The following is a 60,948-nucleotide window of genomic DNA, read 5'->3' on the forward strand; positions in this document are numbered from 1 at the left end:
GGTGGGCTAGATTATCACATTTGATGTAAATTTTGCTTTCATTGATGGTTTGAAGACATTTGAAACATGTGCAGAAGTCTGGGAGGTCATTGGTAGAGATATTTTTCTTTTGTTTTGGTTTGAAGTTTTTGGCTGGCATGGTCAACGGCAATAGTACACTAAAAATTACAATAGCTATTTAATGTGATAGGTAGACAGTTACTTAATGAATGTTGGTAATTAATAAATGTTAATTGATATGTTAGAGAACAAATCAAAAGTAAGATTGCTTATTACTAAAAATCAAGCAATCAATCAATTGGTTATTCAAATCACTCTAATCAAACTTTGCTAAGGAACAAACAGCCTAATTTATTACAGTAATTACTAAACACAGTGGTCAATTAAATTCACTAAATCACTAATTTTACTAATCAGATATTCAGTAATTACACTATATGCACTAAACATTCAATCATACTAAGCAAATAACAATAAATCAATTGATCATTTGATAAAAATTAATTATTTTAAAGAAATTTATTTTTTGAGATAATGAAAGTAAGTATTATGAAGTAGTATTGAGAGTTGGTAAGTAAAGGGTTAATGCTTTGCTTTGTTTTGCTTAGCTGTTGCTGATATCTGAGAATAGGTTTATAACCTTTTATAAACTGGCAGGAGGTCTCTTTTCCTGGGCTCTTTGAAAACAATCAATGAGCAAGGGTTTACACTCTCTTTCTTGTTTTGTAGATTGAGTTTTTGAAATAGTAAAGATGCAAAGATGTTGAAGGGGGGGGTCTCTGGCCCCTCACTGGGAGGCAACAGGAAACTTTTTGTTTTGTTTTCCCTTGATGAATGGGATTTCTGGCCCCCTCCTAGTTAATTTAAATACACTTTCAAAGTTTGTTGCTTTTAAGAGAAAGATAGTCTTGCACTGACAATTTGAACAGTTTATATTTTTACTATGTAGACTCAGATTTGTATTGAGCATTTGCTCCTGGCCTCAATATACTTCTGCTTATATCACAGGAAATAAAAATGCTTCCAATCTTCACAGGAGTTTGGTTATAACAATACTTTCCTACTTATTGAAAGTCCAAAGTTACTGTCCTTTTAAAAAGAAAGTCCGGATTTACAATTTGGTGAAGAGGGAAGTGAGAAGGAGGGGCGGCAGCGGGGAAGCAGTCTGTTTCACACCCTGAGTGCAAACATCTGAAGACCAACTCACAGCTCCCGGTGCTCAACACCCTGCAAGGATGGGATGAATCTCATCGTCTCACCGCCCTGCAAGGATGATAGTTGAGCCTCCCAGTACTGGCGAGCCCCACCGCCTTACCTCCTAGCAAGGATGGGCTGAGTCACAGATCGTTGAGTGCTTTTGAATGGAGCACTCCCAAACTTAGTGCCCACCGAGGAATGAGTTCTTTTCTGGCGTGCTGGTCAAGGATGGGAGGAATCAGAGAAGTCCGAGTACTTTTGAATTGAGCATTTGCTGAGGAATGGAGCTCTTTTCTGGCTTGCTCGCATGTCTGAAAATTCCAAAAAGCTATGTCAATTTGCCTATTGTTCCAGTCAATAATGCAACGTAGTGACTATGGGAGATGCTAGGAAAAGTGAATAATCCTCTCTTTCCCTTTTTTTCATTGTGTCTCTTTCTGTTTTTCTTTCTCTTTCTCTCCCTCCTACCTCCAGGGATGAAGGAGAATGAATATGGTGGCCACAACCCTGTTCTGCATGCACAAACATCCACGTAATTCAACTGACCTGCCAAGTGCAAATGTAATCACAGTGCAGGTTTTGGGGAAGACAGGAGCCTTTCATAGATGATAATTATATGTACAAGCGGGAGACCCTACACCATTTCTGACAAATGGCAGTCCAATCTCTTCTTGAAAGTCTCAAGTGATGGCACTCCCACAACTTCTGAGGGCAAGCTGTTCCATTGGTTGATTGTTCTCACTGTCAGAAAGTTTCTCCTTATTTCCAGGCTGAATCTCTCCTTGTTCAGTTTCCATCCATTATTCCTTGTCTGGCCTACAGGCGCTTTAGAAAATAGCTTGACCCCTTTCTCCCTGTGGCAGTCCCTCAAATATTGGAAAACCGCTATCATGTCTCCCCTGGTCCTTCTCTTTACTAGACTAGCCAAGCCCAATTCCTGCAACCGTTCGTTGTATGTTTTAGCCTCCAGTCCCCTAATCATCCTGGTTGCTTTCTCTGTACTTTTTATAGAGTCTCAACATCTTTTTTATAATGTGGTGACCAAAACTGGATGCAGTACTCTAGGTGTGGTCTTACTAAGGCTTTATAGAGTGGTATTAGTACTTCCCTTGATCTTGACTGTATCCCTCTGTTAATACAATTTAGGATTGCATTAGCTTTTTTGGCTGCTGCTGTACACTGCTGGCTCATATTTAGCTGGTTGTCCACTAAGACTCCAAGATCCCTCTCACAGTTACTGCTATTGAGCCTGGTTTCACCCAGTCTATATGTGTACTTTTGGTTTTTCTTGCCTAAGTGTAGGACTTTACTTTTCTCTATATTGAATTTCATTTTGTTAGATATGGCCCAGTGTTCTAGTCTGTCAAGATCCATCTGGATCTTGAGCCTATCTTCTTAGCTATTCCTGCCACCTTAGTATCATCTGCAAATTTGGTAAGTTCCCCTTCTATTCCCTCATCTAAGTCGTTAATGAAGATATTGAAGAGTACTGGGCCTAAGACAGAACCTTGTGGCACCCCACTGCTTACTTCCCTCCATGTAGACTTAGACCCATTAAGGACTACTCGTTGAGTACGGTTTGCCAGCCAGTTGCGAATCCATCTAGTGGTGGTGCTATCTATTCCACTTTTTTCTAGCTTACTAAGAAGTAGGTTGTGGTCTACTTTATCAAATGCCTTGCTGAAATCTAAATATATTATGTCCACAGTATTTTGCTGGTCTACTAATTCTGATACTGTGTTGAAGAATGAAATAAGATTGGTTTGGCATGATCTGTTTTTAACAAACCCATGCTGACTGCTAGTTATTACTTTACTTGTTTCTAGATGTTGGCAGATCTGTTTTTTTATTATCTTTTCCAGTATCTTCCGGGGTATTGATGTTAAGCTGATTGGTCTATAGTTTCCTGGGTCTGTTTTTTTCCCTTTTTTGAAGATGGGAACCACATCAGCTCTTTTCCAGTCCTCTGGTAGTTCCCCGGTGCTCCAGGATTTTTGAAAGATATGGTGCAGTGGTTCTGAGATGACCTCTGCCAGCTCCTTTAAAACTCTGGGATGTAATCCATCAGGACCCGGTGATTTGTTTTCATCAAGATCAGACAGGTGTTCTCTTACTATTTTTTTTGCTTATTTTAACTTTTATTTCTGGTCTGTCTTTTCCAGTTATGTTTTTGGTGAGTTGAGCTATAGTTTCTTTTTGTGTGAAGACGGATGCAAAGAATGAGTTAAGCAGTTCTGCTTTCTCTCTGTTGCCTGTTACTTCCTTGCCATCTTCTCTCTTTAGTGGACCGACTGTTTCCGTGATTTTTTTCTTGTTATTTATATGTTGGAAGAAACTTTTTTTATTATCTTTGATTTTTGTTGCAAGTCCTTGTTCATTCTGAGCCTTTGCTATCCTGACTTCATCTTTTCAGATTCTGGCTATCTGCTGATATTCTGCCTTAGTTGTATGTCCTTCTTTCCATTTTTTGTACTTGTCCTTTTTTTCTTTCAATTTGCCAAAGAGATCTTTGTGTAGCCATGCTGGTTTCTTCTTGGGTTTCTTATTTTTCTTTCTCAGGGGTATTGTGCTGGTCTGGGCTTCTATGATCATACTTTTTAGAGTTTCCCAAATTCTTGAGTTGTTTTCCCCTTTAGGATTTTCATCCATAGAATCGTTCCCAAGTTCTCTCTGAGTTTATTGAAATCAGCTCTTTTAAAATCCAAGACTCTGGTGTCATTATATTTGGTTGCTTGTGTTTGTGTTATGTTGAATTCTAGTATGACATGGTCACTCACACCCAAGGTTCCTGCAGTTTCAACTCCCTCTATCACTTCTTCTCTGTTTGTAAGAATTGTAAGAGCTCAAACACACACCAACCAGGCACCCAGATGAAACCTAGCTTCCTAATAAATGATAGCCATCCATTTTCTCGGAGCCAAGCCACACTAAAAGCCTCCAATACAGGAAACACAATGTTTCCAGCCAAACAAGACAAAAAAAAAAACTATAAAACAGACAGAAGATATTAAAAACACCAATCAAGCAGAACACAGCAAACTCCAAGACCAATAAACACAGACCAAGACTCCCAACCAATCAGGATGAAGAAAAAACCATTCTGGCACAGCGTAGGCTAGCACCAAATTTAAAACAGAAACGGCTGTGAAAGTCTGACTCACAGACGAACACTATACAGAAGCCTGATGATGGCAGATGAGATTCTGCCGAAACGTTGCTACAACTTTAAAAGCACAACTATAATGACGTGGGAAAATACCCAAACAAAGCTGAATACCATACATATAAATACCCACGAAAACTTAATAAAATATATATATATATACATATACATATACATATACATATACATATACATACACATACATACATACATACATACATACATACATACATACATATATATATATATATGTATGGCATTTGTTCGGGTATTTTCCCACGTCATAGTAGTGGTGCTTTTAAAGTTGTAGCAACGTTTCAGCAGAATCTCATCTGCCATCATCAGGCTTTTGTATAGTGTTCGTCTGTGAGTTAGACTTTTACAGTGGTTTCAGATTTAAATTTGGGGCAGCCTATTGCTGTGCCAGAATGGTTTTTTCTTCATCCTGATTGGTTGAGAGTCTTGGTCTGTGTTTATTGGTCTTGGAGTTTGCTGTGTTCTGCTTCTAATATCTTCTGTCTGTTTTTTTGGCTCTTTTTGTATCTTGATTGGCTGGCAACATTGTGTTACTTTATTGGAGGCCTTTAGTGCAGCTTGGCTTCAGGTAAATGGACGGCTATCATTAGTTAGGAAGCTGGGTTTCATCTGGGTGCCTGGTTGGGGTGTGTTTGAGCTGGAAGTATCAGGGGGGATCTGTTTGTGCCCAGGTGTTTGCCTGGCTTGTGGTGTGGGGTTTTTTTTGTTTGTGAGTGCAGGCTTCCAAATGATTGACATCCTGGTGGAATCATCTCTTCTGTTCATGCTTTCTGGTCTTTTTTCAATCTCTATGGCTTCTCTGATGATTCTGTGGCTGGGATTTTCTATAGTGGCTAGGGTTTTGGTGCCATTGAAGTTGATTCTATGACCTGTGGCTTCCATGTGTTGGACTAGTGAGGATATATATATATATTCGTACAAGGATCAATTGTATAGAGGGTTTAAGATAAGGTTGAAAATAAGGTCCCACAAACTGTCGAGGACGAAAGTGTTTTTAACTGTTTTCTTATCTTTTTTTCTACTTTTCTTTTTTTGTTCTTTTTTTGTTTTTCACATTTATGTATGTGTTGTTTGTCTGTTTTAATTATAAAATTAACAAAGTTTATTTTTTAAAAAAGGAGTATAAATAAGATAACTATTTTTACTGTGCCTATAGGAGAGGAGAGGAGAGGAGAGGAGAGGAGAGGAGAGGAGAGGAAAGGAAAGGAAAGGAAAGGAAAGGAAAGGAAAGGAAAGGAAAGGAAAGGAAAGGAAAGGAAGACATAACTGAGATGAATTAATCCTTTATGCTGAGGGTTTTCTGGATAAAATGGAGGGTTGACTAGTAACTATTTGTCTTTCAGAAATCCCAGGATATCTTTCTGTAAAATCAGAGTTTTTAAAACTCATCGGGCATACCATGGTAACCAGTCCCATGAATATTCAATTGTTTACACTTTGTATGTACATGATCAGGAGAGGAGAGGAGAGGAGAGGAAAGGAATTAATCCTTTATGCTAGGAGATTCAGATTGATAGGTAATTAATTTATCCTTCAGAAATCCCATGTTTTTCTGTGATATCAGAGATTTTTAAACTTATCTGGCATATCATGGTAACCAATCCCCTGAATATTCCACTGGTTACCCTTTTTCAAAATGCCAGTGTAGTTTGTATGTTCAAAAGATAGAAGATTTCTAGTCTGTTCCTACATGAAAGTCAGAAAGATAATTGTTGCTATTTCCAATCTCTTCTGCAGTTTGAGAAGAATGGGATCTATTTCACTTCTGGTCTGCCATATCCGAGCCTTCTATAATTTTGTTAATGCCAAACTTAAAGACTCAAAAACTATCCCACCTCTAAAAGAGCCTAACAGGGAAGACTGTAACGATGAAGCTGTAAAGGCCAACCTCTTTAATACGTTCTTCAGTTCAGTCTTTGTTGACTGCAATGGCTGCTGGCCCCCATTTCCTAGACGTACTACAACATATTCTCACCACTACATATTGATTTTGCAGCAGTTAACATTTAAACAGCACTACATAACCTAAAGCTATCCCTATCTATTGGCCCTGATGGATTATGTGCAGGGGTGGGATTCTACCAGTTCGCACCTATTCGCTAGAACTGGTTGTTAACATTCTAAGCAGTTCGGAGAACCAGTTGTTAGAAGAAATTATTGGCCTAATCCTGTAAGGAAGGCAGGAAGGAAACATTCTGGTGTTGCTTACAGAAACTGCCTCTCCGTTAACCCTTACTACATTCTTGGCAGGACTAGACTTCCTGTCTCAGGAACCTCTTTGGAGTTTTCTTTCCCTCTTTTGCTGGTACTTGCTTGTGTGGAGTGACCATTCAAAGTTACAATGGCACTGAAAAAAGTGACTAATGACTATTTTTCACACTTACGACTGTTGCAGCATCCCCACAGTCATGAGAGGCCAGGCAAGGAGATGTGTGCCTTGATGTGAGTGATATTGAGTTGGCCATGCCCAGCCAATAACATGACCGCCCAGCCAATAACATGACCACCAAGCCACGTCCACCCGGTCACATGACCACCATGTCAAGCCCACCAACTAAGCCATGCCCACAGAACCGGTTGTTAAAAAAATTGAATCCCGCCCCTGATTATGTGCCTACTTTTTGAAAAAGCTTGCCACTGCCCTAGCCGAGCCTCTAAGCACAATCTATGAGGTATCTTTCAGAACCAGCTCCCTGTCTATGGTCATTAGCCATGGTCGTACCTATTTTTAAAAAGGGAGACCCTAGTCTAGTAGAAAATTACAGACCAATCTCATCGTGTTGCATCACCTGTAAAGTCATGGAATCAATTATAAACCAATCCATCACCCTACATTTAGAAACAAGCAACCTACTTTCTAACAAGCAGTTTGGTTTCAGGAAAAAAATTGTCCTGTAATCTGCAACTCCTACACTGCAGAAATATTTGGACCACACATCTGGACCAGGGTAAAGCAATAGACACAATTTACATAGACTTCTGCAAAGCCTTTGATTCAGTGGTGCATGACAAACTACTGCTGGATAGCCACGTTCCTGTTAAACAGGCAACAAATGATCAAAATAGGGAAGGCCCTATCAAATTCAGCACCAGTTAATAGTGGTGTCCCCCAAGACAGTGTTTTAGGACCCACACTCTTTCTGCTTTACATCAATGACCTATGTGACAACATTAAAAGCAGCTGCATCTTCGCCGATGACATAAAATTTAACACCACCGACAACGCTGCTGCCCTCCAAAGCGACTTTCACTATATGTCAGAATGGTTGAGCATTCGGCAACTCCAAATTTCAACTAACAAATGCTCTATCCTACACATTGGCAAAAAAAAATCAGAATACCAAATACAAGTTAGGCGGAAGTGATCTCATAGATGACCCTCACTCTGTCAAGGACCTAGGAGTACTTATCTCAAATGAACTAAGCCCCAGAGCTCACTGTAACAGCATTGCCAAAAAGGCTTTAAGAATTATTAACCTTATTTTGCAAAGCTTCTTCTCTGGCAACATTGAATTGTTAACTTGGGCACAAAAAACTTTTGCCAGACCAATTCTCGAATACAGCTTTTCCACCTGGAACCCGCACTGTATATCAGACATTAACACAATTGAGCGGGTTCAGAGGTATTTCTTGAGAAAAGTACTCCACTTCTCCACTCACAGTAGAATTCCCTATGCCTCCAGGCTTGAAATTCTGGTCCTGGACAAACTGGATCTGCATCGGCTGCAGTGGTGACCAAAACTGGATTTAGTATTCAAAGTGTGGTCTTACCAAGACATTATAAAGTGGTATTAACACTTCATGTGATGTTGATTCTTTTCCTCTATTAATGCAGCCTGTTTCTTTTTTTAAAAAAAAAAAACATCTTTTGCAAATTAAATTATATGAAAACAGACAGAAAATGTTTATATAGAAAAAGGTAGGAGACAATGCTGTCCATTATCCCCATTATTATTCATATTAACACTAGAAGTATTAACCGGAAATATTAGACAAGACCCAGAAATAAAAGGAAGGGAGATCAAATATAAATTACAAGCATTTGCAGATTATTTAGTTTTTATATTAGAAGAACCATTAGAAACTGGTCCTAAATTGATAGGGAAAATTGAGGAATATGGAGAAGTGTCAGGATTGAAAATAAATAAAGAAAAAAAATCAAAATAATAGCTAAAAACAGGGGTGGGATTCTACCGGTTTGGACTGGTTCTTTAGAACCAGTTGTTACAATTCCCGGTAGTTCGGAAAACCAGTAAAGTGGGCCCCTGACTGGCCCCGCCCCTCCCCGCCCGCTCCTCCATTCCCAGTCAGTCCTTATTGTGCATGCACAACATTGTGCGCATGCACGACAATCACTGATGGCATTCTCCCCCAGCTCGCCCCACCCAGTCACTCCTTATAGCGCATGTGCACTACATTGCTTCCCACATTTTCCCACCTGCTGCCATCACTTCCAGCAGCAGCAGCTAGCCAGCCAGCCAGCCAGCCAACTAGCCTTCCACCATCTGATCTTCCTAGGTGAGTGAGGCTCTGCAAGCCCCGGTCGCCTACATGCCGCTGCTGCCACCAGCCCCAGTTGAGTCCTGATTCCTGGGCCGGCCTAGGCCACCACCGCCACGCCGACAACACCTTCACCCTTGCTGCCACCGCTTCCACAAGCTCTGGCTGAGTCCTGACTCCTGGACCAGCCTAGGCCGCCACTGCCATGTCATCACCGCCTCAGTGCTCATGGCCTAGCAAGCTTCCCACCCTCACCCCCCACTTGCCTGGTTTGCTTAGCCACCAGTGCCATGGCTCCATGCAGCCCTTGTGGCCTAGCAAGCTTCCCCACCCCACTTGCCTGGCTTGGTGGTGGCCGAGAGGAAGGGAGCCAGGCCTGACCCGTCACTGCTTGGGTCCTGCCTGGATTCTCCACAGCTGCTGGGCCTTGCCTGCTAGGTGTGGGGGTGGAAGGTGTGGTGACCAGGGAGCATGGGAGAATGTTCCCTTTTCTCCCGGGCAGTGCGGCCATGGCCCCGAGGCTTCTTCATGGCTGGGGGAGAAACAGAACATTCCCTTCTCTCCCGGGCAGTGCGGCCATGGCCCCGAGGCTTCTTTTTTTTTTTTAATTTTAAAAAACTTTATTAAATACAAAAAATTAAATACACATATACAAAAGTAAAAAAAATACAAAATTGTACAATTAAACATCATAAAAAATAGCACAACCAATCTTATTTTCCTCTAGTACAGTTTGATAGTAATTTAACTATTCCATCTAGATTATTAAGTGGCAGTTACTTTCTATCCATTGTGAAATATCTATATTAATAATATATATTACCTATTAATCATTTCTTACTCCTTGATTATGACTATATAATTTTATAAATAAATCATTTATTTGGCTTAATCGAAATGAAGGAGGGGTAAAACCTCATACTCAATGATTCTCCGTCCTTCGAGCTATATATAATAATATATTTCTTAAAGTCCTTATTTCTTTTTATTTTATACATTGTTTTTCTTTACGAACTATCCATTCGTACCATTTGTCCCAGATCCAATAATATTCTGTATCATCTTTCTCTTTTAATTTCAATGTAAGCCTTTCCATTTCAGCACATTGGTATATTTTCTGAATGACAAAATATAGAGGTGGTACATTAGGGTTTTTCCAGTAGTATGCCAGTGAAATTTGTGTCACTGTTAAGATGTGGATAATTAAGTATCTTACTTTGAGTGAGTAATCCCTTTTAATTATGTCCAGGAGAAACAATTCCTGTTTCCACTCCAATCCATCCTGGATTATTTCTTCTATCCATACCTTAATCCTGATCCAGAATTTCTGGACATTTCCACCAGAGATGGAAGAAGGTACCATAATTTTCCTTACATTTCCAGCAGGTTGGATTTACTGTTGGGTACTGATTTTGTTAGTGTAAGGTTCTTCTGCCAAATCTCTTCCCAATCATCTAAATTTATATTATAACCAAAAAAATTTGCCCATGCTATCATCGGTCCTTTCACAATTTCCTTGGCTAGGTCAAATTCTATTAGATAATTGTATAGTTTGGATATCATGTTCTTTTCTGGGCCCAGGAGGATTTTATCCAATTGTGTATTTTTTATTTCTAATCCAAATTCTTTTGCATCCCTATCATACCTCATAGCTACTTGAAGATAAGACCACTGATCAATAGATAGTCCTTGGGCTTCTAATTCATAAATCGATTTAAGTTTCCCTTCCTTATTTAGTATTTGATGGTATTTAAGTTTTTTACTAATGTCCATTGTATTAGGATGGAACATTGTCTCCATTGTTGATAACCATGTTGGGATTTTAGTATAATGGTTACTCCTAACACCTGACCAAGTTTTTATCAGAGATTTACGAAGGGTGTGCCTCTGAAAATATATATGACTTTTAACATTCGGATTCCACAAAAAGGCATGCCACCCTATTTGTAAGTCATGACCTTCTAATGTTAAAACTCTTTTATTTTCCAATTTGATCCAGTCTTTTATCCAAACTAATGACGTCGCTCTGTAATAGGTCTCCCAGGCAGGGAGTCCAAAGCCACCTCTGCTTTTATTATCTTGTAAATAACTCTTTTTAATTCTTGCTTTTTTACCAGCCCAAATAAATTTCATGGTAATCTTGTCCAAATCTTTAAAGAATTTTCTAATTAATTGTATAGGGATCTTTGAAATAAATATAATAATTTGGGTAGGACATTCGTCTAATTGGTGGCAATTCTGCCTAGTAATGAAATTTGCATTTTACTCCAATTTTCCAGATCTCTACCAATTTGTTGTAGCAATTTTGTATAATTATCTTCCTTCAAAGCTAAAGTTTTGGATCTTAACTGCCTAACTATTTGATCTTATTAATAATTTGTAATCCCGTTATTTCTTTTAATTCTTTTTGTCTGTTTTCTGTTAAATTTTTAACTAACATTTTAGTCTTTTCTTTGTTAATTTTCAACCCTGCTAATTTGTCTATTTCCCTTAGTAATATTGGTCCTGAGTCAATTGGGTCTTCTATAATAAATACCATATCATCCGCAAATGCCTGTAATTTGTATTCTTGCCTTTTAATCTCTGTTCCTTTAATTTCTTTGTTCCGTCTAATTCTACCCAGTAATGTTTCTAGTACTGTTTTGAAAAGGAGAGGGGACAATGGGCATCCCTGCCTGACCCCTTACTTTTATCAAATGTACTTATCCCCTTACTTATCTCAAATGTATTAGTAAAATCGCCATTTATCATTACCCTAGCCTTTTGTGTGGAGTAAATTGAATTTAGCATTTTTGCGAAGTTATCCCCAAATTCCATCAAATTAATCTGCTTTTTCATAAAATCCCAGCTGAGGTTATCAAAAGCCTTTTGTGCATCCAGGAAGACAAGGGCAAGTTGACTTCCTGGATGGAATTCATAATACTCTAATACAGGGGTCCCTAACCACCGGTCCGCGGACCGGTACCGGTCCGTGGAACAACTCCTACCGGACCAGCGGCTTGCTGGCGCCGCCATCTTTTTTCATGAAAAGTGCTTCGGTGAGCTTTTCTGGGTGAAAGCTCACCGGAAGCACGCTTTCATCAAAAAAGATGCCGGTGCCAGCACTTCCGGTGAGCTTTTCTGGGTGAAAGCTCACCAGAAGCACGTTTTCATCAAAAAGATGGCGGCGCAGCGCTTCGGTGAGCTTTTCCGGGTAGAAAGCCATTTCTACCGGAAAAGCTCACCGAGCGCATGCCGCATCTTTTGATGAAAACGCGCCTTCGTGAGGTCACCGGAAGCACTTTTCATCAAAAAAGATGGCGGCGCCCAGCTGATGCCGGTGCCGGGCCGCGGCGCCCAGCTGATGCCGGTACCGGGCCGCGGCGTCAAAAAGGTTGGGGATCACTGCTCTAATATATCAATCATGGTTCTCATGTTATATCTGATTTGTCTCACGGGGACAGCCCCAAGGCTTCTTCATGTCCGGGAGAAACTGAACATTCCCTTCTCTCCCGGGCAGCGTGGCCATGGCACCAAGGCCCCAAAGCTTCTTCGTGGCTGGAGGATAAATGGAACATTCCCTTCTCTCCCTGGTAGCGTGGCCATGGCCCCGAGGCTTCTTCATGGCTGGGAGAGAAACGGAACATTCCCTTCTCTCCGGGGCAGTGTGGCCATGGCCCCAAGACTTCTTCGTAGCTGGGGGAAAGGGAATGTTCCCTTCTCTCCCGGGCAGCGTGGCCATGGCCCCGAGGCTTCTTCGTGGCCAGGGAGAAAGGGAATGTTCCCTTCTCTCCCGGGCAGCGTGGCCATTGCCCCAAGGCTTCTTCATGGCTGGGGGAAAGGGAATGTTCCCTTCTCTCCCGGGCAGCGTGGCCATGGCCCCGAGGCTTCTTCATGGCTGGGGAAAGGGAATGTTCCCTTCTCTCCCGGGCAGCGTGGCCATGGCCCCGAGGCTTCTTCATGGCTGGGGGAAAGGGAATGTTCCCTTCTCTCCCGGGCAGCGCGACCATTGCCCCAAGGCTTCTTCATGGCTGGGGAAAGGGAATGTTCCCTTCTCTCCCGGGCAGCGTGGCCATGGCCCCGAGGCTTCTTCATGGCTGGGGGAAAGGGAATGTTCCCTTCTCTCCCGGGCAGCGTGGCCATGGCCCCGAGGCTTCTTCGTGGCCAGGGGAGAAAGGGAACATTCCCTTCTCTCCCAGGCAGCGCAGTCATTGCCCTGAGGCTTCTTCATGGCTGGGGGAAAGGGAATGTTCCCTTCTCTCCCAGGCAGCGCGGCCATTGCCCCAAGGCTTCTTCATGGCTGGGGGAAAGGGAATGTTCCCTTCTCTCCCGGGCAGCGTGGCCATGGCCCTGAGGCTTCTTCATGGCTGGGGGAAAGGGAATGTTCCCTTCTCTCCCGGGCAGCGTGGCCATGGCCCTGAGGCTTCTTCGTGGCCAGGGGAGAAAGGGAACATTCCCTTCTCTCCCAGGCAGTGCGGCCATTGTCCCAAGGCTTCTTCATGGCTGGGGAAAGGGAACGTTCCCTTCTCTCCCGGGCAGCGTGGCCATGGCCCCGAGGCTTCTTCATGGCTGGGGGAAAGGGAACGTTCCCTTCTCTCCCAGGCAGCGCGGCCATGTCCCCGAGGCTTCTTCATGGCTGGGGGAAAGGGAATGTTCCCTTCTCTCCCGGGCAGCGTGGCCATGGCCCCGAGGCTTCTTCATGGCTGGGGGAAAGGGAACGTTCCTTCTCTCCCAGGCAGCGCGGCCATGTCCCCGAGGCTTCTTCGTGGCCAGGGAAGAAATGGAACATTCCCTTCTCTCCTGGGCAGCGCGACCATGGCCCCAAGGCTTCTTCATGGCCGGGGGAGAAACAGAATGTTCCCTTCTCTCCCGGGTAGCGCAGCCATGACTCCGAGGTTTCTTCATGGCTGAGGGAGAAATGGAACATTCCCTTCTCTCCTGGGCAGCGCGACCATGGCCCCAAGGCTTCTTCATGGCCGGGGGAGAAACAGAATGTTCCCTTCTCTCCCCAGCAGCGCAGCCATGGCTTTGCAGTGGCAGGGCAGCTGGCTAGCTAGGTCACGGTGAAGCAAGCTAGGCAAGCCCAGGGACAGGGGGGAGGGACAGCGCAGCAGCCTAGGTTGTCTCAGGAGTTGACTTGACCGGGGCTGACTTGTAGGATCACTCACCCTGGGAGATCAGGGCTACAGTGGAAACAGGCAGCAATGGCAGGTGAAGGCAGGTTAGCAATGGCGGGCAAGATGAGGAATGACTGGGAGGGGCAGGAAGGGGCGGGGCCAGCCAGGGGCGCGATTTACCGGTTCTCCAAACTGTGCAGAATCATAACAACCGGTTCTACCAAACCAGTCAGAACCGGTAGACTCCCACCCCTGACTGAAAGCACTTGCACCAAGACAAATTCCTTATGTGTCCTATCACACTTGGCCAATAAAGAATTATATCTATCTATCTATCTATCTATCTATCTATCTATCTATCTATCTATCTATCTATCATATATTTTATTCAAGGTGAACAGAATTTGAAGTTGAAGAAAAATTGGAGTTAGAAGGACATTTTTTTTCTGACTCACATATTTACAACTAAAAGAAAGCTTTAGCTTAGATAAGAAAATCTATACCTAGAGTTTGTAAAAAGTAAATTTGAAATTGCATTGTGTGCTAATGATAAACATGTTATTGCTAAGATTTATAAAATATTGAAATTGAGTTTGGAAAATGGCTTGGTTAATGACTCCATGGCTCACTGGGCAAAGAACTTTGGTTAGAATCAATGGGAAAATATGTGGATGAATGAATTGACTTTTATATTGAACTACAACCTGAAAAAAAAACCCCACAAAATAATGTATTGTTGGTACTTAATGCCAGGAAACCATCAAAGATGTATAAAATAATTGTATATGTATGCTGAGAATGTAATTGCAATAAGGATACTTTTTATTATCTCTGGTGGACTTGTGACAAAACTAAGAAATAATGGAACCAGAACTTTATTTTAATTCAGAAGATTTTAAAATAAATTTAAAGCTGAAACCAGAACTTTATCACTTTTAAACGTGATAGATAAAGAACTTGAAATAAAAATCAGAACTTTGTTCCTCTGTATGCTGATGGTGCTGAGAATTTTATATCTACAAAGATGGAAACACACATCAGTTCCCACAATAGAAGAATAGATGTAAAGGTGATGCTGGATATGGCAAAACTGACTTTTAATTAAAAAGAATAATTTATATAGTTTTTTTTCCCTACTTGGTAATTGCTTCTGGACTTTACACTCGAAACAGGAAAAAAAATTAATCTTTGATTTTTATGTTTTGATGATTAGACTAGATTTGCTGTTACAGAAATGGTTTGAATTAATTAGAAATGTAAAGCAAAAAGTTGAACTTGTGATTTTTCCTGTACACTGGTGCAGTTGTTCACACCTGTGGTCCATGGACCCCGGGGAAGGGGGCATGATGCCATCACAAGGGATCTGCGAAGTCTGGAAGAAATGTTATGATTTAAATCTCAAGCCTTGTGGGTCCGTGGCCACAAAAGATATTTAAAGAGGATGTGTGGTGAAGGGAAGGTTGAGAACCACTGCTCTAGAGTAATGAAAAAAGTCAGGAGTGACTGCTTCTGTTTTCTTTCTTTATCTTAGCACCTTTTCCCTATCCAACCTGATCCACCACATTAAATTCTCCTCTGGTTGACATGCATAACATACTGGTTTCTCTATAGCAGGGGTCCCCAACCACCGGGCCGCGGACCGGTACCGGGCCGTGGAGCACTCTCTACCGGGCCGCAAAGAATTTTTTTTTTTAAAAAAAATGGCGGCTTTCTTCACCTTCGGTGAATGATGCTGGGATCGGGGATCAAGGACACAAATGAAAGAAGGGGAGGGAGGAAGCAACGGAAGCCTGTCCTTCTCTCTGGGTCAGCTCTCTCAGTCGCTCTCTCGCTCCTCCACCAGCCCAGGAAGAAACTGCTTCAAAGAAGCGGGGGGGGGGCTTTTCCTGTCGCCGAAGCGCCCGTTTCTCCCCCACCCCCATCCCGTCCGCCCGCCCGCCCGCCCGCCCGCCCGCTCGCCCGCCCGCCCGCGCGCTCCGTTCTGCCTGCCTGCCTGCCTTCATTAATGGTTGAATCGGAACAGCTTCGGCTGAGTAAAAGAGGCGAATAGTTATTATTCTCAGCCGAAGCTGCTCCCAAACAACCAGAAACTAAGGCAGGCAGGCAGGCAGGCAGAACGGGACACTGTGGATTGAAGCCGCGGCGGGCGGGGTAGGGGTGGGGGTGAAACGGGCGCTTCGGAATAGCTGCGGCGACAGGAAAAGCCCCCTCCTTCTCTTCCCCCGGTCCTTGCAAAAATTTTCTGCTTGAAACCGGTCCCTGGTACAAAAAAGGTTGGGGACCACTGCTCTATAGAGTGTAATTTTTCCCCCCTCGTCTCTCCCCCCCCTTTCTTTCTTGTCATATGGTCAACTAGTATCTTGAAAAGACCAGGCAGTTTTTCTACCTCTTAACCACTAGGTGGAAGCCAAGAGATTTGTGCAGCTGCTGGATAAATGTTCTTGAAAAGCTAGAATTGGGGGAAGCTTAAGTGTAGGAGCTTTATCAACCCAAACAGTCAAGGATATGCAAACTTTTGAAGAGAACCATTTCATTATTTCCTTTATTATGATGATTTGTTTAATGATTGCTGTTCTGTGACTATTATGAAGAGTTGTACCTTATGATTCTTGACTCTTGATGAATTTATCTTTTCTTTTATGTACACTGAGAGCATTTACATCAAGACAAATATCTTGTGTGTCCAATCATCACACTTGGCCAATTTTAAAAAATTCTTCTTCTATGATGCTTAATTGTTTAATTTGAACCCCATAAGAAGGGTACACGTTACAATTTTTTTACAAATGTAAAAAATATTGGGGTTTTTTTGTGAAAAAAATAAAAAGATTAAGGAAAGGGCGACATGAACCAGGGTTTAGGACTTCCTTAAGAAGGAAATTCCCTGCCAGGCAGATTCAAGCACACAAAAGATGATTTCTTCCCATTAGACATGTTAACAAGAGACAGACTAGTCAGTTTCAACCATTGGTCTGGTTATCAACCCATTTATACAAGTTTTAAAGAGTGACCCCAAAAGTGACTGCACACCTTCCAGATGGAAAAAGCTGGACCCTCAAAATATCAGCAAACCCAATTGGAACCACCCATGTGCCAACAGAGAACAAATTGTTGCAGGCTGCCTCTCCCATGCACAGCAACAGACTCCATGTTGCCTACATGAAGCACCTGATGATAGGAGAGGAGGAAAAGCACCACATTTGGAGCAGTGTCTAAATTCATCCTCTGGCTGTATCAGCTGCAAATGGACAATGGAGGCGTAGGCTGTGGCTTGTGGACCCAACCTCTAGAAATGGATAGTGAACCATCCTGATACCAGGGCAAGGAGGCTGTGTGGATTCGCTGTTTGACACCCTGCATTTCATGGGTTTCACCAATAATGGGGTCACCAAGTGTTAAAATTATATATAACTTATATACCTATAATACTATAATACCTATAATACTACTTTCCCTTCCGTTTGTGTTATTTACTGCTCTGGGTTAGATAGGAAATCTGAAATGAATGACTCAACTCTAAGGCAAGTGATATGTAACTCTAAGGTGATATGTAAATCTCTGTCCAGAAGATTTACTACTGATTGTTCTACTGATTAAGGCATAGGACAGGTTGTCTGAGGAACATTACCCAACTCCATCTGCCTGTCCCTTATGGGCAGGCAGGCAGGGCATGTTATGGATCCTTTTTGATGAAAGAACATTGACTGACAGAGTCCAGGAAGAGCACCTTCTCTGCTGTTTTCCCTGTCCCATGGATCAGCTTATCCCCACAGGTGAGGCAAATCCCCCTGGCCTTCCGGAAGAACATTAATACCTGGCTCTGCCAACTTATCTTCAAGTCCAAGAGAGCTATGCAACCCTGCGGGTATTGGGGGGCTGAAGGTCACTCTGCCTTTTTCTACTTTGAAATTGTCCCTTTCAAATTTGCTTTAATCTGCTTTTTAACTTTTTTTTAAAAAAGTTATTTATTCTGTAAACTGGCCAGAGATATGCAAGAGTGATGAGGAGTACACAAATTTGATAAACAAAGGTAGAAACCAGGAAACTTTTATTTTTTTATTAATAAATTTTATTAAGTTTTCAAATTTTAAAAACATAAAATAAAACTTTATACATTGTTATTAACATCAAGACATCTTTTGCATCTCCTTACATTTTTCAGTAAAAACCAGGAAACCGTTAATCCTGCCTTAATATGGAAGCCAGTTGGGTGACTTTGGGCCAGTCACCCTCTCAGCCAACTCAAGCAACAGGATTGTTGTCGTGGGAAAAATAGGAGGAGGAAGGAGTACTGGTATTAGTATTAGGAGAAAATAGGACGAAGGGGTATTAGGTATGTTTACCACCTTGAGTTATTTAAAAATAATGATAAAGGACATATATAAATAAATAAAATAAAAACAAAAAATAAAACACTTAATACCTGCAGAATCAATTGCTTCCTTAATCTTCAATTCATTCACACTGTCAACTGCATATGTCTGAGCATTTGCATGTTTTTCAGAAAGCAACACAATAGACATGATAAATGTGATGAGTTTCTTCATCTTAGGGGTGCAGAACTTCCTTCAGAGAGAAAAAAATGTAATCATTCACTCTGACATACTCTATGCCTTTTAGAGCCCCCTTATTCCTATATCTTTCTTTCCTTTCCATGCATCTGCACTTTACCCAACATTCAGAGGGAAAGAAGTATATGCATATAGTAGTATAAGTATCTACATATAGTAGAAAGTAATATGTATGCTTGTACGTATAAATGGATGAAATTTTAAAAAAAGTGAGTGCTACAACCCACATTCACTTCTGGTAACACAAATATCCACTCTTGCAGAGACTTCCTCACCCTGTGCCTTTCTTACACACTCCTGTCAGAAGTCAAAGTGGACAGTTGGTTATTTCCCAGGGGACTGGAACTCACTTCCCTTGTCAACTAGAGCAGCGGTCGCCAACCAGTGGGCTGTGGCCCACTGGTTGTCCTCGAGAAAATGTCGGTGATCAGCAGAGAAATGTCATCCCCAGAGCACCTCCCAAAGCAATTAATCCAGGCTGCGCAGGAACACAAGGCTGCGCCACCCACATGGCCCACAGGAACTAACTCCTTACCTGGCAAACTTGCCTGCTAAGTTGCTATTTTTCCTCTTTTCGACCATCAGCTGTTCTGCTGTGTGGGGAGATTCAGATTAGCTAGAAAGCAGGAAAACGTTGGACTTCTTGCTTTCTAGCTAATCTTTAGATCTTCGGCTCTGCTTTTAACCTCCCTTCGGACTGAAGGTTCTATTATTCAGGTGCAAACTCAGATAGGCGATGGCAGAAACACAGATCTCTCTAAGTGATTCAGTGAGCAACTCAATCTGCCTGCCTGCTTTGCCTGATTTTGGGTAAAAGTTGCTCTTTTTTTTATAAACAATTCAATATTTACATACATAGTGTGTTGTGAGTTAATTTTGTGAGTTTTCTTGCTAGCAAATTTTATGAGTTTGCTTGCAAGTAAATTTTATGTGACAGACTCAAGTAGATAACAGGTAGATAGATCTCTGAATGAATCTGTGATTCTGTGAGAAATTCAATCTGCCTGCCTGCTCTGCCTGATTTTGGGTAAAAGTTGCTCTTTTTTAAATAAAAAATTCAATATTTACATACATGGTGTGTTATGAATTAATTTTGTGAGTTTGCTTGCAAACAAATTTTATGGGTTTGCTTGCAAACAAATTTTATGTGAGAGGCTCAGGTAGCTGATCTCACAAATCTCTGAATGAATCTGTGATTCTGTGAGCAACTCAATCTACCTGCCTGCTTTGCCTGATTTTGAGTAAAAGTTGCTCTTTTTTATAAAAAAATTCAATATTTATATAAATATTTATAATATTTACATACAAGCCATGCCCAGCCAGTCACATGACCACCAAGCCACACCCACAGAACTGGTTAAGAAATTTGAATCCCACCCCTGCCTCTTTGTGTTTGTGGGGGGGAGGGAGAGAGAGAGAGAGAGAGAGAGAGAGGTTAGATCAGATCGATCTCTCTCTCTCTTTCCCACCAACGTCAGCAAGCCAGCGGTCCCCAGGATTTAAAACTATGAGTTTGGTGGTCACTGAGGTCCAAAAGGTTGGCAACTCCTGAACTAGAGAACATCAGGATGTCCAACTGTTGTCATCTCCAGGAGACATTGCTGGGTTTTAGGGTTTCCCGCCACCCACCCCCCATCTTTGGGACATTATAAGGGGTTTATGGGAGTAGGTAGGAAACTACTGGAAGGCAAATGTTTTGCCTTTGTCCAATTAAACCCATAACCCTATCACTCCTACCATAGTCTGTAATTAAGGAAAATATTAATTAAATGCAACATATGGAGAAAACATACTGAAATATTTATACACTCACGGATGTATTTGATCCAGTTTAATTCATGAAAAAAATATCTCAGATATAAGGATCTTTTAAATAAATCAATTATAAATTGGGGGAGGAATTATTTACTTATTTATCCAAGTTCCTTGAACAATCATATCATTGTCATATAAATTCTTGCAGGTTCCTCTCTCATTCTTTGACTTAATAAATGTAGACGATTACAACTGGGAAGAATGTTGACTATTGTGATAAAATTTAGAGCCATGAATGTTTTCCTGACACAGAATTGCTTCCAGTATCTGATGAAGGCTGTGAAAATATTTGCATATTGACTCCTCTAAATTTTTAGTTCACCAAAATGTAGCTATGCTGGGTTCTTTCAAAGATACTGCAGTTGAAATTTTAATGTTTTAGTTGTCTTTTTAAAAGTATTATTGCATTTTAATCTTCTGTTGCTATAAACCAGCCAGAAAACATTGCTCTTAGGTAGGCTACTAATATGGTAAAATAACAAAATGTTTAACCACTAGATTCTCTAGTCATGATCAATATAGCAAAGTCCAAATAAACCATGACAGATATTTCAGCTCCTAAGTCGACAGTTCTACTGAGTTTTTAACTGGCAATTACAGCATTTCATCCAGTGGTGGGATTCAAATACTTTTACCACCGGTTCAGTGGGTGACTTGGTGGGTGCACTTTGCGTGTGTGCACACACTTTGCATGCACGTGCGCACCAAACACGCACTTTGCACAGGCGCAGAGGCGTTGTAACTTGCCTCCTGCAAGCTTGCATGATCCCGGTCGCTTCAGCAGCTGCCGTGTGACACTCCTGTGCTGTGCAAAGCAGCTGCGCTTCAAATTCAGAGGATAAAGGTGAATGTGGGAGCCCGGGTGGGCAGGTGGGCCCAACAGCAGAGCGGTGGAGAGAACTGGTTCAGTCTCCGCTGCTCATCACCAAACCGGGCCAATTCATTAGAATACCACCACGGATTTTATCCATTTATGTAGTCAAATTAATCTTCTATGTAGAGAAGTCAAATCAACAACCAAGCAATCTATAACTTGGCAGTGCAATTAGAAGTCCCTTGGTATTCTGTGGGATGAATTTTGAGATAAACTTACGGGGCTATAGATCCTCTATGTTCTGAGAATAGCCTGCTGTTCTTATTGTCTCCTTCCCTTGCCAAAAGAAGTACAAACTTATCTTTAATAACAAGGATTTGCCCCCCAAAAATGTTCTATGTCCCGAACAAATTACCCACCTTTAAATATCATATAGTTGTCCACTCTTTTTCACCTGATTGGCCTAAATGTTTCAAGAGTGGGTTCACTCCTCCCCATACCTGCCTGAGATATCATTCTTGTCTGCAGCAAAGAACAATATTTTTAAATATTCCCAGAAATTTGAGCCTGGTTTGTTCACTGTTGAACCACATAACAAGAAGGAACAAAAGTCAAAGAGTTTTCCTAAGACAAATCTGGTACAAATCTGTCTTCAAGAATATGTTAACTCCAGTGACTAATCTCATCAAGATAGCCTTTAGGAAATTTCTTCTAAGATTAATGATCTGGAACCCTGCTTTCTGGGTGCTAGAGGATTAAAAAATATTTTAAAGAAAAGTCAGAGAAAAATATGAATTCTCACAAATAATGAGAAAGAAAATAAACACGCTTCCTAAAAATAAGGTATCCCCGTCCCCCATCCTCTAATAGGTAGGACACCATTCTATTCTGTTTTTTTTTTTTTAAGCTGCTTGCTCATGGATGGGACTGAATTACTTTGGGAAGAATAACTGCTGAGTGTTGGGGTATTTTTGTCATGATTGCCATTGCCTTGATAAATGCTTTTCAACTTTGTAATTCATTTGCTTTATTGTATTCCCCTTTGGGATTATTCTCAAATAATGGAGTGGAACAATAGGTGACACAAAAGGAGGGTGGAGGGGGTGAGGGGAGAAATAGGGGAAAAAATGAGGGAATTTTTGCCCCTTTTTGTTTGTATTTTATTGAAAAACGTGAACAGGTTTAGGGAAAACAAAAACTCTCCAGCACAGTACATTATTTTAGAATAAAGGAAAGGATGAAGGTTCTCTATTTCAAAAACCTTCATTTCTTCAAAATGTTTTCTGTTAAGGCTATGCAATGTTTTAGATCCTTAGGGGAAAGGATGAGTTTTATCAGAAAATGCACACAGCAACTGTTTACATCTCTGAAGCCAAACGTGTGATTTCCTGGGATCCTGCTACATATCTGTGGAGGATAGCTGCCTGATCCTGGGAAAAGATGCAGCTGCTTTAAAGAGCTGAATAAAGTCATACATGAACATCCCTGTTTAGTCTAAAGTACCTTTCATACTGCTTTTGAATCCAAAGTGTGGTACAGCTTAGTTTTCTAACCCTTTGTTATGATACTATAGTGTAATCTAGAGTGTCAGAGCATTACAGGATCTCAGTAAGGAAAGCAAGCAATGCATTACAACTCTCAAACTGAAAAGCAAGATGCATTTTGGCCCCATCGTGGGAGAAGAGCAGTGCTTTCCTTCATTAAAGAAAGAGGGGCCTAGTTTCAATGGGCTTGTTTTGCTGACTATATCTAGGGATCACTAGAGCAGCTCTTAGATGGACATACGTAAACGCAAGCAACCTGGAATTAAGGAGAAACTTCCGATCAGTGAGGACAATCAATCAGTGGAACAGCTTGCCTTCAGAAATTGTGGGTGCTCCGTCACTGGAGGTTTTTAAGAAGGGACTACTAGGCAGTCACTTGTCTGAAAAGGTTTGGGTTCTCCTGCTTGGACTAGAAGACCTTCAAGGTCCCTTCCAGCTCTATTCTAATTCTAATTGGTGAGGGTTGATGGTTTAAATGGTTGTGTGAACCTACCTAATGAAGATCTGCCAGTGAAAGTTGTTTGGCTTCCTATTAATCATGAACAGAGATGTTCAAAACGTTCAGAACAACCATTTCAGAGTAGAGAGAGCCTGGACAAAAACACCTATTTTCTAAATATTAAGCAGGCCCATCTTTTTCCAGCCTGATTTGGAAGTTGCTCCTGGCTATCTTCACGTGTGTATGCTTGGGAGGGAAAAAAACGGAAATGTGTCAGGCATACACATACATGCTGTGAACACCTGAGAGCAATTTCCAAAGAAATGAATCTGGAAAAAGACATGGTTGCTTTAATAATAAAAGTTAGGATAAAGTAAAATAATGATGTGCCAAACACCAGGGAAAAAATGAAAATATGACTGATGGGAAAATTTACCAAGAGTCAGACTGTGGACAAGAACTGTTCAAGAACAGCAATAACCCTCTCAAAATTGTCTTCAGAATTGTAATTGTAATTTAATTCTAAATTTTAACTAACATTTTAATTTGTATATACTGCTTTTATATTTTGATGTTTTATTGTACATCACCCAGAGTCCTTCTTTGATGGAGATGGATAGTTTAGAAATATGAAATATAAATGGATGGATGGATGAATAAACATTATTCCAGCTTTGATTCAATAAACTTATGTGATTGTTATACTACATACTCTTGTTTTCTGTGAACATGCCCACTGGTGACCAAGATCTTGAGGGAAAGAAATTATTTTTCTGTTTTCCCTTTCTCTCTTTTTAAACTATGGGTATCTCCATAGAACTATCATTTTCAATCCTTAAACTCAGAATGTTTAAGTTTCCTATAATTGTTATCATCACCAGCCTTCTCCAAACAGTGGGCTCTTCCTCACAATTACATTAATAGCATTCATGGTACCGCATGACTGACAGATAGGAGCCTGATCAGAAATCAGAGAAGATTGATTTGGCCCATTAGGTGCGCTCTCTTGCCTCCAATTTGTCTAATCTCACTCCATCTCCACCACATGAGTTGAAGGCTTATGTGGTGAAGCAAAAATGGCAGATCAATTAGGTAGCAACTGACTGTGACTAGCAGCATCCAAAGAAGCCCAGCAAGAAGCAAAATGGTACAGGAATAGGCAAAAGTCACAATGGAAAGTGCAACTCCATGAACTTACTGTTGAAAAAAGCAGAAAAAAAGTTGTTACACATTCACTGAAGGACAGAACTCAGTTGTGCTTCCCAAGATTGCTAAATGTGGATTCAAAATAAGACCTCCCAAAATGCATAAGGAGCCTCTGTAATGCTTGTTGTTGTTGTTGTTGTTGTTTGCAAAGTGTGGTGAGATATTACATGGATAGATCTCTCTGCAGGAGTCAGGGGCCCAGTTTCCTCAGGGGTCCAAGCTAAAATGGTCATAGAAGGCACTATACCGTCATTAGAAAGAATCGTTCAGCGGCCAATGAGAGCTAAGAAGATCCCAGCTCCTAACCACATCATCACTAAGACTGTCAATCTGGCACTCTAAACATGTATTGGAGAAGGAAGGAAGCACTTCCTTAAAATCTGTAGAGAAGATAGATCTAAACTGACTCTACAAATGGACTGGTGATGTACAGGCAGATATGTCTTCTGTGCAAGGCATTTCATACGTTTAGTGGAATATAAGGATGAGCCCACTAAAACCTCTACAAAAGCTGTCTAACATGCCTTCCAGCTGATCTTCAGCTGGAAAGCAAAAACTGACATTCAATCAACAATAATGTGCAACAATAGTGTCGCATTTAACCTTCATGAGGAGGAATAAGCCCAGTGGTCAAAAGATGAGATGAGACAAAAAATAATAATTCTAATTTAAACTATTCACCCCAGGATAGGTACCATGAAGTGACATCTGCATATATCTGTTTGGCACCAGTTGGACTTTAATTGGCTCAGCTGCCAAGAACAAGCAGAGTACAAGAGCACAGTGCTCATCCCAAAATGGATGTCTGAAATATCCTAAAAATCCCCAAGAATTGGATTCTAGCTCTCTTCTCATCATTTAGGTTGCGCCTTTATTCCATCCTTTCCAGGCCTCGAGGGAGAAGAAGATATTCTTCTCTTCTTTTTCAGAATTCCAGGATTTGTTTTCAGGGTTGGGCTGAGGGCCTGGCCTGTTATTAATTTATTAGCAAACTATTGAAGGGTTCTTTTGCAAGTGAGCCATGAAGTAGCTTCAACCAGAGCTAGTCCATTTTAATCAGTTTGTCCATGCTTTTGTTTGATGTAGCCATTGTTAGAATCAGCCATTAGCAATAGCACCTAGACACCAGAAGCCAAAGAGGCTGACCACAAATGCTTCAGTTATAGAAGTGTTAGTCTACCTGGCCTTTTGTAGCTGTGCTGAAGAATGTTGCAAGTGGGTCCATTACAACAAGGTAATATTAAACTGTGCTCAAGAATTGATCAAGAATGTTCAGGCAAAGATCCAGAAGCATAAAGTTCATCATTACTACGTTAAAAAAAAATCAGAGGTTGAAAAGCTCAGCCAATTAAGTACACTCCTTATATATGGGATGTTAGCCTAAACCTGCCATGTCTTCCATAAATTAGGAACAAGTGATAAAAGTATTTTGACAGGACATCATACTTCTCTTTAATTCTGCCCAGAAATAGTGTTGAACTGCAGTTTCCTATCTCAGGCCCGATTATTCGCTCAAATTGCGTAGGGTAAAATACAAGGCTGTCCATTCTTGGGTAAAGTCCCAAATCATATGGCTTTTCAGGGAATTCATAAAAGTTGGCAGGACCCTCTTTTGATTCTGTGGCCCTAGCCTAGATTGTCTCTCTCCATCTAACCCACCTCCTTCTTTATTTTACAACTCGCATCTTCCTATGAAACTATTCTTTTTTCCTTCAAAACCTTCCTTCGCTTTGCAGTTTCCATAACCCGAAACAAATGACACCTCGATCCAATTAAAGTGAGAAAGAGGAAAGTTCTTTTTTTCCCCCCTTCAAATCTTTTATTTTATTCAAAAATAAAAAAAAACCAAACAACCAAACCAAAGCTAAATAGCAGCATTAACATTAAAGTGAGAAAGTTCGTTCCGAAGTGCTATGGAACAAATCGAAGCACCGATGGGAGCTCTTGTTCAATACTGGGTGGTTTCTTTTATCAATCGCCAGTCGCTGCCTTTGGATTTAATCACCTCTGCTCCTTTCATAAGCGCGCGCTGCTCGTGCAAAGGCTGCTTCTCTTGGGCGATTAGCATCGAGTTGACCCGCAATTGCAGGTACAACCCGTAACAAGCCACCCATTCCGAGCCTACGCGAGCTCCCACATCCGGTCCGCAGCGCCAACGCGGGAGCCCAGGAGCGCTTGATGCGCGTGAGGGGTGTGTCCCCGCGGGCCGGCCTGAGAGGTGGCGAGGTTCGAGTTCGGCTCCTCCCGCCTGAAGACGCGGAAGTGGCAGCCTCCGGCGGAGCAGCAGCAACAACAACGGAAGGACCCAAAGAGGGACTGGGTGGGACATGGCGCCGACCGGGCTGAAGGCGGTCGTTGGCGAGAGTGAGTGTGAACGGGCCATGTGGGTCACTTAACACCTGCGGAATTCGTGGCTGTGAGCCTTTCTTGACCGGGGGGGGGGGGCGGGGGTGAGAGTAGCGCCTTCCGTTCCACGTCTCTTTTTCCCGCGAGTTTTCCCGGGGTTTATTTGTCCTACGCTTTTGGTAGCAACAGGGGCTTCTCTGATAGGAGCAGGCTTATGCGGGGGGAAGGGGGGGGGAGGAAGGGCGGGTTGACAATCCAGTCGCCTCCTCCTAACCTGCTTCTCGTGGCCCACTAAGGTCCGAATATAGAAATAGAACTTCCTCAACTCTGGTGATCGTTGTTGCTTTCATTTCTTCGTTCTTCCTGCTGCTTGCTTCTTAAATTCTTCACCTCCACGCACAACAATTTATTCTGTCTTAACTAAACCGTCAACATATTTGCAATCACTAATCATAGAGAAAAGTCCCCTCCTTATAAAGCCTTAATTTTTTTTCTTAATGTGTCCTTATTTTTTTTCCAGAGAAGTCGCACCAGATATCATTGCTGACATATTTTTAGGGTATCATGCTGTTTCCCCCGCCCCCAAAATCAAACACCCTTGCCTTTATGTCAGTGTAATTTATGCTCTACACTCTGTGGTAAATCCAAATTAGTTTAGTTTAGTTTGCATTCTCAAACTACCAGATGCAAACGTTTTATTAAAAAGTACAGCAACATAATGTTTGAGGAAAGAGCAGTTCAAAAAGTCACATGTTTTCTTCCTTAGTAAATTTGAGTCATGAGCAACATTAAGCCATGATATAGTTATTATCGACTGAGCATGTTTGGGGAACCACCACTCATAGCTTAACGTATTTGAACTAGGGCATTGTGATTTGTTTGACAAATGGTAATTTTAAAATGGGACTTTGAATACCTTCTTCCAACTCAGGTTTAAAAGTGGAAGCTTGAATTCTAAGTAAAGTATTCTCTTCTAAGTAAAGTAAAACCCTTCTCTTATTTCCCCCACAACAACAACCTTGTGAGGTAAAGGGTTGGGCTTAGAGAGAGGAAGTGACCCAAAGTCACCCAGCTGGCTTTCATAGCTGAGACAGGACTTGAACTCATAGTCTGCTGCTTTCTAGCTTGGTGCCTCAACCACTAGACTAGACCAAACTGGTTCTGTAGCTTCATAAGTTTATAAACATGCCTTTGTGCTTGGGAATTCATTTCTTCATAGTAAAATATTTAACTTCAATCTATCAGTGGCAATGGTCAACAATTGCAAGTGCAGTTGTAGGCCACTATCAGTAAGCAGCATGTACAGCTTTGAACTTTTCTTATATATGCCCTTAATATGTCTTTGTTGCCATATGATGTTATTTAGCACCTGGCTACACTAGTGCAGCCTCAAGCCCTAAAACCTTTTGATCTTCCTTATAAGACCGTACTTCTTGCCCTGCAATAAATCCTGAAACCTAATAATGGTTTCAGTAGTTCTCCAGAATCCTGTTTCAACAGGATCCATGCATGGGATGTATTCAGCTCTGTTCAGCTATTGAGCTAGGAAAAGTACTGATTAAACCAACCTGATGTTTCCCAAATATACTGATGAAATATATAATTTTAGAAATTATCATTCCAACACATAGGAAGGGAACAGGCTAGGTAAGACAGAAACATTGTAAAACATTGTAGTAGGAATTGATTAATGTTAAATACTTATTCATGTTTTGTTGATCATTAATGTGTTCTGTCTAGTTCTACTGACTGATCTCATTTTAATGAGGATTTGTGACACCTCACTTCTAGTATAGTTGAAACAAAATGACTTCCCCTCCATCACCATAATATATCCAACCAATCATAGATGGGGTAAAGGAGTAAAATGTCAAAATGTTATTTAATTCTAGTATTCAAAGTAATGCTTGCACTCCAGAGTTTTTGAATTTTAGTACTCTAGTTAACCTTCTATTAGTTGATCCCCAAAGAACAAGAAAAGGGAAATCAAATTTAATTTCTACAGATAAAAAAAGATTATATTCTATGGCCATACGATATATAGCTATTTGGTATGTTTATTGTAAATGTAACATGTCTGATAGAAAACATAACATTATTATCATCATCATCTCTTTTATACATTAAACATGAAACTCAGTCAACTGAACATTTAAAAATGTATCACACATATCATTGACTGGCTCTGATGGGTTGCTGCCAGCATCCTAGGTATCAACCAAGTATCTTCTTAAAATGTATGTTGCTCCGAGTCTTTTGCAGCTCTGCTGGCTGGCACTACAGCAGCTGCAACTTCTTGATGTATTTTGCAAAATTCTTGGACTTGGTACCAATTATTATTATTATTATTGTTATTGTTATTATTATTATTATTATTATTATTATTATTATTATTTGCATACCCTGAAAATTTTGACATTTGTTTTTGAGACAGTAGAAAGGCTAGTACGTTGCTGTTATACTAGACTTAAGAATAAATAAATATTCTGGCTCATGTATCATAAAGAGTTGGATTTTAATTGCTAGTATTTTACAATCCAAAGTATCTTTTCCCTTTCAGCATTATTCTACAGTTAATGGCCATTTTAAAGATCAGGATCTTCAGTTAACAAAAGAGGAATATTCCAATTTTGTTGCGGATTCAGGATATACCCCAAATACAGAGGAGGAAAATAACCCACTCATATTCTGTTCCAGACATTATGCCTGAAAATATTCTGCATGTTTTATCTGTATATGAGGAGATTAATTTTAAAAAGTTATTGGAGGAATTTATGCCTTGAAGTAAATATTGTAGCATTTTTTGCAATCTTATTGAATATTTGATTTAAAAGATAACTAATACAAAGTAAAAAGGAATGACAGAATAAATGCAGAAAAGAAAGAAAAATATGCAGAAAGAAAAGAATATAGTAAAGAAAAGGAAAAATATATAAATTATCTCCCCCTTCGTAACAAGTATAACTATTTTAGTAACTTATCACTTTCCCTTAAAATACAATAAATGATCTCTGCTTTCTAAATCTCATTTTCTAGTCTTTAAAACTTAAAACTTGTTTGCTCTGGTTCTTTAAATTTCCTAATTTGGAAAGATTGTGAGAATAATGTCTCCAATTAATGTCTGCTAAGCCTTCATTCTTCTAGAGCAGTGGTTCCCAACCTTTTTTTCGCCCCGCACCCCTAAAGAAATTTCATTCGAACCTCGCACCCCCTGAAATTTATATTTTGCTCAGTTAAGTTAATCGATTGCAAAAGAAAATAAAAATGCCAACATATAGCCAATATCCTATTATTTACCTGGACTTTTCTCGCACCCCCTGGAATATTGTCTCTCACCCCCAGGGGGTGCGAGCACCCCAGGTTGGGAACCCCTGTTCTAGAGCTTTATTTTAATTCTAGACCACAGAAAGGAAGGGTGGGACATGAAACACCCACAAACTGAAGAGTGGTTTCCACTAGTCCCTTGTTTGCTTGGAATTGTCTTATCTTCCTTTGTAAATGAAAACCTGAATTCAGGGCTGTCACTTATTCTCCTTTTCATTACCATTAAGTAGACCTGTTCAAAGGATGTCTATGAATGGGGGAGGGGGGGGACTTACCTTCATCAGACTGTGAAAAAATAATTAGTTCAGAAGTCACACACTGTTACTTGATATATATTGCATTCTGTTCTTGGTAGCATCATGTTCAAGGTTGAGTAAAGATACACATATCCATTTGTACCTAGTTGAAAATGTTAGCTGATGTTTGGTACAGTGTAGTGAAGTCAGCCTTCTTCTCTAAACTGCCCAGAGGCATGCAAATATGATGGTTTGGGGTATAGAAATTTAACAAATAAATAAAAAATAAAGGCACCAAGCTACTAACCAGGAAACTGAGTTCTAGTTTGACCTTAGGCATGAAAACTGGCTGAGTAACTTGGGGCTATTTATTCTCTCTCTGTCCAACTCACATCATATGGTCATTGTTGCAAGAAAAATAGGAGGAAGAAATATTAGGTATGTTCGCCATCTTGAATTGTTTCTAAAAATATTAAAGGCAAAATGAAAACATTCTAAAAATATCTTATCTAAATGACATTTACCTGCATTGATATAACAAACTGTAAAGATGTACAGCCTAAAGCTGCATGCAGGATTTAGTTCCAGAGCCCTTCAAATATTGTTAAGAAATTGTAATTTTTAATGTGATGGAAGTGAAAAACAATTAAATATATTATAAGAAACTAATTATCTATTAACTATATCTAATGCAAATAAAATCAATTCAAATTTAGATTCTGCTCTGATTCCACTCCCAGCATGCCTGGGTAAAATGACCCTATCCTATAGCATGATTTACTTACTATAATCCCCACAACATAATAAGACAACTGATATGCTTCATACAATTTATATTTGGCTAAAGACTACATTTCAGAATATACCATTTCAATGGGAAAATCAACGAGATATGCTAAGCAAATGTTATCTCCCAGTTTATGCAGTAGATAAGCATCTAAGAGTGTGTATATAGAGAGAAAGAGAACGAAGAGAGAGAAGGGGGACCAAATGAAATACATCTAAACTGTTGTGTGATTATAGGAATCAACTCTGGTGAGGTTGTCTTTTTCTTCTTTGGCATAGCATAGCTGTGGGGTGAAAATCAAGTGCTTTTATGTCCATTTGATAACTTAGTTTTTCATTTATTGACTTATTTGATAGATTTCCTAGAGGTCCTTTCCTCCAGGAGCTTATGGTAGTGAACATAGAACACCCTTCCCCAATTTCACCTCCACCATTCTGTAAGGTAGGTTCAGCTGGAGAGAAAAAAAGGGGGAGAAAACCCAAATCACCCAGTGGGCTTCTGTGGTTTGGGTTTCTCCTGTCCTAGTCTTAGGCAAAGTTAACTCAACTGTAGTCAAATTATGTGACCCAGATTCATATTCCAAGATAGGAAGATGGCTTCTTTTTTTTCAACAAATTTAACAACCCTTTAGAATTCATGTGAAGTGCTAAATTGGGACTGATGGAAAGTTGGAGAAAAGAGTTTCCAATCCCATTATAGCTCAAGTTAAGGGAATGAAAAAGAAACATAAATGAGTTCAAGTCCCAGTGCAACTTGTTCCTATATTCATCATTGTTGAACATTTTGAACAAGTAGTATTTTTAGCCTAAAGAACAAAATGCTTTTCTATCTATTTATAAACGTCATAGGCACTCAAAATGTTTGTGAAAGACTTTTGTGACTTTCTTGCTTTCTAGCCAAAATATATTTATACATTATGATAGCCACAATTGGGCTGTGTACAGTGAGATGCTGCCCTTAAATGTGAAAAAACTGCATTCCTTGTTTCCTATTCCTATAAGTAAAAAATAGGACAAAGATGGAGCCTAACCTAACCCTAACTCTAACCCTAAAGCCAGAGTGGTGGCTGATGTCTTTTTAATAAGGAATTAAAGTATTACCAGTTATGCCTGTTTGATGGGACTTGAACCCACAGTTCTAATATTGGCTCCAGAATTAAAATAGGAAGTCGGCAAAGTAGAGATAAATGAAGAGGATGAAGAAGAGGATCCCAAGGCATTTTGCTGTCTGATTCAGAGGAAAGGTTCTTTCCCTTCTATGTATTGGAGCTGATCCAATCATCAATCCAGAATTAACATTTGGGAAGTGATAACTTGATTATTTATTACCTTAGATATTTTTTTTTCTTTTTATGACCCTGGGATCTCTTGCATTGGGTTGGAGTCTGGGTGACTGAATGGAACTGAGCGTTTACTGGCCAGATGCACTTACTGGCACCTATGCAGAGTTCACAGCAGATATTTTCTCTTTATGCTCTGATAGAGAAACATCTGTCCCTTAAACTTCCAACCTTCTGAGTGGGAGGCAAGTGTCTTTACCTCTTGGCCACTGTGCCACTCATTTATTACCATATAAACTCGTCTAGAATTCCATCCGTAGGTGAACCAACCCTCAAATTTTTAACTAAAATATCATGAAAAATGCACTACCCACAGATAATCTAAGCCTTAAATTTTTTGTATATTTTAATTTTTACAATGGGTTTTTCCATGTGTTTTCTGGCCAGAGCCTAGGGCGATTTGTGCTTGTTTGCTAATATCTTTTTTGCAAATTAACAATAGTACAAAGAGGTTGTAAAATGCAATGTTAGTGAATGTTAAGCTGGAAGATTTAATAGTGAATATTTTCAAGTGCTTAGAATGCTTAAATTATTTTTTAGAATTTAGAACTAATAAATGTTTTTACCTGTTGATTTAAAAGAAATAGTGAAAGTTGCAAATCCAGTATATTTTCATGATTGCACTTCGATGAAGAATCTTAGTTTCAGTTCCCATCTGATCCTGCAGCTATTCACAGTCAAAACTTCTGTTTTAGCCAAACCCATCCCCATATGGCTATGTGATGAAGATCAAATATTCAGAGATTTCCATGTACATTACTTTGGACTTCTTAAGGAAATGCAGGCTATGATTATAGGAAATAACATAAAATATGGAAACCAGACTTGATACCACATTGCCTGCCTGATAACTCAGATTGGTTCAAAATGATTTTTTTTCATTAAATGAAATTATATAAAAGTTTTTCAAGAGCTTTTATCAGTTGCAATGTTGAAGGGGATGGCTGTACAAGAGTGAATGGATAGGTGTGAATCATTTCCTGCTAGAGAACTTCTTAAGGACAAAAGCAGATGAGCCTGGGAAGATGAGAGCACTTATATACTGAATTAAGAGATCAGGTGATAGAAAAATAATTCAATAGTTTGTCATCTACCTTGTTGAAAACTCCATGGGAATACTATTTTAATATGCCTTCATAATGTATCTTAGATAGAAATATGGTTTTACTTTACTATTGGTTTTACATTTAGTTTTACTTTACTATTTCTTCAAACAGTACTCAGTGTAACCATTACATCTATTTTCTTTCTAAACAATTTTTCAAAATTTCATTTGTATTTTTATTGTGTTTAATTTTATTATATTTTATTCAAATTTGCATTCCTCCCTTTTTTTCTTTAGTTCAACTTCTTTATTTGTATGTAATTGCTTTGAGGGAAGGGAATGTGAATATGACAGAAATTGAGATTCTTATGTCAATTTTAGAAGCACTATAACAAACTGGATTCCACATCAGAACAGAAATAATACATTGTTTTGAGACGGTTATAAAGGGTACAGAAAATGGCCTTGATGAACACAGGGAAGATTAATTTCCAAGGCAATGGTCAGATAGACATGGCTTGAGCCCATACCAAAAAAAAATTACACAAACTTTGACACATTAGGATGGCCTTCATATAGGACCATCCCAATTCACATGAAGATAAACAAGCACATTCAGACTTGCAGGTTTCTGTTACTATAGCTATTCTAATAATAGCTTTAGGTCCACAGAGTGTCTGTTTCTTAGTGTCTGGTCTATTTTATAGGCTGACGGGCTAAGCTTGTAGTGTGAAAAATGGGTAATTTCAGTCTTCTCTCACAGAATCCCTCTCAGTCTACACATCCTAGAATCACATTCTTGGGTGCAGAACCGTTCCTATCATCTATCTTCCAAGGGGATGTCTTTATGCTTCCTTAATCCTATAGGCCTCAACAGCCTGTACATATTATTGATAAGTAGGAAGAAAAAATATGATACAATAAAAATCCATAGTGTTGAGGCATATGGCTAGGAAAAACACACAGACATACAGGACCCTCCCCTTTGGGAGATGAATCAAAGTCACAAGGTATATACAGAATTAATTTTTATTTAAAGAAAAAAATAGAAAATATCTAGATGAAATATTCACTGGCACACGGGGTAAAATATTATTGTTATTTAAATTACAATTCATGACCTCAAAGGATCTCCCATAGAATACTACAATGGTGAACATAATATTCAGGACCGACACCCAATAATATTGGTTTGTTTCTAATTTAGAGGAACTTTCCTGTAAAAAGATTCAAAGCTGGTTAAAAGAGCACAATTTATTGAGCATATACAAAAATAATGTAGTTGAGGTAATAATCACCAGACACTTTACAGTGCACTTAAAAAACACAGAGAAAGAAATTTTATACAATATTTCTAACTAAATTGGTTGTGTTTTTTTTGCCTATCCTTTTAAAGAAAGCTGCTTTTTGTGAAACAGATTTCCTTCTGTTTCAGTCTAGAAGAGTCCAGTCAATTATTTTGAAGGCTGCTGGGGAAATGGAGAAGGCCTCCATTTTCTCAGTCTGAATTCTATCTTCTCTCTGTGTTTTACAGAGACAACCTTTTTTTTTTCTCCACAGAAAGCAAGAGCATGGTGACCTCACTTTGTAGGTAGCCCAGGGCATGTAACTGTCTTTCATGCAGATGTAGATTTCACGTCCAAGATTTATGTCAGAGCCTGTCCAGCAAGAAAGACTAGCAAATGGGCCACACTCTTGAGTGGAATGTTTGTTTTAGAAAATAACTATACCTAGCCAGGGATCCTTTAGCTTGAGAGTTGCCAGATCTGAGGTCTAAGTGATCTAGAACTATATAGTAGTAGCAATGAATAGACTGATAATATGTTTTGAGGAGTTTTACAAAATCTTTCCACTCACATGTAAAAGAGTCAGAGTGTCACTTTAGGAAGTAACAATACAGTATGTATAGATGGTCCTTAACTTACCACCACAACTGGGAGCAGAAATTCCACTGCTAAGCAAGGTGGTCATTAAGTGAGTTACGCCTAATTTTACAACCTTATTTGATACAGTTAAATAAATCCAGCTTCCTGGATTTTTGGTTATTGCATTTGAATGACTAAAATCAATCGGGTGGTTGTTTAAAAGTTTTTAAAATGGCACCACTTTTAGAAGTATTGAAGATGGAACTTAAAAAGTATAAAGAAGATGCACAAGAAGGAAGAAGCTCTTTTGGCTTCGTATTTCAATTTTTAGAAATGGAGATTTGGAACTATGAGAGACAAGAAACGCCTGCAGAACAAGAAGACTGGGACAATGAAGAAGCCATCTTTAATGAACAAGTAATTTTATGTGGGGAAGAAAAAGGAAAGGGGGGAAAGAGAATGAATAGTTTAAGATTTAAAAAAACAACCAAAGAAAAGAAAATAGTTTGAAAAACAAATATAATATTGGAAAGCAACAGAAGAGGGGAATACAGAAGAGAGAAATAGAACTAGAGAGACAAGGGGGTAAAAAGGGGAGGGAGAAGAAAAGAGGGAAGAAGGAAAGGAAAAGAAGTTACAAAGGACAGAAACAAGATATGGAGAAACGGGCCTATTTAGAGATAATGGGTGAAAATTTAATTGAAAAAGGGATTCTGTAAAGGTACATAAGATTGCATTATATTAGAAATAGAAATAACTTTAGAAAATTGGAAACAATGTATGATTAAAATGAGGGATAAAATAGTTCGTGTAATTTAGTGAAATGTTTGTTAATAAAATAAGTGAAATAAAATAAATGAGAAAATTGAATTTGGAAGGGACGGGAACATTTTAATTAGTTAATGTTTTATAAAATATAAGTGAAGAGGAATGGGGGGGGGAAATTAATTATGGAAAGCTTATAACTGTTCCCAAAGAAGTATGATATTTAATTGAAAAGTAATGTTAAAGAAGTTAAGATTTTAATGAACATTAATATTAATGATAGAACTGAATTGGAATGGAATGAGTTGTTTTAATTACATATATTTATAATCTTTTTTTAAGAATATAGTGTGCATTTTAAGAATGTACCAAGCAGAATTCGAATGGAAGTTATGTTATATTGAATGTTATAACTTTAAGGTATATATTGAAGCTTAAATAAGAGTTAAATGGATAAAACTAAAAGATATAAAGGTGTCATACTCCAATTAGTAATTACAGGAGAAAATTTGTTTAATGAGCAAAGGTAATATGAAATTGAAACAGGACAGACAAAAAGTATAAATATAATGATTTGAATTGAGATGAGATAATCAAAATAAAATTGAGAAAATTAAAAGAGGGGAAAAGCTATGTAGAAAATATAAAATAGCAATAAGATATGGAACAGAATATAAAAATGAGCATGAAATTGAATTTGTGTCTGTACGAAGAAGTGTAACCCGGGACCATGCTACTTTCAAACAAGATGTTTTATTTGTATTATGTGTTGTTGTTTTTTTGTGAAAACTCAAATAAAATTTACAAAAAAAATAAAATAAAATAAATCCAGCTTCCCTTTTGACTTTGTCTGTCAGAAGCTGGCTGAGATCGCAATTGACTCCCAAATGTCTCCAAAATGCTGGAACTATCATAAACACATGCCAGTTTCCAAGTGCCCAAATTTTGATCACATGGCAACTGAGACACCACAGCGATCATAAGTGCGAGGAGTAGTCATAAGTCACTTTTTTCAGTGCTTTCCTAACTTTGAATCGGCACTAAACAAATGGTCATAAATCAATAACTACTTGTGATGCTTATTCATGAATTTTAATAGTGTTTCCTCCCCCCTCTTCCAATTTCTGGTACTGTAGATTGACTTGCAACGTGCCAATGTAGAAGCCAACTTTCTCCCTGCAATCTTCCCCACATATACAGCAAAAGGGAAAACCAGCAGGTATTCAAGGGAGGCAGGGAGGAAGAAAGATTTTCGATGCAAAAAGTAATAAAAAGGGTTCTTTGGTTATATGTGGGACAAGAAAAAGATGGTAAGGAGCTTGAAGGGGAAATTCAATGAAGGGTAGCTAAAGGAACTTGGTATAGGTAGTCCTTGCTTAATTCTTAAGGTCTACTAGCTGCTATTACGTCCAAAGAAACCTTTTTATTACTTTTTGCATTCCTAGCAAGCTTTAGCTTATGATCAACTTAGCCTTCCTGACCCAATTCTTGCAGATTTAAAACCATTTCCTGATATGCTGCTGCTGTAATATGCCCTTTATCCATTTTCTAAACTTGTCCCTCTTGTTTTTTTGGTCCATCAAAGAGGTCTTCTTGTAACCACACAGGTCTCATCAGGTATCTCCCTTCACCATTCCAACCCTCACCAACTGATTTGGTATTGTTTGTATTTGAGTCTTAATTATTTTGTTTTTCAAAATTTCCCAACTCACCTGAACAGTTTTTCCCTTTAGGATGTTCAACCTTCCTACTTTTTCTTTTTAACTTGTTGAACTCAGTTCTGTTGAAATCTATAATGCCTTCCAAGGATTAGTATTAAGCCTTCCCTGTTAGTATTAAGTCCAATATAGTTGATCTTCTAATTGGTCCTTTTGAACTTTGAAGTTGCCTGCAAAGCATATCAAGAATCTATTGGATCTATTATTATTTTTTATTTACTTAAAAGACTGATATAGACACACATCTTGCATACTATAATTCTGGGCAGCTTATGGAACAACAATAAAAACTATAAAAACAGAAAAAAATCCAACCTCACAAAGTTAATGCACATTCATATTCTATTGAAGTGGCTGCAGCCTTGCTTTGCTCTAGTGTTTCCCAACCTCAGCCCTTTTAAAATGGATGGACTTCAGCTCCCAGAATTCCACAGCCAGTGCCTGCTGGCTGGGGAATTCTGGACATTTAAATTCACCCATCTTAAGGGGCCTGAGGCTGAGAAACACTGCTCTACTCAATTCTTGCAGGAGTCTCAGTTGCCACAAAGTTTGATTCCCAGTTGATGTCAGGGCAGTTAAATTCCCCTACTCTCAAAGTGATGCCTTTCCTTAGATACCTTGGTTATCTCATTTGGGAACACTTTTGTCTGTATCTTCTGTTTGGTTGAGTGTCCCGAAGCCCATACCAATAATGTCACTTTTGTTTTTTTCTTCTTAATACCCACCCAGGCACTTTCAATGGGTTTTTCATCATTTCATTCTCTACATATAATGAAGCTCCAGCTCTCAATTTGTTGGGCCTGTTTTCTTTTGAATAAATTATATCCTTCCAGTACAGGCAATCCTCAACTTCAGACCATAATTGGAACTGGAAAGCAGTCATAAAATGCCTGGTCATAAATCAAGGACTGTGCTGAACTGTATTCTAGTCATGAGATCTTTCCCACCATTGATTGGCAATCAATCAATGGATTTATGCCTAAAACAGTACACAGCCTTATGATAACTTAAGCATCTGATGAAAGGATTTTATCTTCTGCTTTATATAGTCAACCGCTAGATAAATTATGTTAATCTTTTGTTAAATAAATCAACCCAGACTTCTTTGTTCCAGGTTCAAATTCATGCTTTAGTTTTATTTTGTTTAATCTGAAGATTTTTTGCAAGTAGCTGTTTTGCATTGGAAAATGTCATATGGAGCCGGCTATACTCAGTCAGAGGTCAGGCACTGAAATCCTTCAGTTTATCTTGTTGCAACCACTTTTTAGAGCTTGTTTTACATTCTCTGGTTGTTGCTGCAATTTACCAAACCAGTTTTACCAGTTCTTTTTTTTTAAATTTCTATCTGTCCTGTTAGAATAAGCGTGTATAAGAGAGAGGCAGACAGACAAACATCTGGTGCAATCTGAATATTTATGCACTTTAAGTGCCTGGTAGATTTAATTAACCTGTGTTATTAATTTAGATAATGAAAAACCCCAGCACCACCACTAAAAAACAACACCACTACTATCGAGCTGCTTTCTGAAGATTAATTCCGTCAAATTTCGTTTGGATTCATAAACTCAGGCACTTTATAAATATATTCAGGTTTTTTTTTAGTAAAGAAAGACAACATATCTCATTCCTAACCACTAGCTCAATTTTCCTTTTGAATTTTAAGATAATTATCAGATATTTGGAATTACAGCTCAAGAGATTGTTTCAAGCTGTCATATAGTTACTGTTGTAGGAACAGCTTTCTATAATTAATCCATGGGAAACATCTGCCATTTGTCAATTAGAGATCAGAATGAGTTTTAAAAATAGAATTCTTGGCTCTTGTTTCTTTTCTCTTGTTGACTAGGGGAAAATGAGCTTTAAGGATCCCTGGAATTTAACCTCCTCTCTGAGCAAATGTACAATCAACAGGGAGCTGATGCTCCATTTTTTTTTCTGCAGGAGAAGCAATGTTCAAATCATACTTCCCTGTCATTTGGGACAAGTCAGTGCCCTGTTTGCTGATGCCAGAGAAGGGGGAATCTGGAAGTTATAATTTCAACAAATCTGAAAGGCTGATTAAAAGCTTCTAGATTCTTACTAATATTTGCTATTTTTGTATTGCCGTCTTGAAAATACAATATTATAATAAGCAATATTGTGATTCCTTGGGTCGCTGCCAGCAATCCTTCTGTTTTTAGTATTTGGTCAAATTAACATGGAGGTACAGAAAATGCATTATTGAATGCTGCTTACCCTCCATGTCAGCATCCTGTTTATTTACAACCATGTTTATCTCACTTTTTTCAGCAAAATATTTTAAAAGTCACACATAATATAGTCTAAATTCAAATTAACAGCTTAATTATTAAATGATGTTTTTCTAACAGTAGTCTTCAAACTGACTTCAGGGAAAATTCAACCAAGCATCCAAATAAGATGAATCCTGCATTGGAAAAATGTTAGCCGAGCATTGTTGCACAGACAAGGCAGCAGTATTAAAAAGCACCTGCCCATCTGCTTCACTTTGCAGGGGGAGGTGGAATCAGGCCTCTTAACATTGTGTTTATGTACAATGTACACAGTCTGCTCTTTACAAATAGAATCCAATGCAGAGTCCACAGTACCAGTTGAAAACCTAAAATACTGTATGTAGCAAAATATCTAAAGTTAGAACCTCCGGCAGAAAGCCACAAATGCAAGATATTACATGCACTGAAAAGCTTTCAGACTTATACCTTCAACCTAAGGTAAAACAAAAAAACCTTCACTGAATAGTGAAAAGACTATAACTATAAGATGAACCTTTCTTAGGAGGGCAGTCTAAAATATATAGTATTTTATTATAATATCTAAAACATTTAATAACAGCCTCCAAAAATCTTTAAAAAACAGAACTACTAGGACTACTAATAGTCATTTTGTCTCATGATGACAACAGGCTTGTAACAGCATGTCCTTGCCTATAAATAGCAAAATGTTGCCATGGAATAAAATTTCGTCACCTGTATAAAATTCCTCAAGGTAACCTGAGCGGATTCCTCAACCAGGGTCCTATCATGGGGCATTCCTCTCAAATAGCTACCCTCTTATTTCTCACAGTAGGGGAAAGCTTCTGAAGATCTTGAAGACCAGGTCAACAGATGAGGTGAGGTGCTGTCCAGGTTGTTGTGGGAATGGTCTTTTAAATAGTTGATTCCAGATAGTTTGAGATTCATCTCAGAGATGCTGCTGTATGTCAGAAACCTGAACACTTGCTGCTGCTTCATGCTTCTGCTCTAAAACCCGTGCAAAAACACCTGCTGTGTGTGTTTTGTGATTTTACTCAAAGTCCTACATTTTGGCTTGTATCAATGTCAAGAACAATCTCTCTTATTGTGACAAAAAGCTATACTGGGGTGATAAGAAAATTATTTATCTGACATAGGACTCAGCTAATCATTCTCATTATAGCAAAAAATAAAAATAAAAGCCTTCATTCTAATTTAATTGACCTTCACTTTTCAGAGATCCTGAATGATGTTATACACAGCATGAAGAAGGAAGGAGAATGGAAGGTTAGTACACCTAACCTTGGATGAGTTAAAGTTGTCTGATCAGTTTACTAATCTAAATTGTATGTATCTGCACTGGACTTTCTGTTTGTGTGTTTAAAAAAAATATCTGATGCCAGTTAATTCATCATACAGTAAACAATGGGCTATGTATTCAGTAGACCTGCTGTATCCTCCACTGTGACACTTAAGGTTCTTCACGCTTCTCATATCTTTTCCCGATGCAGCAAGGTAGCAAGTGAGCCTTGAAATTACTAACTGAGACAAAGATGTTATTAAATTAGTTTTGCTCTACTGGGTTTGCAAGTGTGTTATGTGGCTATGCTGATTATCTCATATCTATCCTACAATTTGCTGTCAAGTTAGTAAATATTCTCCATCTCAGAATATTCTGAAACATAGTTGCCCCTTTAAGCTACATACCCACAATATAACTGTGTGAAAAAGTCCTGCACGATTTACGGTTTGTGGTTTATGACATTTTTTGGATATGATATTTTATGCTAACTGCTATGCAAATATTGTTATATTTAAATAAATACTGGTGGTTTTTAAGTGAAAAGCATAAGCTTTTTGCAATTTGGTGCTGTTTGGATGGGGATTGTGAATTTTCTTGCATGCTTACAATGCATGCTTACAATGACTATGAAAACAGATTAACTGATGCATACCCAGTGGCATACGTGTTGCAATTACTAAGGCCGATGCTAGTGTTTTGTTAACGTTTTTATTGTTTGTGGCCCTGAAAAGGACTTTTAGGTAACTAAACATAGTTACTAATATGAAATTGGCCAGCCCTTATTGCTTATCACCAGGCGGCATCGCTTTAGCATCGACTGTACAGTATGCCAAGTGGACCAACGAACAGTGGGCCAAGGTCATCTTCAGTGACAAGAGCAATTTCTACTTGACTGGGAATCAGTGCAATAAGTATGTCAGAAGATTTCCAGTTGAAGAATTTAGGCGTACTGCCTGAATCTTATCTGTGAAGCATCCATTGCACGTGATGATCTGGGGCTGTATCGCTGCTTCTGGTATTGGTCGAATACAAATGCAGGGAATCATGAATTCCAAGCAGTATGTTGAAGTCCTGGAAAAGACCATGCTTCCTCAGCTCAGCAACTTGTCGGGAAGGACTTTTACTTCCAGGATGACAACGCTCCTTGTCATCGAGCCAAGTCCATCCAGCAGTGGATGAAGAAGCATGGTGTTCAACTCCTGGATTGGCCAGCTCAGAGCCCAGATTTGAACCCAATTGAGAACTTGTGAGCCAAGATTGGTTACGAAATAAGAAGCATCCGAAGACCAAGTAGGAGCTGATTGAATCCATTATGGTCACCAAAGATCATGTGCAAAGGCTTATACAGTGTATATACACATACACGTATACATATACATATACATATATATCAGTTTTATGTGTGTGTACGTACGTACATATCTGCATCATACATACATACATACATACATACATACACACACACACACACACACACATATACATATATATCCTTTCCTTTATCTTCCCTTCTGCAGTGAAGCTGCATTGATGAGATAATGGGTTTTAAAGGACTCTCCAATGCAAGTAAAAATGTTTTAAATGCCTAACTCTTCTCCATAGTAGTCTCAGAACTGGACTACTAAATGCTGACTTACATACCTCTTTACTAGCAAAATGGTATTACGATCCAACCATTCATAATGATAAAAATGCCTTAGAAAGAAGGTCAGATCCCTAAACTAAAAACCTCCAGGGTTATTTTGAAATAAGACTTGGGGTGGGGTGCAAAAATGGATATGGATGTGAGCATATTTCAGTTATCTACAAGTTTCGGAGTCGCAATAAAAAGTCGGAAGACCAATATAGAACTGAATAGGAGAATATAATTTTTTATAATTTCCACAGAAGGAAGTGCTTGGGAACATGAGTGTAGCTATTTGTTGTTCCATGCCTTTTTGTGACATAACTAATTACTTTAATTATACCTTTTCTCAACTTTAAAAATTGTTTCTTTATATGTAATATTTTTCCCCTCTCTGTCCCTGAAGGTCCTCATTATGGATCATTCCAGCACCCGCATTCTTTCCTCCTGCTTTAAGATGTCAGATCTTCTGGCTGAAGGAATCACAAGTGAGTGGCACAAGATATTGTCTATAGTTGATCCTATCAGGAGAGGCCTTCATTAGAGCTGGGAAGGCTTCTATCTTTTGTGGTACAATTCTTTGCCTCAGTTGCCCTACCCAGTGTGTCCATCCAGGCACAGTTGGGCCCTGGTTTCTTTAGATCAGTCTGCAGTCAGCTTCTTCTGATATTGTCAGAATTAGATATGTATATCCTTTTACTATTGTTTTTCCTCCTTCCATGCCCTAGGAATTGTTGCCCAGTTCTTTGTCCTTCCATCCAAATATCTAATACACATTTTACTTTCTTCAGTTATTGAAGATATAAATAAACGCCGAGAGCCCCTTCCCAGTCTGGAAGCCATCTATCTGATCAGCCCCATTGAGACGGTAGGTCCATTGCCTATTTGGGCAGTTAATACATTGATAAACGCCTCCTTAAAGATAGATCCTGTGAAATTTCTGCAGATACCAAGCCTAGTAATTAGAGCTTTCTGCCAACTCCTTGGGAAGGAAAAAACTTTCAATTTTCCTGAAGCCTCAGGGGGAATATTATTCACCCAGAGATCACTATGATTAAGCTGGTTGGTATAACCGGAGGGTCAAGATGTGGGAGTTAGTAGAAAATGTTTAGGATTTGTACAACTGCTGCTAACAGCCTGTTCTCCATTTGCAGTCTGTCCGTGCTCTGATAAATGACTTTAAAAGCACTCCCACATTCACATACAAGGCTGCCCACGTCTTCTTCACAGACAGTAAGTTCAAGGAATGTTCTCAGACAAACAAGATGTGTAGGACTAACTTGATGTCTTCTGATTAGGGGATCCTAGGATATAATATTTATTGGGAGCTGGGTTAGTGAAGAATATTCTAGGAGGCAAAAGCAACTGAATCTAAGTGTTGCCTTGTAATATATTTTTGCTATGAATCAAAGGGCTTTTATGCAATTGCTTGAGATACAATAGCAGAACTGTATGGCTGCTGGTCCTAGGAAGTTTTTTTTCTTCCATTTCTTCCATGTCCGATGGTCAGAGGCTGCCTGGACAAGTCCCTGCAGTTTTCCTTATGAGGTTTTTCAGATGTTTGCCCTTCCTTCCATCCTAGGTCTGAGAGAAAGTGAATGGTCCAAGTTTACCCAGTTGGTTTTGTGCTCAAGGCGGAACTAGAATTCAGTCTCCCAGTTTCTACCTGATGCTTTAACTACTACCCCAAGCCGGCTCTCTAATCCATAGTGACTAAATTGATGCATTTTATCTATTTAATTCATTCATTCTTGGCCAAAATTGTACAATTCATGTTAAGCCATGGTTTGTTTAACCATAATTTGATGAATAAATTATTTCATTAATGAATTCTTTTGAGAGGTAAACCATATTTTACACACCATAATAGCTAGATTCATCATTCTAACATTACATCCAAACAGGCAAAAAAAATTATGTCCTAGTGTAGTTCATGAACCCATTTCACTGAGAATATGAATTGTGCTAGACTCCAGAGAAGAATCTGACCAAGAGGGCTCAAAAGTAAATTTCTATTCTGAGGCACTTATGATGAAATTTTAAGTGTATGTAAGTGTTTCTGGGATTGAAAAACTTTCAGTAAAATGAATGGTACATCTGGAGGATGATGAACATAAACTCCCACCCTTGTCTTTCAGCCTGCCCAGATGATCTCTTTAATGAGCTTAGCAAGTCCCGGATCACAAAAGCAATCAAGACACTCAAGGAGATCAGTGTTGCCTTCCTTCCCTATGAATCACAGGTGAGGAAAAAAAGGGAACAGAGCAGGGACCTCTAATGTTCACTATAGGCTCAAGGTTGTAAGTATACATGAATTAACACTTTGAGAGATTTCACTTTTAATAAAAATAACTATATCGTGTTATTTTAAGGGTCTGTAGAACTTAAAGGGGGATGTGTATGTGGCACAATGGCTCAGTGGTTAAGAAGCCAAGCTTGTCAAAGCTGACAGCCTGGGTTCAAGATCTGAACATTGCGTGACAGGTCAAGCTCCTCTACTTGCCACAGCTCCTGCCCACTTAGCAGTTCGAAAGCATGAAAATACAAGTAGATAAATAGATAACACTTCTGCGGGAAGGTCACCATAACCATTTCATTTTTGCCGCATGCTCTGCAGTGTGATGTCATGTTGGCCATATGACCATGGAACCATCTTCAGACAACACTGGCTCCCTCTGCTAAGAAATGGAGATGAGCATCGCCCCCTAGAGTCGACATGACTGCTTAGGGGAAACCTTTAGAATTTGAGGACGGAGCCTGTGCAATTAAGGAGATTACATATAGACATCCTGGTCCTTCCAATTGTTTTGGATTCCAACTGTCATCAGCATTGTTAGTGATGAGAATTTGGAATTGTAATGTCTAACATGACTGGAGGAGGAATTCTGGGAGTTGAAGTCCACATGTCTTTAAGCTGTCAAGTTTGAAGACCCCTGATCTACACTTTAGTAAGTGACAAGAATCATCAATACAATGGGCACATGTGATGTTTATATATACTACATGAAATTCCATTGGGTAACTCTTGGACTTCTAAAAGAAAATCTGTAGTCTTCCCAGTTTCCAATTTGAGCAAAATACTTGCATGATCCAAGTGTTGAGAATGTTTTTTTTTTGTTTTTTTTGGGGGGGAGGGGTTGATCAGTCTTCTTGATCAGTTGTGTCCATTACATTTGCTTTATTATAAGTCAAGTAGCCCACGGCTTATTCTCATGTATTTGACTAGAGAGGATGATTTTCTTTCTTTTTCCTTATGAATTAGCTATTGAATTTATAACTAGCCTATTTGAGAGCCAGGTTGGTCTAATGGCTGAGGCACTGCATTAGAAAATAGAAAACTGTGAGTTCTAATCCTGCCTTAGACATGAAAGCTGGTTGGGTGACTTTAGACCTGTCACTCTCTCTCAGTCCATTTCATCCCACAGGATTATTATTGTGTGGAAAATAGGAGGAAATAGCATTAGGTATCTTCACCACCTTGAGTAATTTATAAAAGTAATAAAGGCGGAATTAAAAAATATTTTAAAACTCCTATCATTCCTCCTATCATTTTCTATCAAATTGCCCTGCGCCCACTCAGCATTTTGATTACTCTTTAAGACATCAAGCAAGAAAGTCCTTAAAACTTTCATTCAAGATTCTTCTAAGATTAGATGAAGCAGAATACACAAAGTTAATTACAAAGTTCTCAGAGCCAAGAAACTGCCAGCATTTAATGAAGTGTTGTACATCCAGAGAATAACCATTAATTCTATTCCTAATACGATGGCATGAAGTTCTGAATGAGGAAACTATGTCTAGAGGTGTTCTGACCCAAACCCTTTTCTAATAAAACAAACATGAACCAAAGGGAACAGAAACCTTTTAATGTTTCTTACGAATCCCCAGTTAAAAGGCTGCTGCAAACTAATTAATTTTGATAAACACAAGCCTCACCAAAACTGCGAGGCTGCCAAGAATAACAGATAAGAAATATTTTACAACACAAGAGTCTTCAAATACCAACTTAAGATACTGCAATGTTCACGAGGCTACACAGAAGGTTCGCTTCAGAACTGGCTTTTATCTTCTTGAAGGAGGGGCCATTACCTTGCAGCCTTACTCCCGAGTCGGCTGTGTTGCTGAAGCTGCTCTTTCTTGTGAGCAACCCTGCGCGCATGCGCACTTGGCACAGGCTCCTCGGGAACCTCCTCATCGCTGCTGCCAGCCCCCCACAATCTCTGAACGCAGCAGTCCACTCCCTAATGGTCCTGGCCCCTCATCCGAGTCCTCGCTCTCCTCAGCCGTCCGCACCTGCTGCCAGCTAACTGGAACAAGAGGAGTGACATCTAAGGTCATAGTGTCCTGACAAATACAGGACAGGGTCAATTCAGGATAGTTGTTCCTGGGGAAGGCAACTGTCAAACCCCACCCCACTCCCATAAATCTGCTTTGTGTCAGACTATTTTTAAGGAACTGGGACTATTGTGGAAACTATTGTGGAAAAAAATGTTACCAGAAGAACACTGTATGAGTTTACACTGCCTTTCTCATAGATCACTAATATAACACTCCCATTCCCCCTGCCCCCCCATTTCTTCTCTCCTCCTTCTCTTCAGGTGTACACCTTGGACAGCGCTCAAAGTTTCCATCATCTCTTTAGCCCCTACTGCAGGGAAGATAAAAACAACCACTTAGAGAAGATGGCAGAGCAGATTGCTACACTGTGTGACACCCTCAAGGAATACCCCTCAATTCGCTATAGGAAGTTAGTACAAAGGGAAGCGGGAGGGGAAAACTGATATTTTGCTGATGCTCTGTTTAAAACCATATAAAGAGAATGAGGACAAATTGGGGTGTAATACTTGGCAACATTGGAGTGCAGTTGTGGAGCATATTGGGGTGCGCCCACATCTATCCATTATGCAATGAAGCATCCTGCTACTTTCACTTGATGCAGACAGGGACTGGCCTACTGCTTCTAATGAATGTCTGCTGCCAGACCAGTTCATCTGCAGGATCTGATGCTTTAATCATGTGCGGGACATTGTTTCATCAATTGAGCCCCCTGGACACATCTCTGCTGCCAGGGATTGAAAGCGAACTTTCTTAGGCTATATGTGTATAAGAAAGTGGGCCAAGAAATACAAGAGGCAAGACACTCTTTACTTTGTCCAGGCATTGGTCTCCCTTCCAGAATGCCAGAAGCCCTGTTACTAAATAACTGTGTGTTTGTGGTTGCAGTGGTTCTGAAGACTGTTGCCTATTGGCCGATGCAGTGTTGGCAAAGCTGAACGCCTTCAAAGCAGATAACCCAACCATGGGAGAGGTGAGTAGTCCCAGAGTATCCCAGAATGTTGAAGAGCAGGCCAGTGGGTGGAACAAGACCGCAAAGACTGTTGTGTCACTTAGTGAAGGATTTAAGAATGAACAGGTTGGGTTTAGAAACCATTTTCTAATCTCTCGTCTCTAGTTGGAAGAATCCATCTTCCAAACACTATCCTTGATTATAAACAGCATATTTCATTTAAGTGGAAGTGGAGATGCCCAGCCAAGCATGTCAAGATGCTTTTCACAGAGGTCTCCAGGAGAGGCCCTTTGTCAGCTGGATAGCTCTTGCCAAGTCACATTTAGACCTTCACTAAAGACCAAGATCACAGGGGAAAATGACTGCAGTCTCTTTTACTGTGGGTTATCTATTTAATTGGAATAGTACTATCTGTGTACAATGGTTCTTCTTTAACCCTTTCCCAGACTTACCATTCAGCAACATCACTTTCTCCAAGTGGCATTTCTAGTGGGTGAGCAAGAAGTCAGGAAATCAGACAGCGATCAGAAAAATGGTCTCTAGAGATAAGATTGAAGCACACTATTTGTACAAATTCTCACTGCTGCATTTCAGTCCTAAATAAATTGTTGTGGGAAGTCCTCCAGATTTGCCACATACCATCTAGTTAGCTAATAAACTGTTGATCTTTATGATTAGTCACGGAAATGCCCACATCCTGCTGTGGTGCCTCACCATGGCGATGGGAAATATCTCTGGGATGGGATGAGCAAAGAATGCCAAGAATATATATTCTCTGAAGTATTACCCAAGGCATGAATCCCAGCTGTCCAGCTAAAGAAAACAGTACCCATAATGCTATACAAAGATGCTGGAGGCAGACGATCACTCTAATGACAATGGCAAAAGCATTGTTTCATACTGCACAGGAGAAAGCAACGATAATCCAAGAAAAAAGCATGGATAAAAATGTAAAATGATCTACAATATAATGCTGGGTGATGGCTGTTCAGGCTGGGCCATCAACTTACTGTTGTTTTTCTTACTACTAAGAAAAAAACCTGAAGAGTACTAATGATGTTTATGACGTGGCTAGATTAAAGAAGTCTAGTTGCTGATTTTGTAACAGGAAAAGAAAATTCAAAGCTGCAGAGACAGAATTATAGTGGAGACATGAAGCGTAAGAACATGAGAAAGCTCAAAAACTGAAAAAATCTAAACTACTACAAAATGACATCATGGACAACAGCGAATGGAGATAGACTGGAACTCCACATTTTGAGTCAGAGAATCACGCTGTTTACTACTCAAGACATGAAAACCAAGGCTGGAAAAATGCTTTTATAGTTAGAAAAGGTTTGCAAGAACAGTACTTGTCTGCAATCAAATATATCAATAAGACCTTGTGGACAGTTAACATCAGTTAGATTTTTAGTTTGACATGTGTCCTAATGTGTCCTCCAACAACTGATGCAGAAGCAGAATTTAATGGTCAAGTTTAATTTATATGTGCTGCTTGTGATTAGAGACTGGAATGCCAAAACTGGAAATATTAAGGAAGAAAATGTAGTTGGACTATATGTCTTAAGAAACCAAAATGAAACAGGAGAATGTCTTATTTCTGCCAATCCATTTTACTTCTTATTCAAGAAGCTTCTTCAGCTCTTCATCTTCACCGAAAAACAAGAAAGTCCAGTTACCTCTTGAAAAAGCACCTTTGGGACAGCCAATCCAATTATTTCTTCATTTACTAACATTGTCTATGTGGGCATCTTTAGATGGAATACATAGAAATCAAATTGACTACATTATTGCTAAAATCAAGTGGAGTTGTTTAATAATATAACCAGGTGGTGACTGTGAAACAGATTGCAAACTGTTTATGTGCAAGTTCCCATGTTAAGCCAGAAGAAGAAGAAAGCCAACCAGTTTCCATCTTGACCCTATATCCACCATTTTCAAAGCGAGTATCATTAATTGCCTTGAAGACCTGAATTTCATTCACTGCAGCCTAGAACTTGGTAATCATGAAGGCCTTAGAAAAGATACTCAAATGACTTTGATGTCAGACTAATGCAGGACTAGTGCAGAGCAATGCAGATATTCTTTCTGACACTCTATGGAGGGAAAGTTAAGAATTTGAAGAAACAGGAAAGAAAGAGTGGTCACATTTTGAAATCTAATGTTGGAGAACACCTCTGGAATATTATAGACATACAAAAAAACAACCCAAATAGATTAGATTAGAACAGATCAAATCAGATAGCCATGCTCAAATCATCATATTCTAGACATGAGACCCAGCTCTCTGAAGAAATCTGTAATGCTGGAAGAGGTAGAAGAAAAGAGAAGAAGAGGGCAAGAAGGACCAAGATGGGTGGACTCAGTTAATGTGGTGATGGGTGCACTAATGGAAAACCTGAAAGATCGGGTTGGATACAGATTGTTATGGAGAAAATCTATTTAAGAATTCACAACAATGTGATAGTATACAATCAATCAATTCATTATGATTAGAACCAAGATAGTCTACCTAAGGTTTCTAGAAAAAAACACCCTTGATTACACTCAAGTTTGTAACAATTCTGCAACACAGTAACTTATCATAGTGGTATGTCAATTGCTGCATAAAGAAAAGGCCAGTCTGACTTTTATTGGTGGGTGTAAAATCCTCTCAAAATAAAAATACAATAAAGAATGTTAACCAGGAGGGAGGCAATAGTTAGGAGAATTTCCTAATTACGTAGCCATTAGGAGGAGAAGGAACTTGTTCCATCTATGGCTGAGATCTTCCCATGTCATTACTTGAATCAACTTCTTTGCCTCAAATGATTTTTAAGCAAGGCTTTCCACTGGCTGTAATTTGTTTTTAAACAACTATTAATGAACAGGAATGCTGTATCAAATATGGTCTTGGAGTTGGAGGAGTGTTCTTACTGCTGCTAACCAAAGGACGAATGCAGACATTCCATCTTTCTGTATTTAATCAGTTTTGGTGGCAAAAATGATAAAATAATGAAAAGCAAACACAAGACATTATTGTGTGAAAACCCAACAGCTGCAGAATTCTGCATACAAGGCAAGATGGCTTCATAACAGAAGCTCTAGAAAGTGTGTTGCTATTGAATAGGGAGCGTGCTGCTTTTTCCTTTAAGAAAGTGGTAGTAGTTTCACGTTGACTTATCTATAGCAAGCTATTTTGAGACAATATATTTTCTACAGCCCTTGCATGCGTTTTTATGAGTTATCAAGTAGCCATTAAACTCCTGAATGCATGAAAAGGGATGCTATTTATCTTTCTGCATCAGTAATGCTTGGATATGTTAGCTCTCCCTTGCTAGTACCTGTGTGGTTGAGATTTCTGAGATTGTGCAGTTGCAACATAACCAACGAACATTGGTTTAGAAAAGGCTGTTCTAACCTACCTTCTGCATCTGGAGGGCTGTTGTACTCACTGAAAGGAAGATTAATGCCCATATACACTATTTGCACGCCACCTGCAGGCTAAGTGATATATTGCATTGTACTGCGGCACCAAAGAGTGGCCCAACAGTGCTACAACTGTTTTGAATAGCCCTTGTGCATGCTGAAAATGCCTTGGTAACAATGATGCCCTTGCTGCTGCCTTTGTAAATGTCTTAACTGGATGTTAAACAGCTGGCGACATTTAGATAAAACTGGGTTCTCCTGCCATCCTCTCCCAGTCATCACAACCAAAGTACCCTCAAAACTCAGGACATTATTAGGTCAGTTAAAGATATTGTGGACATGGTGGGATGTCCAAGTAGAATCTAAATGACTTGTTTCAAATGGCTTTAGAGCAGAATCTGCACAATAGAGAATTAACAGCCTCTATTTGCCTGTTTCGTTGCTTTCAGAGTATAAGTCCATTGTACTTATGGGATTGTTTACTTGGAAGGGGGTTTGCATTGTTTGAATAATAAATTTTTGATCAGGATCCCTACCCAAGATGATTAGAGAGGCTGCACACAGTCAACCACGTTTGGAGGGGAGATTGGGTCTGCACTACTCAGCTGTTTCACTCTTCCTTAGTGCCTGTAGCAGGGCTGCCATTAAATAATTAGCAGTGCAGCTCTGTGGCAGTCTGAGGTTGGGGAAGTTTATTTCCAAATAGGATTACAGATTAAATCAATCTTGCCCAGGGTTTCATACATTTCTTAAGATGCAAGGTGTGTCCTGTGGATGACTTTCAGACCATGCCTAAGAACTCTGCTTAGCAGGGAAAGATGCAGCATAACACAGAGACCAAAATCACAAGGTTGGGGTTTTGTTTTTGTTTTTTTTGTCTTCCCCTTTTTCTGCTTTCAGGGCCCTGACAAATCTCGATCACAGCTTCTGATAGTTGACCGCAGCTATGATCTGGTGTCACCACTTCTTCATGAGCTCACCTTTCAAGCCATGGCCTACGACTTGCTCAACATTGAGAGCGATACTTACCGGTGAGAGCTATTGTGGGGGATAAAGAACAAATAAGAGAGTTATGAAATAATTCTGTGCCTTCCCACTTAGAGAGCAACCATATGTTTCTTACAGAATATTACTATGTTGCCTTTCTTCAGGTATGAATCCACAGGCATTAGTGACTCCAGAGAAAAGGTAGTACTCTTGGATGAGGATGATGACCTCTGGATGCAATTACGCCATATGCACATCGCAGACGTATCCAAGTGAGACCTTACCCATCTATGCAGCCCTACATACAACTGCCTGGTTACCTGATGGGTTTGTGAATCAGGCAGAACAATAACTGGCTGGAGTGAAATAACCCTGCTTGGAGCCCTTCTTCCTAAATTGATCTGGATTGCCATTGGTGTCCATTTTGAAGAGGGTGGAGGGAATGTTGCTAATCCTGAATTATTGCCATTTCTGGTGCAGAGAGCCCTGGATTTTGAAGGCAGCACAGAATCCATTGTTGTGAGAGAGATGAAGAGTTGCACTTTTGGGATGAGTGTTTGTAGTTGGTCCTGAATGTGACCTCTTTCCACAGGAAAGTGACTGAGCTCCTGCGTACCTTCTGTGAAAGCAAAAGGCTCACCACAGATAAGGTAGGATGCCCAGAGCTTCGCCTTGGCTGTGATTTGCCTTCCCGAGAGACATACATTGTGTGTGTGTTGGGGGGGGGGGGGGCTTCTTTGATTCAGTGAAAGAAAACACCAGATTGCTGTTTGGTTTTTCAACGAGGAAAATCAACCTTACTTAACTTGGTCTCATTTGTTCTGGACAACATTTTGAAAACCCAGTTACGTGCACAATGCACAAGAAAGGTTGAGGGGTACAGATGGTGTGAAAACAAGAGGGCCTTTGGGTACACCAAAATGAGGCAGAGCAACAAAAGTGACATTGAAGTCATTTGGGAGAATAAGAGCCAGTATAGAATTGGGAATGACATTCCTCCATAGAACCTGCATACAAACTGAAATTCTGGACGAAATTACTTTATTTCCGTTCTTTGAAGTTTTAACATTGAGTTTCTTCATGCATCTTGAGTGATTGCTCTAGAAATTTAGAACTTGCTTAGCCAGACTTAAAAGACAGAGGAACTATCAGCCTGTAAGTCTTGTAAGACAGCTTTCATTAACCTGAATACCCTGCACATACCTTGGGGCCAAGTCCAGGGTATCTAGGAGTATTAGGAGCTCATTCAGTCAAGTTGTAGGCAGCTGTTGTAAGACGAGAGAGTTGCTTCTATCTGAAATGGTACTATTACTTGGATTACCTTTACGTTGAGTTCGTCATGGGCAATGGCTGTTTTTCTTTCTAGGCTAACATTAAAGACCTCTCTCAGATCCTGAAGAAGATGCCTCAATACCAGAAAGAAGTTCACAAGGTAAAAGATGCAAAATGTACCATGTGGCTGTACATAATTATTTGTGTGCTGCAGTCAGTTACATAAGTGATTTAAAGTAAGTCAATCCAATAATCAGCCACTATCAATTAGCATAAATTAGAGTATACAGTGAAAATTGTTTCATGTTCTAAAATGTCATTAAATCTGACACTAAAAGGCTGAATAAAAGAAACTGGGGGCATGTCCACATAGACTCTTGCACCAATCCAAAATCAGATCTGGACATGTTGTTCACTTATGTTTAATTGCTGAGCTAATATATTTTGATTGCAGCAAATCCAATATCAGGAAAAAAAACTTTTTCCCATTTATAGACATGGAGGTCTATAATTTTCCCAGCAGTAAGAATGTTTGCCTCACCCTGCCTTCTGGCTCTTTGGCTTCAACTGACATGATACAGTCTTTCCAGTTCTTTATCTGCAAACCTGTAGAAACATGAGTTTACAACTTCTAAACTAAAAAGCTTGATTCCTTCACCCATCCATGTGTATCTAAATGGCCTGGCTAAATTTAAGCTCTAAAAGAATTGAGGCAGGACATGGATGACAGCTTATAATGACAGCTCCAAAAGACTACAATCCCCGTTGTTACGAATTCCACAAAACTTAGCCAGTCCCATCTTGGCACTATTCTCATACTTTCTGAATGTTCTGCACCAAACTGCTGCTGCTTCCTTGAGCTTCCATGGAAGCTAGCTGTTTTGTTTTGTTTTTTGAGAACCATAATTGGTTGTGAGAAAGATATCTCTCATTTTGTGTTGTCTTCAAAATCGTCATTTTCCACATGCTGTGCTGAGCCAAAATCTTTATCCAGAGACACCCTGAGAATCTCATCTCTTGCTCTCCCTCCCTCCCTCCTTCTCTCAGAATAATCACAGGGACCAGCTTAATTTCATTTGTATATCTTTTATTGATCATGGCATTTCTAGCTATTGCAGAATGTGGCTATTTTTTTCAGGAGTCCCTTCGATCTTGCCTTGCTCATTAGCTACAGGCAACTTTTTGTTCATTGGAGCAGCAGGAGGGAAAAACTTTAATGGTGGCAAAAAGCCCATTTCTTACCATCCTCTTTCATCCTGCAGTATTCCACCCATTTGCATCTGGCTGAAGACTGTATGAATGCCTTTAAGGGCACCATAGAGAAGCTGTGCAGTGTGGAGCAGGTAGGCATATTATGAATTCAGAGGAGCTGAGAACAAGAGGGAATGGCCATGGCAGCCCAATTCTGTGTATTCACAGTGAAGTACAACCTACTTTGGGTGTCTCCTTCTCTTCCCTGGTGAAAAGGATCGATTCTGATGGGCATCTCTTCTCCCTCCTCACAGGACCTGGCCACAGGGGCAGATGCTGAAGGGGAGAAAATCAAGAACCCAATGAAGAGTATCGTGCCAATTGTCCTTGATACCAGTGTGGAGGCATTTGATAAGATTCGCATTATCCTGCTTTGCATACTTCTCCAGAATGGTACTGTTGCTGGATAACTTCTCTCTCAGCTGCCTAGGTTAGGGAAAAGGTCCCCTGCAAGGACCAAAAGGAAGAGAAATTTCAGGGCGCTTCTTGCGCATACCCAGATGCCATGTTCACACAACACTGCTAGGTGTTATATCTGTTTCCTAGGAGGTGTTAAATCTCCTCTATGACTAGCTACATCAAACTCATAAGTCTTGGGAGGTTGTCTCAACTGCCATTTTAAAGTCCTCTAAGCCACCACAGAAAAGAAGGCTCTTGTTTCTGTTTTTAATTTTTGTTTCTACAGAACATTTAAAAAAAAAACATAAAAATCCATAGTAGCACAATCAGAGCGATCACACTCATGGTTAGTGCTCATCTACTTCCTGTCCTGGGTGATGAAAACTGAAATGGCAACAGAAACAGAGAAGTGCTGGCCAAGAAACCAGGAGACTGGGAGTTCTAGAATCCCTTAGACATGAAGACCATCTTGTGGGGAAACTAGGCGATGACTTCCAATTGAAAAACGCAGATTGTGCTAAGAAGCAGAAGAAACAATAGATTCACAAAAAGATTCACTTCAGCACCTGTAAAAATTGGTGGGAATAAATTGGTTGAATTGAAAAGTAGTTGTATAGGCCAAGTTAAAATATAGTGGGATTACCAGATACAAACTGATAAACCTTTGGAGCACAATACATCAGATTTAACAGGGGTTGAGAAAAATATAATGTGGATTATTGATGTGGCAATAGCAGGGGATAATATAATAGAAAGCAAAGGTTATCAAACTCTGGATGCCTCTGCTTGAGCTGTATTCCTTTTACCTAGGTATTAATGAGGAAAACCTCACCAAGCTCATCCAACATGCCAACATCCAGCAGGAGAGAGACATCCTCTACAATATGCACTGTCTGGGAGCTGCCATCATGCCAGAGGTATTTCACATACGCACCTGCCTAGTGACATTTGTTGGGCAGGTAGCTTGTGCCTGTGCGGTTTGTGCATAGTTACCACTCCCTAGTGCAGTCTGAATGATGGCCCTGGCAGTTGAAGGACAAGGGTAACCTCTGGCTATTCTATTGATGAAAACGAGAATCCCTCTTAAGTCCGCCAGTGTTGTATGTTTCTCTACTCATTCTTCTCTTTGCTCCTTTCCTCACTTGCCTATCCGTCAGCCAGTCCTGCTGGAGCCATATAGGTAAGCAACTCCATCTTCCTCTAAACACTGAACTTTCCTGAGCCATCTTGTCCATCCCCTCCTGTCTTTCTTTCAACAGGCCCAGTTCCTGCTCTTTTTATTTTTTTCAATGGGCTTTTTTTTTTTTACTCGCAGGACACTGGTGGAAACTTGAAGCCTGTGAGGAAAGTGCGGTTAGAGCCTACTTATCAACTCTCCCGGTGGATTCCCATTCTTAAGGATGTCATGGAGGTAAACAGAAGGAGGGAGAGGGAGCTGGCTGCCTTGAGTGTTGGTTGTGTACTTGAAGATGGATTTGGCTTCAGTCCTGAGGCAAATCCAGTTCAGAATCTATCTACCCTGTGTATCTTTGTGACCTGGATTGCACAGGAAAAAATATTAAGCTATTGCCATAGAAAATAAACGAAAGATAAATCATGAAGTCATTATTTATTACTATGTTGTTCTGTAATCCAGACCTATTGTGCAGGCAAACTGCACGACTTTGACTTCTTGCTTATACAGTAGTGGTCATCAGGATGGAATTTTTGAGAACAGGGAAAAAGACAAATGAAAATGGCTGTGCAAACTGAGCAGTCGGGATCAGCCATATGGCTTCTGTAGCTTTTTACACACTCCCAGGTTTTATCAAACCAGAAAAAAGGGAACCTGTCTTTTTGCTTTTGCTCCTCTTGACACAGGATGCCATTGAAGACAAGCTGGATAAGAAGGTCTGGCCCTATGTGTCTTGCCCTGCCCCTGGTCCCTGTTCCCAAACTGCTGTGAGGTGAGTGATGCTCCAAGTAGAAGAAAGCATAAGGCAGCGCCATTTTTTAACACAGAGACCAGATCTAAATGTCAATGATAAGGAGAAAATTTACTCACCTCTTACATAAAGAGACTTGCTTTTCCACTTAAGCTTTGTTGAAGAACACTTGCACATCACGTATGCTCCTGTTTGAAAGGATTGTAGGTGCAACATCGCCTACCCTTGAACAGCTGAAGAGTATATAATAGAGCTGGTTCTTTCTATGTACATTTGGAAGGGTGGGATCCTTCATATCTTGGGCCAGCTTTGGTGTTGCATGTTCCCAGGGAGCTGTCTAGCATACAAGGAAAGGCTGCTTTTCCCAGATTGCTCGGCTGACAGTCTTTTTGCAGTTGGTTCCTGTGCCCACATCCATTTTTGTTTCATAGTGCCCGTTTTGGACATTGGCACAAGACCAAGACAGCAACTGAGTATAGGACAGGACCCCGCCTTATCCTGTATGTGCTTGGCGGTGTTACCATGTCAGAGATGCGTTGTGCCTATGAAGTCACGGAGGCTACTGATGGAAAATGGGAAGTGCTGATTGGTAAGCGCACAGCCAGTAGATAGGCTGTTTCCTCACACGTGTCTTGTTTTTTATGGGCTTCTGTTGTAATCCTCCTCTCCCAACAGGCTCATCCCACATCTTGACTCCCAAGCAGTTCCTGGAAGATGTGCGCAACCTGACTGAGCAGGCACCCCTGAAGAGCTAAAACTTCTCCTAGCCCCTAAGAGACTTGCTGGCAGCTGTTCCATTAGCTACCTTTTTCTTCAGCAAGATGGCTTCTTCCTCATCGATGTCTTTGTTTGAACTCTTCTGAGGCTGGCCCTGTCTTGAGCCAATCTTGAGCCAGCTATCATGATTGAATTGACACTGGAAGGACCTCGCCCAGGGCCTAGACTGAAGATAAGGATCTATCTTCATCTTCATCTCTTATTATGATGTGGTTTTCTGGATACCCTTTATTTTTCTGCCCTCCCACAAATAAGGGAAGAAGGAGGGGCTATGTAATTCATGAATAAGTCTCTCCTGTTCTTGCCTAGCAGTTATTTGTTCCATTATATGAGGACTTGTCAAGAAATCAATTCTTTTGACTTGATATACACAACTTTGATGGGCTTCATCAGAGCCTGTTTTTTCTTTTCTTTTTTTCCCTCAGCATAGGAAATTGATCAGCAAAAGTGATTGCTTGTTCTTCCTTTATGGAAATGTTCTGGAACAAACTGTCATTTCTGGATTCCCACATTTAGAAATTTGGCTGTTCTTTTAACACTTAGCTTGAAAGGATGATTGATTTTGCTGAAGAGGTCATGTGCTGTCTTCGTTATAAAGATTGCACAGCTCAGCTGAGGAATTGCAATTTTTAAAATAAATATGAAACTCAAGATTGTTGTCCTCTTCTGTAGAGGAGATTCCAAGCTGTGTTAGGCAAGAAGATAATTTTTGCTTCCCATATAAAAAATTGGGTATGTCAGTCTTCATCTTGGAAAGTTACTGTGCCAATTGAAAATGGTACTCTTTATGAGAGTGTCTTTATTTTGGCCTTGCTCCACAACATACTACAAAGGGCTTCCTGATAACTGCATGAAAACAACACTTGGTCAAAAATGTGGCAGCAAGACTGTTCATGATGCAGTGAAATGTATGCTACTGCTTTACACTCCACAAGTGTCTTTGCTTGTATTTCTGGCCTTAGTTTAAAATGTTCAAATTAAACATTTAACCAGAGCTGTCTCTTTTCATGCATGCTGCCCAAATTATCTTCAGAATACCTTCAGATATTTAACGTATTTATTATTAAAAGATGTTACAGTATTTTAAGTTTATAAATTTCAATAAATGTGTAAAGATTATTTATGCATTTCTGTAATTAAAAGATATTAGAGATATTTTCAGATGGTCCAACTCCGACACCCTCCCAAAAGGTGAGACGGAGACCATGATGACACTCATTCTAGAGAGACTTATCTGGCATGAATGATCACCTGGGAGCCAGAATAATTTGCCTGTGAAAATAAACAAGGCTTCATCTTTTTTTAAAATCTACATTTAAACTGTTTAACTCTTTCTATGGCACAGATTTATTCAGGCTTTCTTGTGTATTTGTTTCTTAATGTTTAGAGGGGGTATGTTATCTGCATTATCTGATGCTGTATAAATTTAAGCTGCATTCACTGAACTGCCCAGACAGAATGTAGCTATTGGCTGTTACAGAGTCAAAATAAAAATAGAAAAAAGAAAAATTTGCTGTGCCATGAGAAAAAAATAGATACGTCGTTTGATTTAGTGCTAAACATGGAGTAGCTTTACATCCTGTGATAATTGCAAGTAGAGAGGTCCTTTTTAATTAATATTTTAATGCTAAATTAATCAGCAAAAGTACAGGTATATATAACAATATTAAAGGATCAATACAACCTCATAACTGACAAGTACATTAATAATAAAAAGAGGAAGAGGAGGAGAAATATGTAATTGCAAAAAATTTGTATTGCTCAAAAGTTTTTTCCTTTCCCTTTTCTTGAAAAAGTTCATAAGGTTACAAGCATATACCAACAATCCATCACTGCAAATTAATTGTAGATTTCTCTTTCTAAAGTGTATTGATTCCTTTAACCAGCTCCTATGTCTTCCTCTCTATTTTACTTTGATTGTTTCTAAGTAGGATAATAGTCAAGAACATAGGGTACCTCAACTCACAGCTGTGCCATGAGAAGAAAATAGATACATCTTTTGATTTAGTGCTAGACCCATATTAAGAATCCTATTGATTCTTCAAGCCCAAAGCATAATCATAACAAGGAAAGAATAATTTTTGTCAGTTAATGTTCCAGCTTCTGAGTTACATCTACAACAGGGTGGTGGTTCTAGCTAACCCTTATTTATACTCTGTTGCATCTCTGAGTAATGCAGGTAAAATATAAGTTTCTATAAGAAACTCCATGCAAGTACAAGCAGAAGTTTTTAGAATGGATTCATATCTATGTATGGAGCATACCCAACTACTGCATGAATGGACAGTGCTACTACCTAAAGTGCGAGGAACATAGTGCAAATGCATTTTAAAATGATGGCAAATTATTCTGCTTCAATACTTTTACACCAATATAACATTGTGATCAATGTTTGCATCTGAAAATGAAGGATGGTCATCTTTAACACATACTGTATGGGCATGAATACTGGATGTTTGAAATGCATCCATCATTATGTGGCAACATTAATGATCAGAGATGGGCTACAATATGGCTGATGCATTGACTACTAGAAGCTATTGTCTGATTTAGTGTGTGAATCAATTTCCCATTCCCATAGTTGCATTTTTCCTATGTGTTGTGGCTAGGCTTCATTTTTTTAGATTCGGAAGTACATAATGCAGCTTTTATGGACTTCC

At 39.6% G+C, this 60,948-nt stretch overlaps 1 protein-coding gene across 2 annotated transcripts; it reads left to right on the plus strand.

The window, feature by feature from the left end:
• The first annotated feature begins 26,637 nt into the window (after nucleotides 1-26,637).
• Nucleotides 26,638-59,407, plus strand: STXBP2 (syntaxin binding protein 2). 2 transcript variants are annotated; one of them, XM_026676943.2, is made up of 19 exons: nucleotides 26,638-26,745; nucleotides 41,293-41,342; nucleotides 43,389-43,470; nucleotides 43,774-43,850; nucleotides 44,137-44,215; nucleotides 45,121-45,224; nucleotides 47,581-47,729; nucleotides 48,206-48,290; nucleotides 52,578-52,708; nucleotides 52,829-52,936; nucleotides 53,257-53,314; nucleotides 54,031-54,096; nucleotides 55,199-55,279; nucleotides 55,442-55,580; nucleotides 56,397-56,503; nucleotides 56,902-56,997; nucleotides 57,447-57,532; nucleotides 57,943-58,100; nucleotides 58,187-59,407. In XM_026676943.2, the coding sequence occupies exons 1-19, from the start codon at nucleotides 26,709-26,711 to the stop codon at nucleotides 58,264-58,266; spliced, it is 1,773 nt and encodes a 590-aa protein (XP_026532728.1). In that variant the 5' UTR covers nucleotides 26,638-26,708; the 3' UTR covers nucleotides 58,267-59,407. The 2 variants fall into 2 exon arrangements, with proteins under 2 accessions (XP_026532728.1, XP_087811742.1); XM_087955616.1 differs by lacking the exon at nucleotides 26,638-26,745 and adding an exon at nucleotides 40,893-40,933.
• The last annotated feature ends 1,541 nt before the right edge of the window (nucleotides 59,408-60,948 follow it).

Source organism: Notechis scutatus, chromosome 2 (genome assembly GCF_049901735.1).
Source record: "Notechis scutatus isolate UNSWTSFEM ecotype Mainland chromosome 2, rNotScu1.2, whole genome shotgun sequence".
Lineage (NCBI taxonomy): Eukaryota > Metazoa > Chordata > Lepidosauria > Squamata > Elapidae > Notechis > Notechis scutatus.

Excerpts from the sequence above, each read along its gene's own strand:
- STXBP2 (XM_026676943.2), top strand. The coding sequence starts at position 26,709 with ATGGCGCCGACCGGGCTGAAGGCGGTCGTTGGCGAGA. Across the intron at positions 45,225-47,580 it reads TCCTTCCCTATGAATCACAG|GTGTACACCTTGGACAGCGC; the intron begins GTGAGGAAAAAA and ends CCTTCTCTTCAG. Across the intron at positions 55,581-56,396 it reads TTGCATACTTCTCCAGAATG|GTATTAATGAGGAAAACCTC; the intron begins GTACTGTTGCTG and ends CCTTTTACCTAG.